General features: G+C 45.4%; 1 pseudogene; it reads right to left on the bottom strand.

Moving 5' to 3' along the window:
* Nucleotides 1-22,306: 22,306 nt before the first annotated feature.
* Nucleotides 22,307-45,177, bottom strand: LOC133069925 (histone-lysine N-methyltransferase PRDM9-like; annotated as a pseudogene).
* Nucleotides 45,178-72,089: the final 26,912 nt, after the last annotated feature.

Here is a 72,089-nt window from a genome sequence, read left to right on the forward strand (position 1 = left end):
TGATGTTGTTCAGTTGCTCAGTCATGTCTAACTCTTTGCAACCCCATAGACTGCAGCATGCTGGTCTTCCTTCACCATCTACCAGAGTTTGCTCAAAGTCCTGTTCATTATGTTGGTGATGCCATCCAACCATCTCGTCCTCTATCATCCCCTTCTTCTCCTGCCCTCATTCTTTGAAATTGAAATTGTTAGAAGGCAGAGTTCATAAAGGCAGAGTTCATACAGCTTATGGGCTCCGTGACTCTTTTTTTTTTTTTTTTTTGCAGAATTTTCTTATGTATTTTTTCAAGTGTGACCATTCATTTATGTAATAGCAAATGACAGAATGAGAAGAAACCAATTTGAAACAATGGATTGTTTCTACCCTGACAATCTGAACACAAAGGAACAAGTGGGAACCACAAAGATCTGGGGGCCAAACTTTTAAGAATATTTTAGGTTGGCAAATACTAACTAGTATGCTTTCCATTTCAACAATTTTTATTCTGATAAAGAGTAACCTTTTCTAGAAGGCTTCCCGTGTGGCTGCCTCCTGCTGGAAGCATGGGAGAAGGAATCATGGCACGTTCTGTCTGTCTTTACAAGACACTGGACTCAACTCTAAGAAATCCCTGGATCTTCCCTGGATCCTGACCACCACATGGCCAAAGATACTGGTAACAGGTTTGTTTTGCCTGTTAAAGTGTTTAATGGCAAAGATTCTTTCGGTTTCCTGATGTGGGTGACAGGTGGGGCCCAGTGATGATTTTTTCTTTAAGAAACTTACTTGCCAGTTCCCACCTGAGCGTGAGGCCCCTGTTCAATGATGAGAGACCTGTGCCTCCAGGGAGAGCAAGTTTACGCTAGTTTAAACCTGACCAAGTTCTGTCTGCCTGGTAGATTTAGACCTCTCTGTCTTGTCTGGGATTTTCCCTGGTGGCTTAGATGGTAAAGAATCTGCATGCAGTGCAGGAGAATTGGGTTCATCTCTGGACTGTGAAGATCCCCTGGAGAAGGGAATGGTAACCTAGTCCAGTATTCTTGCCTGCAGAATCCCATGGATAGAGGAGGCTAGATGGCTACATTCCATGTAGTCACAAACAGTCAGACATGTCTGAATGGTGAATACTTTGACTTTTCAATCCTGTCTGCACTGATTATGTTTAGACAAGACTGCTTGCCTGCTTGCTTTCTGCAATGAGAATATTGACATCTGACCATGTTCTGTGTGCACGAGGATGTGGAGACCTGGGTGCGGACTGGGCCTGGCCTCCGTCCTGGAAAACTCCGTGCCTGTGTCTGAATGTCAGTGCTCAGAGGTCTGGGGTCTGGAGCTGAGGTGGGCTTCTCTGGGTAATGCGCCCTCCTCTGATTGGGGTTCCATGGCCCTCCCAGGGTCAGTGCTGCAGTAGGGCTCTTAGTCTTTCCTCCTACCAGGGTCACCTGCCCTGAGGCTCATGGAGACCCCTCAGGTGGGCTACCTGGTAATTATTCCAGTTTTTCAGCACATTCAGTTTGAGTAGTGAGGCAGGTTCACCTGGCTAATTGATTCCAGGGTACAAGGATCAGGCAAAAAACCAACGGGCAGCAGGTGAGGTGGCTATGTGATCGCCTTCCCATTGGCCGTCCCTGCTCAGCAGACACCAGACCTGCCCCCCCGTCTTCTAGCCCCACGCCTGGTGTATTTTCTCAACACCTCAGTGGGAAAACATAGAATGGAGCCCACTGGAACCAAGGCAGTGTGTTCAGCATTATCGTGACAGCTGTCAAAACAGTTAGTATTAGACAGAACCGAAGGGCAGGAGAGAGGGGACTTCTCTGGGATGAGAGAAGTTTCCAGGAACCCACTCGTTTCTGCCTTTGGGGCCCAGCCATCAGGGACTTGGTGTCCTAACCAAGAGTCATGCGGCCCCAGATGCAGCATTTGGGGACCGTGTGGGTCTCACCCCGTCCACATGGGTCTGGATCCTGTGCCCAGAGACCCTGTGTCTGCTCTTCACCTCTGTGTGTCTTGCCCCTTGGAGATTCCCAACATCTGAATTGAGGGTATTGCCCTGATTAACCTGTGGTCTTTCTTCTCTTAATCTTGTGACTTTCACATGAGGTCAGGCACCTTTGAATGGGATGCTGCTCTGTGTTCTGCTGGGTGAAAACCTTTGGCGGTGTCATATTAACATCATAGTGTATCACAGACCTAATCTGTAGGCTCGCCACTGTTTGGGGACCCCTAGATGGATTTTCTGTAATTTAATTTTTATTTTCTATTGGAATCAGGTTGATTTCCATTGTTTTATTAGTTTTAGCTGTACAGTAACTTAATTTGATTTTATATAGAAGTGAATCTATTCTTTTTCCATTTTTTTCCTCATATAGATTATTACAGTCTCTTTAGTAGAGTTCCTTGTTCTTTTCAGTAGGTCCTATTTGCTTATCAATTTGTTAGATCTTAGTGTGTATATAAATCCTAAACTCTTTATTCCTTCTTTCTTTCTTTTGATACTCTTAATTTGATTTTTGCAGGCTGTGAAGTCAGTTTTGTACATTAGGTCACTGGTATGAATTTATAGATTGTGCCCATAAGTGATCTCTCATGACATCTGTCTTTCTGTCTCTGAGTTCCCTCGCCTGGTGTGATGATTTCTTAGTACACCCATGCTGCTGACAGCACCCCTGTTTCACTCTGTTTTATGGTTGAGTGGTGTTCCAGTTGTAGATGTACCACCTTGTCCTCAAAGGCTAATAGAGCTCTGCCAAGAAAATGCACTGGTCATAGCAAACACTGTCTTCCAACAACACAAGAGAAGTCTCTACACATGGACATCAACAGATGGACGACACCAAAATCAGGTTGATTATATTCTTTGCAGCCAAAGATGGAGAAGCTCTATACAGTCAGCAAAATCAAGACCAGGAGCCAACTATGGCTCAGATCATGAACTATTTATTGCCAAATTCAGAGTGAAATACAAGAAAATAGGGAACACCACTAGATCATTCAGGTATGACCTAAATCAAATCCCTTATGACTATACAGTGGAAGAGAGAAATAGATTTAAGGGACTAGATCTGTTGGACAGAGTGCCTGATGAAATATGGATGGAGGTTCATGGCATTGTAAAGGAGACAAAAATCAAGACCATCCCCCAAAATACAGAAAAGAAAAAGAAGTACAAAAAATCAAAATGGCTGTCTGAGGAGGCCTTACAAATAGCTCTGAAAAGAGGGAAGTGAAAAGCAAAGGAGAAAAGGAAAGATATACCCGTTTGAATGCAGAGTTCCAAAGAAGAGCAAGGAGAGATAAGAAAGACTTCCTCGGTGATCAGTGCAAAGAAATGGAGGAAAACAATAGAATGGGAAAGACTAGAGATCCCTTCAAGAAAATCAGAGATACCAAGGGAACACTTTATGCAAAGCTGAGCTCAATAAAGGACAGAAATTGTAGGGACCTAACAGAAGCAGAAGACATTAAGAAGACGTGGCAAGAGTACACAGAAGAACTGTACAAAAAAGATCTTCATGACCCAGATAATCATGATAGTGTGATCACTCACCTAGAGCCAGACATCCTGGAATGTGAAATCAAATGGGCCTTAGGAAGCATCACTATGAACAAAGCTAGTGGAGTTATGGAATTCCATTTGAGCTATTTCAAATCCTAAAAGATGATGCTGTGAAAGTGCTGTACTCAATATGCCAGCAAATTTGGAAAACTCAGCAGTGGCCACAGGACTGGAAAGGTCAGTTTTCATTCCAATCCCAAAGAAAGGCAATGCCAAAGAATGCTCAAACTACCCCATGATTGCACTCATCTCACACGCTTGTAAAGTGATGCTTAAAAATTCTCCAAGCCAGGCTTCAGCAGGACATGAACGGTGAACTTCCATATGTTCAAGCTGATTTAGAAAAGGCAGAGGAACCAGAGATCAAATTGCCAACATCCACTGGATCATCAAAAAAGCAAGAAGTTCCAGAAAAATATCTATTTCTGTTTTATTGACTATGCCAAAGCCTTTGCCTGTGTGGGTCACAATAAACTGTGGAAAATTCTGAAAGAGATTGAAATACCAGGCCACCTGACCTGTCTCTTGAGAAACCTGTATGCAGATCAGGAAGCAAGAGTTAGAACTGGACATAGAACAACAGACATGTTCCAAATAGAAAAAGGAGTACGTCAAGGCTGTATATTGTCACCCTGCTTATTGAACTTATATGCAGAGTACATCATAAGAAACGCTGGGTTGGAGGAAGCACAAGCTGGAATCAAGATTGCCGGGAGCAATATCAATAACCTGAGACATGCAGATGACACCACCCTTATGGCAGAATGAGAAGAAGAACTGAAGATCCTCTTGATGAAAGTGAAAAAGGAGAGTGAAAATATCGGCTTAAAGCTTAACATTCAGAAAACTAAGATCATGGCATCTGGTCCCATCACTTCATGTTAAATAGATGGGGAAAGAATGAAAACAGTGTTTGACTTTATTTTTCTGGGCTCCAAAATCACTGCAGATGGTGATTGCAGCCATGAAATTAAAAGACACTTGCTCCTTGGAAGGAACGTTATGAGCAATCTAGACAGCATATTCAAAAGCAGAGACATTACTTTGCCAACAAAGGTCTGTCTAGTCAAGTGTATTCTTTTTCCAGTGGTCATGCATGGATGTGAGTATTGGACTATAAAGCAAACTGAGCACAGAAGAATTGATGCTTTTGAACTGTGGTGTTGGAGAAGATGCTTGTGAGTCCCTTGGACCACAAGGAGATCCAACCAGTCCATCCTAATGGAGATGAGTCCTGGATGTTCATTGGAAGGACTGATGTTGAAGCTGAAACTCCAATGCTTTGGCCACCTGATGCAAAGAGCTGACTTATTTGAAAAGACCCTGACGCTGGGAGGGATTGAGGGCAGGAGGATAAGGGGAGGACAGAGGATGAGATGGTTGGATGGCATCACTGACTTTATGGACGTGGGTTTGGGTAGACTCCGGGAGTTGGTGATGGACTGGGAGGTGTGGTGTGCTGCGGTTCATGGGGTCGCAAAGTGTCAGACATGACTGAGTGACTGAACTGAACTGAATTAGTGTTAGAAAATTTGTTTGATATAGGTGCCCTGGGATTGCATCTGATTTTAGTCTTATACAAGGCACAGCTCATGAGTGTAGCACATCTTCTGTGGAAATTAACATTTGTTTAACTATCACTATAGGTAAAACAACCCAATCATCTACTTCCAAATACCCTGGCTTTAACTCTGATGTTGGAATTATAGAAGTCAAAATTCAAGTCTTCATAATCTGTATATTAATAGCTTCCATATATTTGGTGACTTGACAGTTTATACCATAAGGCATGGAGTGTTAATTTTGTCTATTATGTATAAAACTTATAGGGATAGAAAGGCAATTAAGATGAAAATAATAGCTGGTAAGATTGTTCGAATAGTCTACTTCTTGTGTGCCAATAGTGCTAGTGTGTGTGAGTTTTGTTGTCAGAATAAGTGAGAGAATGTAAACTACTAGTGAGCTGACTAAGAAAACAATTACTAATGTGTTATCATGAAGGTTAAGAATTCTTCTATGATGGCTGGTGTTGCATCATGAAAGTCTAGTTGTAGATGATATGCCATTGATATATACAGATTTTTCACCTATAACTTAACTTCAACAAAGTGATATAATATTTTACTAATATCTCCTAAATAGAGAAAGAAATCATGGTTATGATTTTGGCTTGAAATCAGTAGTTCAGGGTTCGATTCCTTCCTTGTTTATTTTCAAATGATGTGCATAGGTTCTTTGAGTGTGTGATATGGTTAGTCTACTGTTAAGACCTCGTCTTGATGCAAATGCTTCTCAGGTAATAAGAATTATTGGTATTACTGTGGTTAAAGAAGTGAATGGGCCTATAGATGAAATAGTATTTCATACTGTGTATGCATCTGGGTAGTCAGAATATTGTTGTGGTATTCCAAACAGGCCTATAAAGTGTTTTTGAGCAAGATTATGTTAACATCTACAAATACATTTATGAAGTGAAGTTTTGCTCATGTCAAGTTGAGTATAGCCTGAAAATAATGAGATTCAGTACAGAAAGCCCCCTATAATAGCAAATCTCCCACTGAAAGTACATAATGCAAGTATGTAACTACATAGTATATATCATGAAGAAAATATCTGAAGGTGAATTAGCCAGGAAAGTTCCTGTTAACCCTCTGACTGTATATTTTTGAGATTAATCCTTTGTCTGTTTCTTCATTTGCTATTATTTTCTCCCAATCTGAGGGCTGTCTTTTCACCTTACTTATAGTTTCCTTTGTAGTGCAAAAGCTTTTAAGTTTCATTAGGTCCCATTTGTTTAGTTTTCCTTTTATTTCCAATATTCTGGGAGGTGGGTCATAGAGGATCTTGCTTTGATTTATGTCGGAGAGTGTTTTGCCTATGTTCTCCTCTAGGAGTTTTATAGTTTCTGGTCTTACATTTAGATCTTTAATCCATTTTGAGTTTATTTTTGTGTATGGTGTTAGAAAGTGTTCTAGTTTCATTCTTTTACAAGTGGTTGACCAGTTTTCCCAGCACCACTTGTTAAAGAGGTTGTCCTTTTTCCATTGTATATCCTTGCCTCCTTTGTCAAAGATAAGGTGTCCATAGGTTTGTGGATTTATCTCTGGGCTTTCTATTCTGTTCCATTGATCTATATTTCTGCCATATGACCCAGCAATCCCACTTCTGGGCATACACACTGAGGAAACCAGATCTGAAAGAGACACGTGCACCCCAATGTTCATCGCAGCACTGTTTATAATAGCCAGGACATGGAAGCAACCTAGATGCCCATCAGCAGATGAATGGATAAGGAAGCTGTGGTACATATACACCATGGAATATTACTCAGCCATTAAAAAGAATTCATTTGAACCAGTCCTAATGAGATGGATGAAGCTGGAGCCCATTATACAGAGTGAAGTAAGCCAGAAAGATAAAGAACATTACAGCATACTGACACATGTATATGGAATTTAGAAAGGTGATAACGATAACCCTATATGCAGAACAGAAAAAGAGACACAGAAATACAGAACAGACTTTTGAACTTTGTGGGAGAATGTGAGGGTGGGATATTTCAAAAGAACAGCATGTATGCTATCTATGGTGAAACAGATCACCAGCCCAGGTGGGATGCACGAGACAAGTGCTCCGGCCTGGTGCACTGGGAAGACCTAGAGGAATCGGGTGGAGAGGGAGGTGGGAGGGGGGATCGGGATTGGGAATACATGTAAATCCATGGCTGATTCATATCAATGTATGACAAAACCCACTGGAAAAAAAATAAAAATAAAAATAATAAAAACAAAACAAAACAAAAAAACCCTCTGACTGTGAAAAGAAATACAAAACCTAGGACTCACATTGTAGCTGGGGATCATTTAATGTTACTGTCATGAGGCATTGCTAATCTACTGAATATTTTTACTCTTGTTGGCCTGGTAATTATTATAGTGGCTGATGTGAAATAGGCTTGTGTGTCAACATACATCCTTACTGTGAATATACGATGTTCTCATACAATAAATCCTAAGAATCCAGTTGACACTATAGCTCAGACCATTCCCATGCACCTGAAAGTTTCTTTTCCCCTAAGTAATAGGTTACAATATGTGAAATCATCCTAAATCCTGGCAAAATCAAAAGATATATTTCAGAGTGTGTGAAAAATCAGATCAATGTTGATACAGTATTGGGTCCCCTCCTCCTTCAGGATCAAAGAAAGCTGTATTTAGATTTCAGTCTGTTAATAGCATAGTAAAATTACCAGCTGCCAATACAGGTAGTGATAGTAATATGGCTGTGATTAGGACTAATCACATGAATAACAGTGTTTAATATTGGGATATGGCAGGGGTTTATATTAATAGTTGTAGTAATAAAATTGGTAACACCTAAGGTAGAAGAAACACCTGTTAGGTGTAGAGAAAAAATAGTAAAGTCTACTTAAGCTCCAGCATGAGCTAGATTTCTGGCTAAAGGTGTAGACAGCTCAGCCTGTGCCAGTGCCTGCTTCAACTATTGGTGATGCAAGCAGTATGAGGAAAGAGGGAGGGAGAGGTCAGAAGCTTATTTATTCAGGGAAAACTATGTCATTAGCTCCAGCTATCAGGGAAACTAATCAGTTACCAAAGCCTCCAATCATAATAGGGAGTACTATAATGAAAATTATTACAAATGCATGAGCTGTTACAATTACGTTATAAATTTGGTCATCTCCAAGTCGAGTTCCAGGTTGGCCCAACCCAGCACAGATTAAGAACCTTGGGGCTGTACCTACTGTTGCCAGCCAAAATCTTGGCCTTCTTTGCCCACTGACACTGAACGAAAATATGGAGACCGGGTTTGGAGGAAATAGAAAGGTGGCTTTTATTCTTATCTGGCAGAGAGGAGAAACGCAGTAGGCTTATGCCTCGAGAGCTGTGCCCTGCCCCCTGAGATGAACCTAGGGGCTTACAGAAGGCAAGAGCTCACAGTCAGGGATCAGTGAAGAGGAGCAAAGGGGATAGGATCTTGGTTTCTTCCTTTTGCATTGTTTCAAAGGCAGTAGGAGACTGACGGCAATAACCCAGTAACTGAGTCTGGCAGTCGGTGGCTCTGTGGCCTACTTTCTGATACACAACTACAAGGGGAAGAGTGTTCTGAGGGTAAACACCAGATGGGGATATATTTAGCACAGAGTCAAAGGAAAATAGGAGCCAATTGTAGCTTCTGCAGAGTTTAGGGACAGAAAAGCAAACTTAGTCCCAGACATTCAGCGTGAGGAGCAGTTACAGGAAAAAGAAAAGTTAGGAATGTTCAGGCCTGCTCACTCTTCTCTTTATCTTCTTTGTTGTCAGAAAAGAAAGGAGAAAAGCTCATTCCTCCTTTTTCCCTTTCACTGCAACACTGCCTTCCCGACTCAAGCACCAAATCGTAAGTATATAGTACCGATATCTTTATGGTTGGTTGAAAATAATAGGCAGTTAATGAACATAGGCAGAATGGCTGAGTAAGCTTTAGACTGTAAATCTAAAGACAGGAGTTTAATCCACTTTTTCTTTTTACTAAGTCCTGTGATGAATATTTCATGTTGAATTGCAAATTCAAAGAAGCCGGTTCAATTTGCTATGACTTACACCGCTTTTTCCCCCCCTATTTTCCTTTTGCAATAGAAGTAGTTTGAAGTCAGTTGACCAGGGTATTTAGCTGTTAACTAAAAGTTCCTGGGGTTATAGCCCACCAATCTAGAGAGGGTTCAGCTTGAAGTGGCTGGTTTGCATTCAAGTGATGTGAGATATAATCTTACAAACCTTATGAACAGGAATTAAGTAAATTATACTTGCTTAGGGCTTTGAAGTATAAGGAACATCCCTGTAGTACAGGAATTTTCCTGTAGTTCATAAAATAAAGAACCTGCTTGCAATGCAGGAGACCTTGGTTCCATCTGTGAGTTGGGAAGATCCTCTGGAGAAGGGAATGGCAATCCACTCCAGGATTCTTGCCTGGAGAATCCCATGGACAGAGGAGCCTGGTGGGCTATAGTCTATGGGATCGCAAAGAGTCGGACATGACTGAGCAACTAAGCCCACAGCACACAGGGCATTGAAGGTTCTTGGTCTAGTTAACCTAAATTCCTATGCCAGCGCTGAGAGAATTGGTGTTATGGGTAGAATTGTTGTGGCTATTGCAGTTATTGTGGATAGGAGTGTTATTTGTTTCATAGTGTAGCATCGTCATGTTTCCTCTGTTATTTGCAGAGAGGAATAAGTTTAGTGCCTTGGAGGGTGTGAGTCATATGTTGAAGTATAGTAGTGCCATGATTGCTATTTTGGTTGTTGCTCTTTTTGGTTGTTGTTATTTTTTCAATAATTGTTCACTTGGGTCTGAATCCTAATAGTGGTGGGAGGCTTCCTATTGATAATAAAATGATGAGGATAAGGGTTGTTATGATTGGTATCTTGTTGCATGTATGTGGTAGTGATAATGTAGTGGTGGTGGAGTTGGTTATGAACATTCTGAATATGGTGGAAGTTAAGATAATATAACCAGGTTTGGTGGAGAAGGCAATGGCAACCCACTCCAGTACTCTTGCCTGGAAAATCCCATGGATGGAGGAGCCTGGTGGGATACAGTCCCTGTGGTCAAAAAGAGTCAGACACAGCTGAGCGACTAAGCCCAGCACACAGTACACTATTAAATTAATTGATGGTGAAGTTTTGTATAGCACAGTCATGGGTGCAAGTTTTTGTCATGGTCATAGGATGAAGCCAGATATTAGTAAAATGTCTTGTATACCTTCTGGTAGTCCAATGTGAAATGCAGATATTCCCAGTTTTATTCATAAGGCTATTGTGATTAATATGGATGCTGTTGGATTAAATAGTTTTGTGACAGTCCATTGGCCTGAGAATAGGCCAGTTATCATGAGGAATCATGAGGCCAGTTATCATGAAGAATATTGATGTGGTGGATTGTGTCAAGTATTTAGTGGATGCTTCTGTTGCTCCTGGGTTGAATTATTTATTATGATGGGGATAATGCCTAATATATTTATTTCAAATCCAAATCAGATAAGTAATCAATGGAGATAATTATAATGACAATAGATCCTGAGAAAATAGTTGATAAGATAATGATAAAGATGATGGGACTTATTGGTACAGAAAGGGTATAAATGAACATTTTTGGGGTACAGGCCCAATAGTTTAATTAGCTGACCTTACTTATAGAATGTGGTGTAATTTGGTAGCACAAAAAACTTTGGATTCTTAGCGGTATGTTCAATTCCTATAATTCTAGATATAAGAGGATTTAAATCTCTATTCTTTACTCTCTCAAAGTAACTCTAGTCAGACACATTTCTTATGCTTGTGGAAGAGTACTTGATAATAGGATGGATAAGGATATGTGTCATATGCATAGGGCTTAGTGTTAGGGATAGAAAATATCTGAGAGTAAATGTATTCGTTGGTCATATTGGAATCAGGGGTCTAATGCTCAAATTGATAGGAAGGAGACTGTTAATAACAGTGATTTGGCTCAGTTCAGTTGCCGACTCTTTGTGACCCCGTGGACTGCAGCTTTCCAGGCCTCCCTGTCCATCACCAACTCCTGGAGTCGACCCACACCCATGTCCATTGAGTCGGTGATGCCATTTCACCATCTCATCCTCTGTCGTCCCCTTTTCCTCCTGCCTTCAACCTGTCCCAGCATCAGGGTCTTTTCAAATAAGTCAGCTCTTCGCATCAGGTGGTCAAAGTATTGGAGTTTCAGCTTTAGAATCAGTCCTTCCAATGAACACCAATGAATATTCAGGACTGATTTCCTTTAGCATGGACTGGTTGGATTCCTTGGAGTCCAAGGCATTCTCAAGACTTCTCCAACACCACAGTTCAAAAGCATCCATTCTTCAGCGCTCAGCTTTCTTTATAGTCCAACTTTCACATCATACATGACTACTGGAAAAATCATAGCTTTAGCTAGACAGATTTGTGTTGACAAATAATGTCTGTGCTTTTTAATATGCTGTCTAGGTTAGTCATAACTTTTCTTCCAAGGAGCAAGCCTATTTTAATTTCATGACTGCAGTCCCCATCTGCAGTGATTTTCACTTCAGTTCAGTTCAGTTCAGTTGTTCAGTCGTGTCTGACTCTTTGCAACCCCATGAACCGCAGCACACCAGGCCTCCCTGTCTGTCACCAACTCCCGGAGTTTACCCAAACCCATGTCCATCGAGTCGGTGATGCCATCCAACCATCTCATAATCTGTCATCCCCTTCTCCTGCCCTCAGTCTTTCCCAGCATCAGGGTCTTTTTAAACGAGTCAGCTCTTCACATCAGGTGGCCAAAGTATTGGAGTTTCACCTTCATCATCAGTCCTTCCAATGAACATTCAGGGCTGATCTCCTTTAGGATGGACTGGTTGGATCCCCTTGCAGTCCAAGGGACTCTCAAGAGTCTTCTCCAACACCACAGTTCTAAAGCATCCATTCTTCGGTGCTCAGCTTTCTTTATAGTCCAACTCTCACATCCATACATGACTACCGGAAAAACCATAGCTTTGACTAGATGGACCTTTGTTGGCAAAGTAATGTCACTGCTTTTTAATATGCTGTCTAGGTGGGTCATAGTTTTTTTTCCCAAATAATAAGCATCTTTTAATTTCATGGCTACAGTCACCATCTGTAGTGATTTTGGAGCCCCCCAAAATAGTCTGTCACTGTTTCCAGTGTTTCCCCATCTATTTACCATGAAGTGATGGGACCAGATGCCATGATCTTGGTTTTCTGAATGTTGAGTTTTAAGCCAACTTTTTCACTCTCCTCTTTCACTTTCATCAAGAGGCTCTTTAGTTCTTCTTCACTTTCTGCCATAAGGGTGGTGTCATCTGCATATCTGAGGTTATTGTTATTGCTCCTGGCAATCTCGATTCCAGCTTGTGCTTCCTCCAGCATAGGGTTTCTCATGATGTACTCTGCATATAAGTTAAATACGCAGGGTGATAATATCCAGCCTTGACGTACTCCATTTCGTGTTTGGAACCAGTCTGTTGTTCTATGTCCAGTTCTAACTATTGCTTCCTGACCTGCATATAGATTTCTCAGGAGGCAGGTCAGGTGGCCTGGTATTCCCATCTCTTTCAGAATTTTCCATAGCTTTTTGCGATCCACACAGTCAAAGGCTTTGGCATAGTCAATAAAACAGAAATAGATGTTTTTCTGGAATTCTCTTGCTTTTTCAATGATCCAGTGGATGTTGGCAATTTGATCTCTGGTTCTTCTGTCTTTTCTAAAACCAGTTTGAACATCTGGAAGTTCACAGTTCACGTATTGCTGAAGCCTGGCAGAGCCCCCCCTGCCCCCAAATAAATTCTGTCACTGTTTCCATTGTTTTCCCATCTATTTGCCATGATGTGATGGGACTAGATGCCACGACCTTAGTTTTCTGATTGTTGAGCTTTAAGTACACTTTTTTCCAAAGAGGGTGTTTGCTTTTACCAGTGCATTCACTTGGCAGAACTCTAATAGCCTTTGCCTTGCTTCATTCTGTACCCCAAGGCCAAATTTGCCTGTTACTCCAGGTGTTTCTTGACGTCCTTGGAGGAGCCTGGTAGCCTGCATTCCATGGGGTCGTGAAGAGTCAGACACGACTGAGCGACTTCACTTTCATTTTTCACTTTCATTGATTGGAGAAGGAAATGGCAACCAACTCCAGTGTTCTTGCCTGGAGAATCGGAGGGATGGGGAAGCCTGGTGGGCTTCCGTCTACGGGGTTGCACAGAGTCAGACACGACTGAAGCGACTTAGCAGCAGCATCAGCAGCATTCAGAAAACTAAGATCAAGGCATCTGGTCCCATCACTTCATGGCAAATAGATGGAGAAACAGTGGAAACAGTGGCTGACCTTATTTTCTAGTGCTCCAATATCACTGCAAATGGTGATTGCAGCCAGGAAATAAAATGACGCTTACTGCTGTTAGGAAAAGTTATGACCAACCTAGACATGATGTTAAAAAGCAGAGACGTTACTTTTCCAACAAAGATCCGTCTAGTCAAGGGTATTGTTTTCCCAGTAATCCTGCATGGATGTGAGACTTGGACTGTAAAGAAAGCTGAGTACCGAAGAATTGATGCTTTTGAACCGTGGTGTTGGAGAAGACTCTTGAGAGTCCCTTGGACTGCAAGGAGATCCAACCAGTGCATCCTAAACATAATCAGTCCTGAATGTTCATTGGATGGACTGATGTTGAAGCTGAAACTCCCATACTTTGGCCACCTGATGTGAAGAACTGACTCACTGGAAAAGACCCTGATGCTGAGAAAGATTGAAGGCAGGAGGACAAGGGGACGACAGAGGCTGAGATGGTTGGATGGCATCACCGACTCAGTGGACATGAATTTGAGTAAACTCCGGGAGTTGGTGATGGACAGGGAGGCCTCTTGTGCTGGAGTCCATGGAGTTGCAAAGAGTTGGACACGACTGAGAGACTGAACTGACTGACTGATGTTTCTATCATATGCTGGAGCAGCAATTGCGTCACAGTCGAGTGACTCTGAGGAGATACCCCACGTCCAGGGGCAAAGGAGAAGCCCCAGAAAGACGGTACGAGGGGCACAATCACATTCAGAATCAAACCCCACACCTGCCAGAGACACTCAGAGGGCTCAAACGCACCCTGTGCACACCAGGACCTCAGCCACACGGAGACTGAGACAGAACTGTGTCTGGGTGTGTCCTGAGGAGATACGGGTCAGCAGTGGACTGCCGCAGGAACAGGGACTCTGGGTGCAGTAGACCTGGGTATGGCATAAGCCCTCTGGGAGAAGTTCACCGTTAACCCACTACAGAGCCGCCAGAACGTCCACAGGACTGGGGAAACAGACTCTTGGAGGGCACAACAGAACCTAGTGCACACCAGGACCCAGGAGAAAGGAGCAGTGACCCACAGGAGACTGACCAAGACGTGCCCGTGAGTGTCCAGGAATCTCTGCTGGAGGCGTGGGTTGGTGGCGGCCTGCTGCAGGGTTGGGGGCCCTGACTGTAGCAGGGCCTGCATGGCATCTTTTGAGGGAGGTCGCCGTTATCTTCATCACCTCCACCATAGTTTAGCCTCAGGTCAAAAAACAGAGAGGGAACATAGCCCCACCCTTCAACAGAAAATTGGATTTCCATCAGAGGGCAGACAGACTGAAAACCACAATCACAGAAAGCTAACCAATCTGATCACATGGACCAGAGCCTTGTCTAACTCAGTGAAACTTTGAACCATGCTGTGTAGAGCCAGCCAAGACGAACGGGTCCTGGTGGAGATTTCTGACAAAACATGGGCCACTGGAGAAGGGAATGGCAAACCACTTCAGTATTCTTGCTTTGAAAACCCCATGAGCAGTATGAAAAGCAAAAAGATAGGACACTGAAAGATAAGCTCCCCAGGTCAGTAGGTGCCCAATATGCTTCTAGAGATCAGTGGAGAACTAACTCCAGAAAGAATGAAGAGACAGAGCCAAAGCAAAAGCAACACCCAGCTGTGGATGTGACTGGTGATGGAAGTAAAGTCTGATGCTGTAAAGAGCAATATTGCATAGGAACCGGAATGTTAAGTCCGTGAATCAAGGCAAATTAGAAGTGGTCAAATAGGAGATGGCAACAGTGAACATTGACATTTCAGGAATTGGCGAAATAAAATGGACTAGAATGGGTGAATTTAACTCAGATGACCATTTTGTCTTTTGGGCAAGAATTCCTTAGAAGAAATGGAGTAGCCCTGATTGTCAACAAAAAAGTCTGTTGCAGTACTTGGATGTAATCTCAAAAATGACAGAATGATCCCTGTTCATTTTCAAGGCAAACCATTCAATATCACAGTAATCCAAGTCAATGTACAGACCAATAATGCTGAAGAAGCTAATATTGCATGGTTCTATGAAGACCTACAAGACCTTCTAGAACTGACACCCAGAGAAGATGCCCTTTTCATTATAGGGGACTGGAATGCAAAAGTAGGAAATAAAGGAATACCTGGAGTAATGGGCAAATTTGGCCTTGGAGTACAGAATGAAGCAAGGCAAAGGCTAATAGAGTTTTGCCAAAAGAATGCATTCATCATAGCAAACACCGTCTTCCAACAACACAAGAGAAGACTCTACACATGGACATCACCAGATGGTCAATACTGAAATCAGGTTGTTTATATTCTTTGCAGCCAAAGATGGAGAAGCTCTATACAGCCAGCCGAAAGAAGACCAGGAGCTGACTGTGGCTCAGACTATGAACTCCTTATTGCCAAATTCAGACTTAAATTGAAGAAAATAGGGAAAACCACTAGACTGTTCAGGTATGACCTAAATCAAAACCTTTATGACTATATTGTAGAAGTGACAAATAGATTCAAGGGATTAGATCTGCTAGACAGAGTGCCTGAATAACTATGGATGGAGCTTCATGACATTGTACAGGAGGCACTGATCAACACCATCTCCAAGGAAAAGAAATGCAAAAAGGCAAAATGGTTGTCTGAGGAAGCCTTACAAATAGCTCTGAAAAGAAGAGAAGCAAAAGGCAAAGGAGAAAAAGATATACCCATTTGAATACAGAGTTCCAAAGAAGAGCAAGAAGAGATAAGAAAGCCTTTCTCAGTGATCAGTGCAAAGAAATAGAGGAAAACAATAGAATGGGAAAGACTAGAGTTCTCTTTAAGAAAATTAGAGATACCAAGGGAACAGTTCATGCAAAGATGGGCACAATAAAGAACAGAAATGGTAGGAACCTAAGAGAAGCAGAAGATATTAAGAAGAGGTGGCAAGAATACACAGAAGAACTGGACAAAAAAGATCTTCCAGGCCCAGATAATCATGATGGTGTGATCACTCACCTAGAGCCAGACATCCTGGAATGTGAAATCAAGTGGGCCTTAGGAAGCATCACTATGAACAAAGCTAGTGAAGGTGATGAAATTCCAGTTGAGCTATTTCAAATCCTAAAAGATGATTTTTTGAAAGTGCTGCACTCAATACCAGCCAATTTGGAAAACTTAGCAGTAGCCACAGGACTAGAAAAGGTCAGTTTTCATTCCAATCCCAAAGAAAGACATTTCCAAAGAATGCTCAAACTACTGCACAATTGCACTCATCTCGCATGCTTGCAAAGCAATGCTCAAAATTCTCCAAGCCAGGCTTCAACAGAGCGTGACCCATGAACTTCCAGATGTTCAAGCTAGATTTAGAAAAGGCAGAGGAAACAGAGATGAAATTGCCAACAACTACTGGATCATTGAAAAAGCAAGAGAATTCCAGAAAAACATTTACTTCTGCTTTATTGACTATGCCAAAACTTTTGACTGTGTGGATTACAATAAAGTGTGGAAAATTCTTCAAGAGATAGGAATACCAGACCACCTGACCTGCCTCCTGAGAAATCTGTATGCAGGTTAGGAAGCAACAGTTAGAACTGGACATGGAACAATAAACTGGTTCCAAATAGGATAAGGAGTACGTCAAGGCTGTATATTGTCACCCTGCTTATTTAACTTATATGCAGGGTACATCATGAGAAATGCTGGACTGGATGAAGCACAAACTGGAATCAAGATTGCCAGGAGAAAAATCAATAACCTCAGATATGCAGATGACATCACCCTTATGGTAGAAAGTGAAGAAGAATCAAAGAGGCTCTTGATGAAAGTGAAAGAGGAGAGTGAAAAAGTTGGCTTAAAAATCAACATTCAGAAAACTAAGATCATGGCATCTGGTCCCATCACTTCATGGCAAATAGATGGGAAAACAGTGGACACAGTGGCTGACTTTATTTTTTGGGGTTGCAAAATCACCACAGACAGTGATTGCAGCCATGCAGTTAAAAAACACGTGATCCTTGGAAGGAAAGTATGAGCAACCTAGACAGCATATTAAAAAGCAGAGACATTACTTTGCCAATAAAGGCTTCTCTAGTCAAGGCTGTGGTTTTTTCAGTAGCCATATATGGATGTGAGAGTTGGACTATAAAAAAAGCTGAGCACAACAGAATTGATGCTTTTGAACTGTGGTGTTGGAGAAGACTCTTGAAGAGTCCCTTGGACTGCAAGGAGATCCAACCAGTCTATCTTAAAGGAGATCAGTCCTGGGTGTTCATTGGAAGGATTGGTGTTGATGCTGAAACTCCAATACTTTGGCCACCTGATGGGAAAAACTGGCTCATTTGAAAAGACCCTGATGCTGGGAAAGATTGAAGGCAGGAGAAGAAGCGGACGGCAAAGGATAAGATGGTTGGATAGCATCACCAACTCAATGGAAATGAGTTTGGGTAAACTCCAGGAGTTGGTGATGGACAGGGAGGCCTGACGGTCTGCGGTTCATGGGGTTGCAAAAAGTTGGACATGACTGAGCGACTGAACTGAACTGAGGATAAAAATTTGTTTTAAGTGTCATGTGTTGAAGTTAAGTAAGAATCATGCTATTGTTTTAATAAAACCGGTATCAGCACAGGGTTCGGAGAAGGCAATGGCACCCCAATCCAGTATTCTTGCCTGGAAAATCCCATGGACGGAGGAGCCTGCTAGGCTGCAGTCCATGGGGTCGCAAAGAGTCAGACACGACGGAGTGACTTCACTTTAACTTTTCACTTTCATGCATTGGAGAAGGAAAAGGCAACCCACTCCAGTGTTGCTGCCCGCAGAATCCTGGGGACGGAGGAGCCTGGTGGGCTGCCGTCTATGGGGTTGCACAGAGTCGGACACGACTGAAACGACTTAGCAGCAGCAGCAGCAGCACAGGGTTATACAAAACAGGTCCACGCCCCCCGGCCCCGCTTTCTCACATCCACGCCCCCATGCCCTGCATCCCCACATCCACGCAGCACAAGCCAGCACTCTGCCTCCTCTTTCCAGTCAGTCTTTGGGCTTCGCTGAGGTGATTTCGCCCTGGGGAAGGAAATGGCAACCCACTCCAGGATTCTTGCCTGGAACATCCCACGGACTGGGGGGCCTGGTGGGCTACAGTCCATGGGGTCGCAAAGAGTCGGACACAGCTGAGTGACTGGGGTGTTATTCAAAATTGCCTGTAGTGCCACTGTGTTTGCATCTGCCCTCCACACCATCATCCAATGAACAGGAAGGACATAATCCCTGCCCCTCTCAGTCAGTAAGTAATTGGAAGAGATTATTAGTGGTAACAAGAATTAGTATTGTAACAAGGAAAAGGAGTGTTTGAAGAATCAGTTAATTTTGGGGTCTGAGTGAATGGGTCATATTGAGAACTCTATAATTGATCATATGACAAATAGGGCCACCAGCACACATTATTGAGAAATAATCTATTTTAGAACTGAATGATAGCTGAAGGGTTTTAGTGTGATTCAGTGCCAGATTGAGATAATTATCTCTTGGCCTGTATACATGAATATTATTGTTGGAACTAAGCTAATGGTGAAGGCATATGAGATAATCTTACATGTAGAGGGTATGTGGTGGTTTTATAAATGTTAGTGCTTGTTATTATGATAGATGATATAAGTAGTGAGGCTAGGGTGAAAGAGGATAATTGATCTTTTACTTTTATTTGGAGTTGCACCAATTTTTTTGGTTCCTAACACCAATGGATAAAAGTTTGAAAAAGCCATGCTGTTAGTCATGGGAGTATACAACCTGCAATTCTTATATACTTCTGTGGTAAATAAGAAGGTATTGTCTTCTCTTACTAGATTCACAATCGGGTGTTTTTTTTTCTAAACTATGTATATAGTATAGGGGGCCTATAATGATTTTTGGGTTTAAGGATAGGAGTAGAAGAGGTAGGATGGGTAAAAATATGAGGGCATTTTCTCATGTAAAAGATGGAGATACTATTTATGTGGTGTGTGTATTTTCCTCACTGTGTTGTAATGAGTATATATAAAGAGTATAGGGCAGTAATTACCATATTAATTCCTATTAAAATAATTGCAGTGTTTGATCACGAGAAGGATATTGCTGCAGACAGCTCTCCAATCAAGTTAATAGTTGGGGGTAGAGCTAGGTTTGTATAACTTGCTGTAATCATCAGGGTGCTATTAGTAGGAGAAACACTTGTAGGCTTTAGGCTAGGATTATTGTTTGGTGTTGGACCCAGTAAATTGAATTTGCCAGGCAGAACAATTGAGCTGGTTATAATTATGCTTCATAAGGACAATAGAATGAGTGGATACCCTATGAAGTCTGTTAGTGGATTTCAAATTATTGTAATTTGTAGTATACCATAGCATCCAAATTTTAGTAGTGCTGGCAGCATAGCCAGAACTATGAAGCCTGCAATAGGGGCCTCTTCATGTACTTTAGGTAGTCAAAGGTGGAGGCCATAAAATGATAATTTTACTATAAAGGCAACTATGCATACTAAACATATGAAACCATTGGATCAAGAGTTGGATGTTGATTGGGCTCAGCATTAGAATATTTAAAGGTCCTACTGCATTTTGAATGTAGACAAGTATTCCTAAGAGGGGGAGAGAACAAACTAGGGTATAAAATAAATGGATACCTGCATTACGGTGTTCTGTTTGATTTCCTCTTTGGGTAATGATAATGAGTGTTGAAACTAGTGTTGCTTCAAATAGAATATAGAAAAGAATTAATTTTATGGTAGTAAATGTTATAATTAAAGTAATTATAATATGACTAGCAGTGATAATATTTTTTTTTTTTTCTGGTAGAGATTCTTTCAATAAGTGGTGCTGACTATTAGTATAAGGGATCATAATCATGTAGTTAAAATCAGTAGTGGTGTCCATAGGGAGTGGGAGAAAACTAGTGAGAAATTGAGGCTGTTATCATTGATTAAGGAGGAGTAGGCTTGTGGGTCTAATTAGTAGGCTATGCATGGTGGTGTTAATTCAGATTAACCTGATGATCAGGTTAGTGGTATTGTTGCTGACAAAAATCTTGGCCTTCTCTGCCCACTGAAGCTGAATAAAAGAACATGGAGGCTGAGTCTGGAGGAAATAGAAAGCTGGCTCCAATTCTCAGCTGACAGAGAGGGGAAACCAGCAGGTTCATACCTCAAGACCTGTGCCTGCCCTCTTTGAGGAGTCTAGGGTCTCATAGAAAGAAGGGCTCACAGTCAGGAGGCAGTATGATAAACACAAGGGATAGGACTTTGAATTCTTCCTCTTGCATTTATTCACAGTCGCATCAGTTCAGTTCAGTTGCTCAGTCATGTCTGACTGATGATGGGAAAGACTGAAGGCGGGAGGAGAAGGCGACGACAGAGGATGAGATGGTTGGATGGCCTCACCGACTCAATGGACATGGGTTTGAGTAAACTCTGGGAGTTGGTGATGGACAGGGAGGCCTGGTGTGCTGCAGTCCATGGGGTCGCAAAGAGTTGGACAAAGACTGAGTGACTGGACTGAACTGAAACCACTCCAGTAGATTCTTCCAAGTGTGTAGCCCAGAGCGTTCTGCCTAAGGGAGTTGAGATCACACAGGTAAAACGTGTAACAGCACGCGGGGTGCTCAGGACTGTGGAACTGACAGCCCATCCCTGAGCAGCAATGAGAGCCTCGCCCCCTCGTGGTCCCAGGGAGAAGGAAGCTGATCGGCCTGCCGGCCGGTCCGAGTCACTGCTCGGAGGTCCCTGTCTACCCTGACCACTGGAGCGGCCCAGGGGGCCACCCTCTCGGGCCCCACCGATCCCCTGCCCCACACCCATGTGGAGAGTCCTTCCAGGCCGTCGTGACGGGAATCTGTGGTGGGAACTCAGCAGGAAGGGCGTGAGGGCAGCTGGGACCTTCCTTCACCGGGAGGTGAGATTGCCAGGTACACTGAGGTCACGCAGGTGGCTGGGAGCCCGTTTCAGATGGTGGTCTGTGCCGAGAAGGACACAGGACTCGGGGAGGCAGGGGCTGACGGGCGGCGAGTCCAGAGAGGCGCCTTCTTGGAGGAGGGGGATGCTCAGACAGAACTGCATCTGGGCCTGGAGCTCCAGCGGCCCGGCCGGTTGCTGAGGAGGGCAAGGCCGGGGCTCGGCCCCAGGAGCGGTGCATCTGGCCTCTGGTAGAGTTTCTGCTCCCCAAGGACTGGGGTTATTGTCTGTCTCCTCACGGCTGTCCCGTGCCTGGAACACGACCTGGCCAGAGGCAGGTGCTAAGCAAATATCTGTGAATGAGTGGATGGTCCGAGTGTGGAGATGCACAGGACAGGCGGCGTCAGGCTGCAGAGTGGGGGTTAAGTAGATTAGGAGGCCGAGCCGTGAGAGAGGCGTACAGGGTTTCTGAGTCCGGACTCTCAGCCCCCTTGTGCTCAGCTCCACCCAAGCCCGTCTGTTCCCCAGACCCTCTGTTTTCTATGGTACATTCCCTCTGGCCTTCACGCACCTGCGTGTCCTGCCCTGCATGACTTAAAAGCAGCTCCAAGGCTGTTCCTTCCACCTGTGCCTGAAGTCTCTTTATGCTTAAGCTGGGGGATTCCAAGGGTGCCCCCTGAGATGGGGCCCCTCCCTGCCCGGGGATGGGTGCACCTTGTCTGTGCCGTGGGCTCTGCTCTCTGCAGTTGTCTGCCTGTTCGGGTCTCTGCCTGACCCAGGGCCGGGAGTGTTCATGGGTCGGTGTGTTCCCGCTGAGTCTAACAATCTGCCAGGCTGAGTCCTGCTGGCCTGCATCGTGACACTGCCATTTACTGGTGACATGGGGCCCTCCCTGGAGCACCGCTGACCACGTGTCCACTGGTCTCAGCTGGACCTCGCTGTTGGGCCGGGAGCCAGATGGTCAGTGCTGCTGGTGCCTGTGGGCATGGCTGCCATCACAAGCCTTCTCCTTGGGGCTCAGCAGCTGAGCCATCAGGGCGTGTGCAGAACGCGCTGCAGAGTGGCACAGGGGGTCAGGGCTGGAACTCAGCCAGAGAGCGGAGGCACCGACGTGAGGCCTGCCCTCCATTAGGACACTTTCCAGCCTCCTGGGCTCTGTTTTGTCCGACCTTCGAGGAACGGGCGGAGCTGCTGCGCTCATCCTGGCCCACCCGCTCCAGAGCCGCCCTCACAGACCTCCCTTGCACTGGGGTCTGACCAGTACATTCGTGGTCCCAGCACCAAGCCAGGGCGTCCCGGGGCCCCTCAGTTAAGGGGTCAGGGGAAGCAGAGCCACTTTGTTTTGAGCTGGAGGGGGAGTCGTGTGGGTAGAGTTCTCATTTCCTCCAGCGATACTTGTGGCTTACGGCGCCCAGGGCTCCCAGCCAGCCTGTGGGCCGCCGTGGGACCCCGTCTCCTGTCGGCCCCTCTTCTGACTGCTTAGTCCATGTTCTGACTCCTCGGGACTTGGTGCTCCTGGGTTGAGTGTCTATTGTAATTGGCTAGGGTCTGTTCTTTTTTTTTTTGTTAATCAGTATTTTTTTTTTTGAAGTATAGCTGGTTTACAATGTGTTAATTTCTGCTGCATAGCTCAGGGATACACTTATACACACATATACATTCTTTTTGTAAATATTCTTTTATAGTTTAACATTGGACACTGAACATTGTTCTCTGCTATGCAGCAGGGCCTTGTTTATCCATTCTACTTACAAAAGCTACATCTGCTGACCCCAGCCTCCCACTCCATCCCTGCACAGCCCCCTCCTCCTCGGAGAGCGCCAGTCTGTTCCCTCTGTCCCCGAGTCCATTTCTGTTTCATGTGTGTGTGCTCAGGCGCTCAGTCGTGTCTGACGCTTTGCGACCCCATGGACTTTAGCCCACCAGGCTCTTCTGTCCATGGGATTCTCCAGGCAAGAATTCACCGCTGGGTGAGTGCAGGCTTGTGGTCACCCTGACCTGTCTCAGACCTCTCAGAGGCCATCCACTGGGTGAGTGCAAGCTTGTGGTCACTATGGTCTGTCACAGACCTCTCAGAGCCCATCCGCTGGGTGAATGCAGGCTTGTCGTCACTCTGGTCTGTCACAGACCTCTCAGAGCCCATCCGCTGGGTGAATGCATGCTTCTGGAAACTCTGGCCTGTCACAGTCCTCTCACAGGCCATCATCTGGGTGAATACATGCTTGTGGTCACTCTGGTCTGTCACAGACCTATCAGAGATTGTCCGTGGGGTGAGTACACACTTGTGGTCACTCTGGTCTGTCATAGACCTATCAGAGGCCATCCACCGGGTGAATGCAGGCTTGTCGTCACTCTGGTCTGTCACAGACCTCTCAGAGCCCATCCGCTGGGTGAATGCATGCTTCTGGAAACTCTGGCCTGTCACAGTATTCTCAGAGGCCATCATCTGGGTGAATACATGCTTGTGGTAACTCTGGTCTGTCACAGACCTCTCAGAGATTGTCCGCGGGGTGAATACACACTTGTGGTCACTCTGGTCTGTCACAGACCTCTCAGAGATTGTCCGCGGGGTGAATACACACTTGTGGTCACTCTGGTCTGTCACAGACCTATCAGAGTCTGTCCACTGGGTGAGTGCAGGCTCGTGGTTGCTTTAGTCTGTCACGGACCTCTCAGAAGCCATCTGCTGGGTGAATGTGGGCTCCTGGTCACTCTGGTGCACAGTTTCCACAGGGCTGTTGAGAGGCACCGTGTGGCTGCCCCACCTGGGGACCACTTATTGCACTCTTGCTGCCCCCAAGCTACGTCTGGAGAAGGCTAATCCCAATGAGAAGCTACTTTCAGACTTCAGCTCACATCCCAGGAACCAGTCTTCCAACCTAAGCAGGTCACTTGGGGTTTCCTGTGTTAGTGTTCACAGCTCACATTTCTTAGAGGGTGGGCCGGATCTGGGGACACATGTCCTCTGCTGCTAAAAATGACATTAGACTGTGTTCCCAAAGATGGACCACAAGGAGTGATGGGAGAATGTCTGCCCTACCTGCTTGGAGGCACTGTGCCCCCAGCCCCTGCCTTTTCCCCACTCAGGTATGGAATGTGGGAGAGCAGGAGGGGAACCTGGGTCCCAGTGAGACCCGCTCAGCAGAGCTGGGCCTGGGTCAGGCTTGGAGGGTGTGACCGAGAGTTTGCTGGACAGGACGCCACATTTAGAGGGCCTCCAGCAGTGCAGGTTTCAGGGCTAAATAGCAGCTAAGTGCAGAGCATGTTGACTGAGCTGACGGCTGTGGATCCTGCAGGCTGAACGCTGAGCCCTGAACGTTGGAAGGTTGTCTGGAGTCACAGGACATGCTTGCTCTCTCTGCTGAGATGATCTCAATGGGGACCCAGGTTCCCCCTCCTACTCTCTAGAAGCCATCAAACTGAAGCCACTCCTCATGGTGAGCTCTGAGGAAACTCAGGAAAGAGAAGAATACCTCCTTTCCAGCAGCCATCAGACTGCAGCCACTCCCCACTGTGATCCCCGAGGAAACTCAGGAAGAAGACAGGACGCTGGTCCCAGGTGGTAAGGTGTGTATCAAAGAGGATGATTTCAGTGAGATGGCTGGTGCATCTTCCCACACATAGAAAAGTGCTAAGTTCCTTAACTTTAGATGCTGCCGCCTGGTTTTGAAGTCCTAAAAGATTTGTACTGAATAAAACAACTCTCAACACCTGTATTATAATATTATTATGTCTATACATATGAAATAGAGACTTTCCAAAGAACAAAAAAGACAAATCTCAACATTCAGAACACTGGCACCACTGGTGGGCACTCCCCAAAAGATGCAACTAGTGAGGCAATTAGAACACTCATCACCCGTTTTCCCACAAGATTGTGGAATGGACGCTGACACTGGGAATTGTTACAGGGAAGAACAAAAACTGACTCCATGTTGAATGTTTTACTCTAACCTTTCCTTCCTGTTGGCCTGTTTGCTACAGGGATGCTGTCCATACATAATGGCCTGCCTCAGGAAACCCCGCCCCTCTGCCTCTGTCCAGGACCTGTCCACCTGTGGATGGCTACAGGAGGGAGAACGTAACACATCTCCCTCTGAGGCTGGCCATTCCAGGAGATATTTGCCAGATAAATGGCCTTTTTACTTTATTTCCTCACCTCCCAGCTCTGTGTTCTGTAAAAGACACTGGCATCCAGACCCTAACAAGATGGTTTCTTCGAGATATTAGTCTGCTATCTTCTCAATCTGCTGGCTTTCCAAGTAAAGTCATCTTCCTTGCCCCAGCACCTCGGCTCTGATTTATCGCCCTGTTAGAGGCATGGAGAGCAAGCTTGGACTTGGTAACAATCCCACATGCATTGCAGTCAAAAAATCAAAACATAAAATGGAAGCAATATTGTAACAATTTCAATAAAGACTCTGAAAATGGACCATATAAAAAGATCTGAAACCAAAAACCAGAAGGAACTCAGTGGTTGTCTGAAATATTTAGAAAGCAGTTAGAACCCCTCTTGCCCGTACCCCTTGAAGCCACACTGGACAGTTAGGCCCTGTCCATTCAGGAAACCCTCTCCAGACCCCAGCTGGAGGTGCTCTGCCCCCAATGCCCTCCTGGGTCTCAGGAGTAGAAGAAACACAGCCTAGGGGGTCTCCTCTGTGGTGCAGGGGAGCGTCACATCAGCCACCCTATCTCCCTGCCCATAATAAATAAGGAGGGTTGTCGGTACCTGGGCAAGTGATGCTGTGGACACCTGGACTGCCTCGTCCTTGTGAGATTTGGTGTGAAGACAACACAGAAGGAGGACCAGCCAAGAGGGATCCTGGGAGCAGTGAACCCCTCTTCACAGGGACGCTGTGAGATCCAAGACTCACTCTGCCCACCCTGTTCTGACTTTTGGGAACTGGCCTTTGTCATTCTCTGGGCAGGAGTTGGGAAGGACAACCTGGTCTCTCTTCCACCTCCTGAGACCCAGTGGGGGCAGCAGCACCTGCACCTGGGGTCCAGAGAGGGTGTCCTGAGTGCACAGGGCCTAACCGCTCAGTGAGGCCATCCCTCGTCCACAGTGCACTGACCTGCTGCAGGGTCTCGGGTTCTCTGGCATCCAGCTCACCCATCGCCAACCCCAGCTTGGTGTCTTGGGAGCCCAACACTAGCGGGCACCCAGCAGGTGAAATCTGCATGCCCAGCGAGAAGGAGGAGAAGCCGGTGGGGCAGGGGTCCAGCATGGAGTGTCCAAGGCCTCTCTGCTCCCCCAGGAACACCCAGCCCCGCCTGCCGTGGCCTTCCTCCTCTTCAGTATGTGTCTTTGTGGCTGATGTTGCCAACCCCTTCCCCTGGAAGAGAAGGCTCCATGACCGTGGAAGGGGTGTAGGTGAGGAGGTGCTGTAGCCCTAAACCCAGAGAGCTTCAGAACTAACTCCCCTGAGCCCTGAACGTACTGCCTGTTACATCTGTACCAACTGAGGCCAAGATCCAGGCAGATTCTCTGTGGAAACACTTTTCTGTCCAACAAGAGAGGACTTGTTAACCCACAGCTGAACCCCGAGACGTGGGACGTGCTGTAACTGTGGAGACTGCAGGGAAGGTGTTTGAGAGGTGTCTTCCCGGGTGGCTCCCCGAGGCCCCTGGAGTTACTGGACCCAGAGATGGAGCACTGTTGCTTCTCTCCTCATTGCAGGCCAGACGGTGCCCCCAACGTCACAGCCCTACTCCCCACCTCCCTGAGTTCAACAGAAACCCCCCGGTCATGAGGCCAAAGCGCAGTCCTCTTGGTGAGCAGAGCAGAGGCCGGTGGGAAGGTGGGTGGAGGCTGCAAGCTTCTTTGTAGAAGAAAAACACGGACGTGTGTTCCCGTGTGTGGTGGCCGCATGCTGCAGTAATTGATGTTCCCCACACATTTATGGGTGGGTTTTAGTTTCTGTATTTTCAAAATTTCTTTCTTTTCTTTTTTTTTTTTTTTTAACAGGGTCATATTATGAGAAAATTTTTGCAATCAACCATGAGCACTTGCAAAATAAGCTCTTATTTTTTTTTCCTTTTCCTAAAATGTCGCAGTTTTCTATGGTGACAGATGAACCGCCTCTTACTTTTAAGTATTCATTTAATTGGCTGCGCTGGGTCTTAGCTGTGGCATGCAGGGCCTTCAGTTGCAGCATGTGGGAAATAGTGCCCTGACCAGGGATTGAACGTGGCCCCCTGTGTTGGGAGGTGAGAGTCCTAGGCTCTGGATCAGCAGAGAATGCTGCGATCTCCTACTTAAAGCAAGGTTATTTATTTATTTTCGGCTTACTGGGTCTTCGCTGCTGTGGGGGCTTTTCTCTGGCTGTCGGGCGTGGGGGCTGCTCTCTCGTTTCTGCGCTGAACTTCTCCCTGGGGTGGCTGCTCTGGTTGGGAAGCAGAGACTCTAGGCTCTTGGGCTGCGGTAGTTGTGAACAGACTTAGTTGCTCCATGGCACGTGGGGTCTTCCCAGATCAGGGATTGAACCCGTGTCTCCTGCATTGGCAGGTGGATTCTTAACCACAGCACCACCGAGGGAGTCATTCCCCTCCCTGCTTCCTGCCAACATCCCATTTTAAGAAAAGGCTATAAATAATCTGTTTAGTAAGTTTTCAGGAGTCTGAGCTCTGAGGTCAGCGTCTGTGGTGTCATTCTCCCAAAGGCATCTTGGCTTCAGATACTGGCTGGGCTCATGAGTCCAGTAAGCAGGGCAGGTCTGGTGGCTGAAGACAGGCTTGGCCTCTGGAGCTCTGCCCTCAGCGACTCACCCAGGGTCCCCGAGCCCTGGCAGCCAAGCAGAGCCGCCCACAGGTGGGGCTGGTACAGCCTCGGGGCCGCCGTGGTCAGGGTGGAGCATGCGGCGGAGGCAGCTGGCTGTCCGTCCCGTGACTGCTGGTGTCCTGTGTGACCGTGCAGGGCAGTCACGGTGTCAGGCGGGGCCTGGCCACTGTCCTGGGGACAGGATGGGACCTCAGAGAGCTCGCATCACCACTCCCCATCTCCCAGCTCCGCTTCAGATCCTGGCTTGTGGCTGCTGGCAGCTCCCTGGGCTGGGAGGCTGTGTAAAGCATCAACCCCCTTGCTCAAGGTCAGCTGAGACCCCCAGCTCTGGGGTCACACACCATCTGTGCCACCATCCAGGTCATCCCACTTCTGTGAGGGAGGGCCTGTGTGGGGCTTGGGTGATGGGGGATTTGGGGGTGTTGTGGGCTGGCCCCAGGAGTCAGCTTTTTGAGGGGAGGGGAGCTGAGGGGAGCGGAGGGAGAAGCTTTGACCTGCTCAGCCTTCCAGGGGATTCCAGGCGCAGCTCTGGTGGGAGGTGCAGCTGAGAAGCCCCTGCAGGTTTCTGGATCCCCACCGTTTTTCAGTTGAATCCCCTCTGGCTGCACCAGCCCTAACTCTCCCTCCCGTGGCCCCGGCCCGAAGCCACAGAAGATGGGGAGTTTACGTGGCTTCCCTTCCTGTAGGGAAGCCAAGCCACAGACAAACACGTTCCTTTAAGAAAGCATGACAGAAACAGGAAAATAATAGTGGGTGGTTATTAGTGACACGAGTCATGTAGAGACGCTTCACAAGCCTGGCACATGGAGGGAACTGAGGGCCGTTGCCCGAGTCCTGGACTTCACACCCTCAGCCCCCGCCACATGGCCCACTCTCCCCTTGGTGTCTTCTGGTGGCCGGACGGACTTCAGCCTCCTGAGCCCCTTCTGGAAGGATCAGGCCAGGGCAGAGGTCATTCACAGAGGGGAGGGTGTGGTCGACCTTAAGAACCCCATTGCCCCCACTCTGTGTCGGAGCTCAGTTCCAGGTCTGAGCAAGCGTGGCTTCCTGGTGCTGTCCCCACCCTCACTCACCCAACGTGGGGGGGGGCTTTGTGTCTACCTTGTCCCCTCGTGCAGCCTGGTCACCCCAGGACCCATGATGTGTGTGCATCTTCTCTGCTCACAGCGCACCCCGGGGCCCATCAGACTTCACGCATGACCGGGAAGTTTAAGGATGAACTATTCCGTGGTTAAGAATTTCAAGGTCGCGACAGCGTTGACCAGAGCGAACGGGCACTGGTATGAGGCCCATGCAGAGAGAAGCCGCGGTGTGGGCTTCAAGGACCCTCCGTGTGGGGGTGGGATGGGGGCCGGACAGGGATTTCCTGCAAACACGGCTCCAGGCTGTGTTCTCTGCAGGGTGACGACTGTGGGCACTGCCTGTCTGTGGAGGGGCCCTGGGGCTGCCCAGCTCAGCAGGAACGGCAGGGGTGTGAAGGGAGGTCGGCCTCCCTTAGCACCCCTGACCTCACACCCCCTCATCAGGGCAGCCCAGTGCCTAAACGGCCCCTTCCTCGTCTAGCTCTGAAGACCTGGAAGGTGTGGGGGCTGAGGGACATGCAGAAAACAAAATTCTGTAAAGCAATTATCCTTCTATTAAAAAATAAAAAATATTGAAGAAAAAAACACTGAGGACAGCAAAGGTGAGGCTTGCGTTCTCAGCCAGCCTCTGCCAGATTCCGCCTGTGCTTACGCATCAGACCAAAATGCTGGTGCTCCCACCCTGTATCACAGATGAGAATAGAGACACAGAGGGGTTGAGCATCTTGCCTCAGCTCACGCAGCTGCTGAGGGCAGGGCTGAGAACTGGACCCCTGTGGTCGAATCTGGAGTCCAATTGCTGTGATGACCTCGAGGGAGCGTCAGAGACCAGATGACACATGCAGTCAGGCACTTGCGCTCACACACTCGTGCATGTGGCCTTCACCTTTGCGGCTACAGAAGTCAGAGGGAACCAGAGGGCCACCAAGAAAGGCCAAAGGAGAGTCTAGGTCTATAAGGAGGAGAGGCCCCACTTCCCAGGAAGTCAGGGAATTCCCTTCCCTGGTGAGTCTGACTCCACTCTGCCTTCCTCTCCCTGGACCCAGGAACTGACTGTCCAGTGACCTAACTGACTTGGCTCCAGAATTATGCCTTCCCAGGGGTTCAGCTACGACTGGACCCCACTGCTGTCAGTGATAAGGGGGGAATGAGTACATAGTCTGGGCTTCAGATTTGTTTGGAGACAAAATTTAATAGAAGAGGAATAGTAAAAATCAACGAAGGCAATTGGCATGAACATCTCCAGAACACTTAAGAAAACCTCTGCTGTTTATCTGCCTCCTCTCCTGTCATGAAAGTGGAAGGTCTATTTAACAAGTATTTCTGTGCTTATCACACTCTTTCTTTAAAATATTTATCATATATTTATTTATTCGGCTGTGCTCTGTCTTAGTTGCAGCCTGTGGGAGCTAGTTCCCCAATCAGGTATTGAACGTGGGTCTCTGAATTGGAGTCTTGGGCACTGGACCACCTGGGAAGTCTCTCGTGATACTCCTGGGGACAGTAACGGGTCACAGACCTCCTCTTAGGCCCCCTTAGAGCTGAGGCATGGGGTGGCTGCAGTAATCCTCCTGTGGCTAAGGTGTGGTTTGTTGGTCATGACTCACTCACACTCCCTGCAAACATAGGGCTACTCCCCTGTGTGTGTCCTCTGGTGTCTGATGAGGACAGACTTCTGACTGAAGCTTCGCCCACAGTCCCCGCAAACATAGGGCTTCTCCCCTGTGTGTGTCCTCTTGTGGGAGATGAGATGGGACTTCTGACTGAAGCTTTGCCCACACTCCCTGCAAACATGGGGCTTCTCCCCTGTGTGTGTCCTCTGGTGGGTGATGAGGAGGTACTTCCGACTGAAGCTTCGCCCACACTCCCTGCAAACGTAGGGCTTCTCCCCTGTGTGTATCCTCTGGTGTGTGATGAGGTTGAAGTTCTTACTGAAGCTTTGCCCACACTCCCCACAAACATAGGGCTTCTCCCCTGTGTGTGTCCTCTCGTGTGTGATGAGGGCTGACTTCTGACGGAAGCTTCGCCCACACTCCCCGCAAACATAGGGCTTCTCCCCTGTGTGTGTCCTCTGGTGGATGATGAGATGGGCCTTCTGACTGAATCTTCGCCCACACTCCCTGCAAACATGGGGCTTCTCTCCTGTGTGTGTCCTCTCGTGTGAGATGAGATTTGACTTATCATTGAAGCTTCGCCCACAGTCCCTGCAAACATAGGGCTTCTCCCCTGTGTGTGTCCTCTGGTGTATGATGAGGACGGACTTCTGACTGAAGCTTCGCCTACACTCCCTGCAAACATAGGGCTTCTCCCCTGTGTGTGTCCTCTGGTGTATGATGAGGACGGACTTCTGACTGAAGCTTCGTCCACACTTCCCACAAACATAGGGCTTCTCCCCTGTGTGTGTCCTCTCGTGTGTGGTGAGACTTGACCTGTCCTTGGAGCCTTGCCCACACTCTGTGTACGTGAACCTCATAATCCCTGAGACCCCTGCCCCCGTGAGCAATGTGCCTGTGTCCTCTGGATTCCGTTTCTGGCTTGTGCTGGGCTCATCTTTCATTCTCTCATGCACCCCAGGACCCCCCATTTCTCCTCTGGGTGAGTAGGAAGAGGCCCTTGAAATCCTCTTCAGCCTTACGCTTTTAAGCAAAGGTTGGGGCCTGTCCTTGGCCTCCCGGCCCTCAGGTTTTCCGCTCGGGCTGTGTGGATCTGAATATTGCTGATTTTGATTGCCTGGGCAGGGATCCTCTGGTTGAAGGAGGTCTCTTTCAGATGGTCTCAGGAGGGTCTGAGAGGGGTGACTGCGTTGGATGTGTTGGCTGAGGAATTTCTGACTGGAGAAGGCCAGAGAGCAGGAGGCACATGGGTGGATCTTGGGCTTCGGTTCTGCTGAAAGAGGAAGCTTTTGGTCAGGTAGCTGGTTTGCCATGGTCAGGCCCTCCCCAGTAATCATCTAAGTGTTGACAGGGCAGGATTTGTCTCCCATTGAGTGTGTCTTTACAGTCCACTTTTCCATTCCACTCTTACTCTCTACGTCTACAGAAATCCAGGAAGCTTGTGTCAAGGGCCTTTTCTACATATCACCCAGATAGGGAACTTCCAGCAGCATCAGAGGCAGTGTCTCTCCTGATAGAGATGGATCGCAGGGACTTTCCCTGCGTGTAGTTATCTGAAAAGTTACGTCACAGTGTCCACAGGTATTTACCCTACTGAGAGATAAGACTTGATGACTTAGGTGGAATCTCCAGAGAGGCTTCCTGTGAGGGGAAAGGGTCTATTAAGTTAGGGGCGCCTGGCCTGGAGCTCTCTGCATATGGGAGGCAGCACAGGGGGTGGTTAGAGCAGGTGAGTAAAGCTGAATTTGAGGCTCCTTGTTCAAAGAGCAGCCTTTGTGCCGATCTCTGCAGGAAGTGGGTTTGAGACTGGATGAGACCGAGCGGCCCAGGTCCCACTGACCACAGGTCTCTGGCTCCTGCTGCCCCAATTGGTTCACAAATTGCTCCTCTTTCAGTTTCCCATAAATCACAAAATAAAGGCATATCCTTTCTCAAGCCTCAGCAGTATTCATACCTCATTTATTTCATTCAGGCTTAGTCCACTTAGCATGCATTAGGAAGCCCTGTTTAAAAATACATCTCCAGCCAGATTCTTCACACCCTCAGTCCCAAGCATCTTCAGCCAGCCCACTCTCCCCTCATGTCTGGCAATGAACTGACCTCTGAGGGGACTCCCCGCTGCTGTCTCTTCCCAAAAGTGAACCAAAGCATCGTCTTAGCACAGAGAACATGCCGCTTGCAGCTGAAAGCCTCGTGGTTGTTCTGTGTCACCCAGCAAGGCCCCTGGGGCCTGCACGTGGACACAGGCCCTGAGGCTTCCGTGTCCCGTCCAGCCTCCTTCCTCTCCCTCTGTGCTTACTCCTGCGACCCCTGGCATGGCCTCTCTTCCTGGCCCTGGGTCTGAGGCACTGGCTGCTCCCCTGCCTGGAATCCTTTCCCGCAGGTGTTATCTCTGCAGAGACCCTGCCCCACCGTCCTGCACCATACCCCACCCTCTGCTCACGCTGACCCGAGGCACGCTCCCTGCGCTGGTTTTCCTCAGAGCACCAGCCCCTGTCTGGTATGAAGCCCCTGCTGCCCCAGGGCAGTGGTTCTGTCTGTTTCGGTGCGTGGAGCCCCATCTGGCACAGAGTGTGAACTCACATGACAACAGACTGGAACAGTAACTGAATGCACATCACTGCACATGTGTGCACCCCAATGTTCATCGCAGCACTGTTTATAATAGCCAGGACATGGAAGCAACCTAGATGCCCATCAGCAGACGAATGGATAAGGAAGCTGTGGTAATATACACCATGGAATGTTACTCAGCCATTAAAAAGAATTCATCTGAATCAGTTCTAATGAGACGGATGAAACTGGAGCCCATTATACCGAGTGAAGTAAGCCAGAAAGATAAAGGCCATTACAGTATACTAACACATATATATGGAATTTAGGAAGATGGTAATGATAACCCTATATGCAAAACAGAAAAAGAGTCAGATGTACAGAACAGACTTTTGGACTCTGTGGGAGAAGGCGAGGGTGGGATGTTTCAAGAGAACAGCATTGAGACATGTATATTATCTAGGGTGAAACAGATCACCAGCCCAGGCTGGATGCATGAGACAAGTGCTCAGGCCGGGTGCAGTGGGACGACCCAGAGGGATCTGGTTGAGAGGGAGGTGGGAGGGGGGATCGTGATGGGGAATACATGTAAATCCATGGCTAATTCATGTCAATGTATGACAAAAACCACTATAATATTGTAAAGTAATTAGCCTCCAACTAATAAAAATAAATGAAATTAATTAATTAATTAAAAAAATACTGATGACTAAGGAATTCCACTTACTTTCTTTAAATTGGCAGATGTCATTCATAAATTTCCTAGTGTGACTCTTAAAATATCTTTGCCCTATAAATATTTTAAAATAAAATGTCTTTATTTTAGTTTAAAAAAAAAATAATGGGAGAAATTAAGGAAGAAAGAGATAAAGGGCAGAGAGCTGGTAGGTGCTAGAAAACTTGCCTTTTGCTCCTAAGCCTTTCAGCAGAAGGAGATGTTACATATTATTTTGCATGAAATATTAAAAATTAGAACTAGCATTTTTAATATAAAAATTTTTCCTAACAATCATATGAAAAGAATCAAATACTGAGGCATTTTATTTGCAACTCAACTGACTTTGGACTGGATTGTCCTCTGCTTCTAAATCGGACCACGGAGGCTCCCAGGATGGGGTGGGGTGCTGGAAGAGGGGTGACACTCACCTCTCCTGGTGGCGAGCTCACTCTTCCCCCTGCTGTTCCGCTTGATGCCAAGGTCCTGACCATACTCGTCCCCGTACCAGACCAGCAGCTCACAGCCCGGCCTGACCACCTGGCAGGTTCGGTAGAAGATCTGCCCGTGATACTGGAAGGCCACCAGGTTCTGCTCCTCGTCGTCCCGGGCACAGTTCACATACCTGGGGGCGAGGCCGGGAAAGGGAAAGAAACCTCAAGTGATGAGTGCCCTCCACTCTCAGACCATGCCCAGCTCCTTGCCTTCCGCCTCTGAGGCCGCCCCTCATGTGGACCTTCTATTCACACCTTCGACCAGGCCATGTGAATTCCCATGCTTTTCTCTCCTTACCGAATTAGCCATTTTCTGGATCTCAGTTCCAGACTCGTCTCCACCTGGACTGTCCGTGAGGCTGGTGACCTCCAGCTCCTCTAAACTCTGAATTAAGTTCTCTTCCATCCACAGGACTTGGTGCTCCTTGGCTAACACGCAGCCCTCAGCACTCACCCCAGCCTGCCTTCTCTCCCGAGGCTTACTCCCATCTCCCCACGTGTATCCAGGGTCCTATTCGCTTGCCCACCCTCTCCCACTGACACTTGGAGAGAGCTCTGATATAGCCTGAGACACGGAAGAGTAATTGTTTGTTCACTGTCTGCCTGCCCTGATGAAAGGAGAGGCCCTCAGAGAATGGCCCCACGCAGAGCCATCCTGCCCCCCATTCCTTCTGAGGCCTCAGGGCCCACTTCTCACTGGAACCAAGCCTGAGGAGGTTGTTGCCCACATAGAGTCTCCTGTATTAGGTTTTCCTGGCGCTGTGTAGTTACTCAAAGAGAAAAAAATAAGGTTACTGTTCCTAAAATCAATTGGCTAATGTCTGTTTGCAGTATGTTCTCCAAAAGGACATAGGTTGCGTGATCTGCTTCAGTAACGAAGTTCACTGTCTAAACTGAAACATAAAGTGTGTGGTAAGTGTCCATTAAGTGAGTTAAAGTGTCCCTGGTGAATCTAGACTCCTCAAGTTGTTTTCAAGTCCACCAGTTTTGTTCAGAATATAGACTTGTATCTTGACGGCACATGCCATATTTTTATTTCCCTCTTTCTAGTGTCTTTTGAAATGAAAGAACATGATATGGAGGGAAAAGAGGAAAGAAGATGTGAAAGCTGTTGAGGGAGCCGGGTTGAGAAGGAAAGGGGCGTGGGATGGAAGGAGTCTTGATGTCTACACACTGCACTCACCTCATCCAGTTGGCCCAAGACGTGTCCTTTCCATCCACATACTCATAGCAGTTCCTCCCTTTGGTTATCTGAGTGTCAGAAAAAGAGTTACAAGATGTCTTTTTTTTTTTTTAATTGGTAGGAAGCAATAGAAGAGCTATTTCCCTCTGTAGTCATTGATGCTTTTGAGCCTGCATGGATTCAACTGCCAGTCGGACCACACGGTAAGCCCTTACTCATCATTCCAAGTCTGAGTCTCTTGGTTCATTGAAGGCAAGGGCTCCACAAGGGAGGAGTCACTTCTGTGTGCCTGGACCACTGTGTTCACACCTCTCTTCTGACCTTTAGATACAGGTGCTGAGTGTCTGTGCACTGTGGTCCCACCTCTCCTCTGACCTTTAGATAGAGGTCCTGAGTGTCTGTACACTGTGTTCCCACCTCTCCTCTGACCTTTAGATAGAGGTCCTGAGTGTCTGTACACTGTGGTCCCACCTCTCCTCTGACCTTTGGATAGAGGTCCTGTGTGTCTGTACACTCTGGTCCCACATCTGCACTGACCTTTAAATAGAGCTCCTGAGTGTCTGTACACTGTGTTCCCACCTCTCCTCTGACTTTTAGATAGAAGTCCTGTGAGTGTGTACCAAGGTGTTCCCATCTCTCTTCTGACCTTTAGATGGAAGTCCAGAGTGTCTGTACACTGTGTTCCCACCTCTCCTCTGAGCTTTAGATGGAACTCCTCCTGTGTGTCTGTACACTGTGGTCCCACCTCTCCTCTGACCTTTAGATGGAAGTCCTGTGTTCACGCCCAGGGCACACAGTACACAGGGCTGACTGTGTCATTGCCATCCATGTTATCACCATCTGTGTCCTCGCATGTAGACATGAAGTACCCCCCCACCACACACAAGCGGTTAGAGGCCAGAGGACAGGGAAATGGGTGCTTCTCACCTGCCAGGCGTATCCACTCTTGGCGGCCTCTTCATCGTCTGTGATCTTGCCCTCATAGGGGCCAAAGTGCAGGCCCAGCGGCAGATCGGACGCCTCGTTCCACACTCCAAGCCCAGCGTCAGGGATGCCCGACAGTCTGATGCTTAACCCAGGGGGCAGAGTGAGGCCTGAGCGGTTGGCATGCCCCTTTTCCACTGCACAGTCCTTTACAAAGGTTGGGGGCCCATGGGCAGCACAGCTGTCGATGAAGAAGTTCTGACACTCCTCACAATCTGGAGGTGAGAACAGGGATGAGAGGAGGTATCGTGATGTTGCTGGTCGTAACGCCCTTCAGAAAAAAACTGGGGCATTCATGGCATTTGGCCTTGAACCTGCACCCCAAGTCATAGACGGAGGGGATGGCCGGGGGTCCAAATGGTGAGGTGAGGTTAGTGGACCAAGGCCTCGTAGCCCCTTCTCCGTGAGTGGGCCAACAGGGTCACTCACAGAGGTAGTCGTCATCCTGGGGCTCGCTGACCTCTTGGTACACGTGGCCCTTTCTTTCTCGTAGACTGTACCTCCTCACTCCAGTCTCCTTTCTTCTGAGTTCTAAGATGGAGAACAGAAGCTAAGCAAGGCCGGTGGGGTCTGGGGAGTTAGTCCCTGTTTTATTGGAAAGTGTGAGATCTCCTACCTGTCCATCTATACACTTTGTTAAAACTTTCTTACATGTATTTTTCAAACTTTTACTTTTGTAATTTTAGTTTTTAATGATACATTATTTATTTCTTCTCCACGCTGCATGGCTTGTGGGATCTTAGTTCCCTGACCAGGAATGGAACCCACACCTCCTGCAGTGGAAGTGTGGAGTCTTAACCACTTCACCCCCAGGAAGTCCCTTCTCTATACTTTGCTTCTTGTCCCTTTAACTACAGGTCCAGGAGACTGAGGCTTCACTGACCACAGATGCCCAGTTCAGTGATAGCTCCCTGCACTTACTGTTAGTAGGTTTAACTTCCCAACCTTCTTACTTAGGAAATAGTTCACTGACACATCTACTCAGAAAATATATGTTAAGGGCACATGACACGTAAGGCATTGAGCAGAGGTCTGGTCATAAACAGTAACAAAACTCGGTTCCCATTATCACAGCTGGGTTTATCGAACTACTTGTAGGTGTCAGACTTTTGCATTTAATGTAAGGATTTCAAGCACTGTATGAGTTATGTATCCTTATCTTCACTTTACACATAGCAATCAGGACACCAGAAAATGTATAAGATTTTCCCAAGGCCCCAGTGCTAACTTCATGTCTCAGATCAGTCCATCTTATACCCATGCCTACCGAAAGTCCATGCCACACACCTAGGCCATACTTAGTTTTTCTACAGGGATTAGAGCAACTAATTAGAGGAGCTCCCCAAATTTCTCTTACCGACTTTTTGTCTGGGGTGCTGTCCAGGGGTCCTTGCTTTTCTGTGATGGGGCACTGGTTTCTGAGCCTGCTTGGAGCCACTTGTTTTCAGCAAATTTGCTACTCCAGGCAATTCCTTCAAACTAGATTCCTTACTTAATGGTGCCCTGGACATTCTCTTCCATGTGAGTAAAAGACAACAGGCATTTCTTTAGTTCTTTAGGACTTTATGAAGTATTTTCACATGCATGACTTTAGTTAATACTTTGACAATTCTTGGAAATACCTGATTTGGGGGCGGGGCGGGGGGGGCCTGAACACTGGAATGTAACAAAAGGACCTAGGTGGATAGTGAATCAAAACTAGAATTCATATCTTAAGGTTCTTCCCCTTCAACTTTCTGCATAAAAATGAGAGCAAGGCAGGGAGAATAGCTGGAGGTCAGGGAAAGAAGAGGGTAAGTGCTCGTAGAGAGATTCGGGGGGGTTGTATTAATTAGTGGCCCTTTGATGGACAAGGAAGTATGGAAAATTACAGAGGGGACAAAACACATCTGGAAAATAAGGTGACAAAGCAGTGAGATTAAGAAGAGAAAAGACTATCGGCAGAAACACATTTAGACAATAAAGAAAATGAGATGAAAGTTGCAGGTTGCCATATCCTAGAGACAATGTTTGGAATTAAAGTAGCTGGTCACATCAGTTCTTCTTGAACAAGGCTGTATGACTAGCTGATTCTCCTCAGTTTCCTGATCCATGAATTGGTATTCAGGCTAATTCTTAATGTTATAGTGGACATGAAATTTAATAACCTTCAACAAATTGTTGTGTGAGCTATTTAATACAGTAAGAACGTGAGCGTACATCCCTGGTATCAATTTATTCCCTAAACTGCATCTATATTTGAAGTCTAGCTCACAGATACTATCTTCAGCATTCTTTGACCTTTCTACTCCTAGATGAATGCTTAAATGTGGAGTCACTCATTCACAAAACATTCAGGGGGCCCTCAGGGGCTTTGAGCTGGGCCTGGACTTCTGAGAATGAATGGGTGTGGGCTAGCTTCCCAAAGCTCACAACACAGGGGCAGGCTAAATAAATGATTCCAAACAGGAGAGTTGCCTATTAGAGCTCAGAGGAGGAGCTGTTACTCCTCCTGCAAGAAGGAGCATTTGAAATGATGCCCAGATGGTGAGTTTCTATTCAAAAGTGGGTAATCTATGTGATGTCCTTCTGTTATTTTCTTATTTGTTGCTTTTCAGTCATAAACCTGAGGCTTCTCAGGGTGGCGAGCTGCTTCCTCTTATTGGAGTGGGAGGCTCTGAGGTAGGGATCCTGTCTCCTTCTTCATCTTGGACCATCCACTCTACAAACTGCCCAGCATGTCCTTAAGCTTCCCTTAGTCAGATGTCTTAGCCTATCCCTCCCTAGCACAGCACAAAAGAACTGAGGTTGAAAACATCTCTCAGATGAATGATATAAAAATGTATGAATAAGCTTCATAGAACTATGGAAGTTTTAATCAGTTTGTAAGGGGTTTAGAGAACGTGCACGGGTTTAGATTGCACTACCAGTGATACTGTGATCTCAGGCATACAATCAAATGTTTTTTACCTCATTTTCTGGATCTATAATGGTGATAGCTATATACCCACTTATAGGTACTGTAGGATTGATTTAAGGTTTAAGTAAGTTTATTCACATAAAATGCTTAAAGTCTGAAATATTATGAAAATAGTGTAACAACAGAACTGCCTACTACTGCTGCTGTTCTTACTAACTGTAAAGTTGGTGATGATATCAGACAGTGTGCTAAAGATCCAGGGCAGGAAGGCAGCCGTCTCCAGGATCTCTGTGTTTTCTCCTATTTTCACCTGTGACTGGATCCATGAGGAGGACATTTTGGCAACAGGATTTGGGAAATACTCACCTTCTGGTGTTTACTGTGGTCCACTCTGAAGGCCATCGAAGAAGGTTTACCTAAAAAATGGTGAGAATCAGTGTTTTGGTTGGTAAATATTTCCAAACTCTGGGTATTCTAACTAAGGAGACATAAATCTAAGGCAGAGAGTGACAAAGACAATGATTAGCAAAGGAGGAATGGAAGATGATTTCTGTATCATCAACTGCTATGCTTCCACTGGGAGCATTACATAATTTTCTTAAACTTTAAAAAAAAAAAAAAAGAAACTTCATCTGTGCCTCATCTGATGTTCATAAAGTATCTAATAAATTTAGTAGCCTTTCATGACAAAAGTACTCATCAATGTAGAAATCCGAGGAAGTTACTGCAATATAATAAAGGTCATATATTGAAAGTCTACCTCTAACATCCTAGTCATCAGTGAAAAGCTGAAAACTTCTACGATCAAGAAAAAAAGGCAAGGATGCCTGATATCTACATTTCTGTTCACCATAATATTAGAACTGCTAGCCAGGGCTTTAGGTTAGAAATGGAAACAAAAGACTTCCATTTGGAAAGAAAGAAGTAAAATTATGTCTGTTCACAGGGGCATGGTTTTATGTGCAGAAATATCTTTAAATCCACAAACACAAAAATCCTGCACAGAAAGTTGCACGGTACAAAATCAACATTCAAATATCTTTCCATGCATGAAGAATGACCATTCCAGAAAGGAAAGTAAGAAAACAATCCTATTTATTTTTTATTTTTTTAAAGCTATACTGAACAGCTAAATTAAAAAACAATATATTTATTTTTATTTATTTGTTTGTGCCAGGTATTTGTTGCGGCATGTGGGATCTAATTCCCTGACTAGGGACTGAACCCATGTTCTCTGCATTGGGAGTGTGGAGTCTTAGCCACTGGACAAATAATCTTATTTATAATAGCATTGAAAAGAATGAAGTAATTAGGAGTAAACTTCAGGAGATGAAAGACTTATATGTTGAAAACTACAAAATATTGCTGAAAGGAATCTGACATAAATAAATTGATAGGTGTCTCATGTTTATGGATTTGGAGGCTTAATATTATTAAGCTGTTCATACTACCCAAAGCAATTTAAAGATTCAATGCAATTCCTATTAAAATCCCAATGGAATTTTTTTCAGATATAGAAAATCCATCCAACAGTTAACACAGAATCTCAGAGCACCCCAAATAGGCAAAGCAATCTTAGAAAGAACAGCAAAGCTGGAAGCCTCTGATTTCCGAATATACTACAAAGGTACAGGAACCAAAAGAGTGTAGATTTGGCAAAAAATGTATCCTTAGTCGCTGAGTCTTCTTGACTTTTTGTGACCTTTTGGACTGTAGCCCACCAGGCTTCTCTGTCCAGGGGATTTCTCAGGCAAGAATACTGGACAGGGTTGCCATTTCCTTCTCCAGGGGATCTTCTTAACCCATGGAGTGAACCCGCGTCTCCTGCGTCTCCTGTGTCTCCTGTACTGAAGGCAGATTGTTCACCTGCTGAGCCACTGAGGAAGCTGGCTGGCATAAAGACAGATATGTCAATCAATGGAACAGTATAGACAGCCAGAAATAAACTCTTGGATACATGGTCTAATGATCTTCATCTAGGGTGTCAGGACAATGGGGAAAGTTTAATCCCTGTAATGAATGGTGCTGGGGAAACAAAATAACCATATGCAAAATAATGAACATCTTACATCTTGAAGAAAAATCAATTCAGAATGGATTGAAGACCTAAATGCAAAACTTGATAAGACTCTTAGAAGACAACAAGGGTGAAGCTTCACGACACTGAAACAGCAATGATTTCTTAGATATGGTGCCAAGTGCACAAGTATTAGTAACAAAGTGAAAATAGACAAATGAGATTAATCTTAAAACCTCTGTGCAGAAAAGGACACTGAACAGAGTTGAAAAGGCCACCACAGGATGGTAGAAAATATTTGTAAAATATGCATCTGGTAAGGAGTTACTAATCATACACCAGTATGAAGGCTACCTATAAGCCAGGAAGAGACCCTAATTGACCATGATGGCACCTTGATATCAAATTTCCACACTCCAGCATTGTAAGAAAACAAATTTCTGTGGTTTAAGGAATGCAGTCTGCTTTGTTATGGCAGTCTGAGCTGACTAACAGTGAGAGAAGGAATTGAATAGACATTTCTCCAGAGAAAATACACAAATGGCCAACAAACATATGAAAAGATGCTCAATATTACTAATCAATAGGGAAATACAAACTGAAACCTTCTGTGACGGGCAATATGTATAAGAAGACAATAGCAAGCTTGGTAAGGATATGGAGAAATTGGAACCCTTATACACTATTGTTGGCAATGTAAAATGTTGCAAGCTTTCTAGAAAACAATATGGAGTTTCCACAGAAAGTTAGAACTGCTGTATGATCTAGCAATCCCACTCAAAAGTGTATTTCCATAAAAAATTGAAAGCAAGATATTGAATAAATAGTGGGCACATGTATGGTCATTTCCGCATTATTCCCAATGGGCAAGATGTGTAAGCAACCTAAATGTTCATTGGTGCATAAAAGATAAAGATTATATATAAGATATATGTTATAGCTCTTATATCCACATGCACACAACGGAATGTTTTGAAGCCTTAAAAAAGATTTCTGTCATATGCTCCATCATGGATGGGCCTTGATGATATTATACTAAGTGAAATGAACCAATCAAAAAAGACAAATATTGCCTGATTCCACATCTATGAGGTATCTAAATTAATCAAATCCATGGAAACAGAAAATATAATCGTGGTTGCCAAGGACTGTGAGGAGGAAGGATTGGAGAATTGTTACTCAGTGGGTTAGGGCTTCAGTCACGCAAGATGTAACATTTCTACAGATTTGTTGTACAGCAATGTGTATATGTCCCCGGTGGCTCAGCGGTAAAAAATCCACCTGCAATGCAGGAGATGCAACAGATGCAGGCCCAGTTCCTGGGTTGGGAAGATCACCTGGAGCAGGAGATGGCAACCCACTCCAGGATTCTTGCCTAGAGAATCCCACGGACAGAGGAGCCTGGTGGGCTACAGTCTATGGGTAGGCAGAGTCAGACATGACTGAGCGATTAGCACTATGGCCACTAATACTAACGTGCACATAGTTAGCAACAGTGTGCCACACACTCAGAAATTGTTAAAAAGGTAAATAAAGACGTGCAGGTGTATGGTGAACCAAGGCGTATGTATTCCCTATGAAGAATCTCTCCTTATGTCAAAACCTTTGCAGACAACCAAATGTTTGTTTTCATGTCCCTTTCACTAGTTTTAATAACCTAATGGAACAGAGGGACTTCCCTGGTGCACAGTGGATGAGAATCTGCCTGCCAATGCAGAGGACACAGGTTTGATGGCTGGTCCAGGAAGATTCCACTTTCTGCGGGGCAGCTAAGCCTGTGTGTCACAAGCTACAGAGCCTGCACATGCTCTGCAACGAGAAGACACTCACCGCAACCAGAGAAAGCCCATGAACAGCAATGAAGACCCAGTGCAGCCAAAACTAAATAAATAATTTTTAAAAATCTGGGAGAACAGAAATCCATAGATGGAGAATCATGGAACTATCTAATTTGTTTTCTGCAGTCTAGGCAGATTAACTCTTCTAAACTGAGCAGCAGAAGAGGAAGTGAGCTGTTCACTTCCACTTTATAAAAGAAGTGTACTTCATTTTATTTACCTGATGCCATCTCTGGTCAGTGAAATGAGGGAAATATCATGGAGAATAAATAGTTCTCTCAAACACTTTCCCAGAATCAAAATATAGAATTAGTTTAACCTTAGGGTAAGAAGATCATGGGTTTTGTTTTATATACATAACATAAATAATATATCTTGACATAATACGTTAATCATTTCCTCTTTGAAGAGATTTAATCCAATAACCAATGAGATTAGTATTAAATCTGTTTGGTGAATTTATTTCTAAGGTTTCTTTAACTGCCTTTCACTAAGAATGTTTAGCAAAAATAATTCTTTGTAAAAAGAATGATAAATTTTAACCATAAAACTTTTGAGAATTACACTGGAAAACCTATACATTCATCTTCATTCAGACTTATGTAAATATTCAGCCACAACCACTTCGGAATGCTGAAAATTATGTTTTCTTTGCTAATGGCTGAGATGTAGTGAGACCTAAGCCCAGGCTGGTTTCAGGAAGACACCTCCAAATCCTCCTGGCCTCTCACCTTGCTGCCTTGGTGTCCACTCTTCATCAGAATCCTCAGGGTCATCTACCTGGGGCTTGATGACCTGCCTGCGGTGATGCATGAAATCCGGTCGAGTGGCTCTGAAACCTGGAAAGAAGCAAAATATTTGTCCTAAGAAGGAGAAACAAAGCATAGAAGCAATGGGAAGTGTCACAAAGTCAGGGAATCAGTGGGACGGGCTGGGGGAATCTAGAACAAGGCAAGAGGTGAGCTCTGCACTGCAGGGTCAACCTCCCTTTGGTACAAAACTGTCAACATTTCCTCCAGGTTAGTCTCCATACAAAAGGGAACTGTGAGCAGATGAAGCCACCTAAGAGCCGGCAAGTGAACACTGAGGGTGAAGACCTGTTTCATGTTTCCCAGGGTCACAGGCACCCAGGACTTCCTGTTACCTATAGCAATCAGCGCTTCGTAGTTTCTTTTCACATTCCTATATCGGATTTTTCCCCATTCTCCCATCTCTTCCCATTCTTCCTTGGAGAAGTATACGGCGATGTCTTTGAAAGCATCTTTGTCCTAAGGAAAATAATAGATTTCATCAGTGATTTACTAATCTAAGTCACACGTTAGAGCTGAGCCTTCTCCTCCACCTTTTGTGCAGGGAGTAGCCTGAAGCTACTGGATGGTCTTTGTGAGACCCGGGATGAAGGCTTTCCTTCCCGACTGTGTCCTGCCTAACTGAACAAACACTGAGCATTTTCCTAACTCCCCCTGGACACAGGGCAGTTGACGAAGCTACTGTCCTGTTTTGTCCCACTCCACCCCACCATCTCAGACAGGATCAGGCATTCCCAACCTGTGTACAGTCACAGGGGAGTTCACTCAGTTGCCTGGGCAACCAGTCTGTGGTGCTTCAGGGACCAGCGCTGTGTCCTTCCTATAGAGCTGGCTTAGAGCCCAGGTTTGCTGCCTCCAACTCTCACCGTGGGCTTCCACTCTGTTCTCCCGGCATCTCCCTCAGTGCTCTCCTCTGGAGACCTGTTCGGCCTCATGGCCATTGGAGTGCTCAAGGCCAAGGTGCCTGTGGAAGAAGAAGGTGCTGAGATAGCCCAGACCAGTGTCGAGAGCCTGGTCTTTCTTCCTTGGGTGGAGTGTCCAGGGCAGGAAGGTGAGGGGAAAGTCAGGGTGAGGGTATTCGTGGGATGGACGGATCCTGACTAGATATGACAGACCAGCCTAATGTGAACTAGATTTGGTTTCTTTCGTTCCCCTACAATTCAGCCCCTCTGAGGGAAGGCACTGGGAGGGATGTGTCTATGGGTGATGGAGGGATTTTTGAGGAGACCCGGAAACCCCTAACTGCTGGACTGGGGTCAGGCTGAAATCAGGACTCTGTTCCGGTACAGCAGAGGGAATGTTTCTCAAAGAAGGGTTTTGAGGATCTCCTCCTGGACACTCAGAAAAATCTGGGCATAACGTAGGTTCTACGTCCAAGGGAGAAGTCGCTCGGCTTGAGGAGATCTGGGTCCCAAGGGCTGAAGTAACTAGGGTCCTCAGACAGAGGGGACTGGGGATCTTTTGGCTGATGTAGAATGCGGAGGCTGAGAAAATTTGGGATCTGTGAGGCTGAGGAAATCGGGGGTTTCTTATTAAGGGACTTTAGGTCTCCGACAGGCAGGACACTTAGGGTCTTGAGGAGGAAGAGTTTTAAGAGCTCCCAGGCGGAGGGATTCAGGGTCTGCGAGGGTTAGGAAATTTGGTCTCTCTGAGGGTGGTATTTTTAGGGTGCCTCAGGCTGTGGGGAACTGGGGTTAATCTAGGTATTTGAGGGTCGCAGCACTACGGGATTCAGTGTTTCTGTGGGTGAAGGGACTTGTAATCCCTGAAGCTGATGAGACGCAAGTCCCCTTCTGATTAGGACTCAGGTTACTCAAAGTTGACGGGATTTCGGGCCTCTGAAATTTGAAGCCGTCATGCTAAGGGTTTACGAGGGCTGCACAGAATGCGTTCCCGTCAGCCTCCCCGCTGTCCTGCCGCGCTGCCTACCCTGTCCCCAGGAGCGCTAGAGGTTCAGCGAAGTTCAGTTCTTCCGCGCTGAGGTGAATGAAGAGCCAGCAGCCTGCCTGTACCCTGTCAGGCACAAGCGACCAATCAGCGTTGTGACTGAGGCAGTCTGGCCAATAGGCGGCCGTAGGTTGCAGAGCGCGATGGAGGCCCCGCCCCACCGCTCGGGGATTGGCTGCTCTGTGGGCGTGTCTGTCAAGCCTCCAGCGCGCATGGGCATCTTGGCTGGTCTCTTTGTTTTCAGGCATGGCCTCTTAGGCCTGGATCCTCAAGTGGGCAGGTTGTCCTCAGGCTGAATGTTTCTTTCCAGTGCCCTCAACTGGTATATCGGCTCCATCAGACTGTAACCGTGCTCCCGGAGTGTATCCGAAGCCCCCCTGTGCCCTACCTTGTCAAATCCAGTTTTGGCAAGAACTCTTATGTGGTGAGTACTGCATTATTCAAGGGAAAACGGTGTAATTAAATACATTCTGATGAGACACAAGATAAACGCCGTATGGTCAAAGATTTAAACACAACGCCTGGAATAAGTGTGTTAGAAAAAACTTGGAGGATTTTTAACCTGAAAGTGGAAGTGGCGCTGATGAGCCATTTGTATATTTAATGTAGGTATGAAAAGCCTGCAGAAATGAGGTATACGTAAAACCTCAAAGCCCTGCAAGTGTTTTCTGTAAGCCGAGGCATCGATCTGGAGGACTGTGGATCCACTGAGCTGAGTTTGCCTTACAGCTACTGGCTGCACAAGATAAAATAGGGACACTGTTTCTGGCCCTTAGGTAGCTTTGCTCACAGAAAATTAATGAGACTTCCATGTATTGGAAGCAAAGCGACTGAGTGTAGAATTAGTATGGAGTGATGGTAGGGAGTCTGCATGGAGAAATGTTACCAGAAAAGCGAGTTTACCTCTTGGTGGGTGTAGAGCCAGAAGGTAAAACCCAGCGAAAGCTCATGGGAAAGAAATGTGTATTACTTGCAGAACTATGGAAAACACCATGGAGCTTTCCAGAGCAGTGTCTCTGTAAACCACAAAGTTGGGTAAGCTTTAATCTATGAGTACAGGCATGTTCTGGCTTCTGTGGTGACTCAGATGGTAAACAATCTCTGCATAGCAGAAGACCCGGGTTCAACCCCTAAGTGAGGAAGATTCTAAGAGGAGGGCAGGGCAGTCCACTCCAGTCTTCTTGCCTGGAGAATCCCATGGACAGAGGAGGCTGGTGGTTCATGGGGTTGCAAAGAGTCAGACATGACTGAGTGACTAACACTTTAACTTTACAGGCATGTTCATTAAGGGTCTTGGGCTGTGGGAGACTCCAAGCTTCAGTTGATTGTAGTCTAGAGAGTCAGAACCAGTCACCATCAGCATGCCTTACATTCCAGCTGGTCTGGTATACATATAGCTATCTATTCTTGATATAGATATAGATACCTATTCTTCATGTTCTTTCCCCTTATCAGTTCAATTCAGTCACTCAGTCATGTCTCACTCTTTGCATCCCCATGTTCTGTAGCACGCCAGGCCTCCCTGTCTGTCAGTAACTCCCAGAGTTTACCCAAACTCTTGTCCATTGAGTCGGTGATGCCATCCAACATTCTCATCCTCTGTCATCCCCTTCTCCTCCTGCCCTTAATCTTTTTCAGCATCAGGGTCTTTTCAAATGAGGCAGTTCTTCATATCAGGTGACCAAAGCATTGGAGTTTCAGCTTCAACATCAGTCTTCCCAATGAACACTCAGCTCTGATCTTGTTTAGAATGGACTGGTTAGATCCCCTTGCAGTCCAAGGGACTCTCGAGTCTTCTCCAACACCACAGTTCAAAAACATCCATTCTTCCACACTCAGCTTTCCTCACAGTGCAACTCTCCCATCCATACATGACCACTGGAAAAACCATAGCCTTGACTAGGCAGACCTTTTTAAGCAAAGTAACATCTCTGCGTTTTAAAATACTCTCTAGGTTGGTAATAACTTTTCTTCCAAGGAGTAAGTGTCTTTAAATTTCATGGCTGCAGTCACCATCTGCAGTGATTTTGGAGCCCCCAAAATAGTGTCTGCCACTGTTTCCCCATCTATTTTCCATGAAGTGATGGGATCAGATGCCATGATCTTAGTTTTCTGAATGTTGAGCTTTAAGCCAACATTTTCACTCTCATCTTTCACTTTCAACAGGAGGATCTTTAGTTCTTCTTCACTTTCTGCCATAAGGGTTGTGCCATCTGCATTGCTGATATTTCTCCCAGCAATCTTGAATCTAGCTTGTGTTTCATCCAGCGCGGTATTTCTCATGATATACTCTGCATAGAAGTTAAATAAGCAGGGTGACAATATATAGCTTTGATATGCTCCTTTCCCGATTTGGAACCAGTCTGCTGTTCCATGTGTGGTTCTGACTGTTGCTTCTTGACCTGCATACAGATTTCTCAAGAGGCAGGTCAGGTGGTCTGGTATTCCCATCTTTCGGGAATTTTCCACAGTTTATTGTGACCCACACAGTCAAAGGCTTTGGCATAGTCAGTAAAGCAGAAATAGATATTTTTTTCTGGAACTCTCTTGCTTTTTCGATGATCCAGTGGATGTTGGCAATTTGATCTATCATTTCTCTGCCTTTTCTAAAACCAGCTTGAAGATCTGGAAGTTCACAGTTCACGTGTTGCTCAAGCCTGGCTTGGAGAATTTTGAGCATTATTTTGCTAGTGTATGAGATGAGTGCAATTGTGCAGTAGTTTGAGCATTCTTTGGCATTGCCTTTCTTTGGGATTGGAATGAAAACTGTCCTTTTCCAGTCCTGTGGCTACTGCTGAGTTTTCAAAATTTGCTGGCATATTGATTGCAGCACTTTCACAGCATCATCTTTTAGGATCTGAAGTAGCTCAACTGGAATTCCATCACCTCTACTAGCTTTGTTTGTAGTGATGTCTCCTAAGGCCCACTTGACTTCACATTCCAGGATGTCTGGCTCTAGATGAGTGATCACAACATCGTGACTGTCTGGTTCATGAAGATCTTTTTTGTACAGTTCTTCTGTGTTTTCTTTCCGCCCCTACTTAATATCTTCTGCTTCTGTTAGGTCCATACCATTTCTGTCCTTTACTGAGCCCATCTTTGTGTGAAATGGTCTCATAAGCATAAGTTTTAAGGTTGCTATTGCAGGGAATGGCCACAAGGCGTCAGGACATTTTCATGCCCAGTTGTGATTACCTTGAAAGTGAAAACTTTCAAGTTTTAACTCAAGACTAATTCAATATGGAAAAATACCTGAAGAAACACCCAAAAGCTTGTGTGTTCTTTCTGAACATTCTTATTTATTTATTTTAATAATTTTTAAATTTACTGGCCGTGCCATGTGGCATGTGGGGTTTTTAGTTCCCTGACCAAGTGTCGAACCCTCGCCCCCTGCATTTGAAGCACAGAATCTTCACCACTGGACTGCAGAGAAGTCCCCCTAAGCATTATTTTTTTAAAGTAACCTTTATTTCATATTGTAGTAACATTGATATACCATGTGTTGTTGGTGGCAGGTGAACCGAATGTATTTTCTATTTTGTTGTTGTCCAGTTGCAGAGTCAGATCTTTTTGTAGGAGCGCTCCCTTTTCTACAGGCCCTGTTATACTGGTAAGACATCTATTTGTATATACAGAAGTGTACATAAATATAAATATCTAGGTACATAGATATGTAAATGTCCAGAGAGAGATATAAATGTCTACGTATGTAGATATACAAATGTCTATATGCAATGAAATATACATTCTAGGTACATAGATGTATAAATACCTACATTCATAGAGGCATAAATATCTATACACATAGACATATAAATATATATGTACATATAGACATAACTATCTATGCAAAACAGAAAAAGAGACACAGATGTACAGAATAGACTTTTGGACTCTGTGGGAGAAGGCGAGGGTGGGATGTTCCAAGAGAACAGCATCGAAACATGTATATTATCTAGGGTGAAACAGATCACCAGCCCAGGTTGGATGCATGAGACAAGTGCTCGGGCCGGGTGCACTGGGAAGACCCAGAGGGAGTGGGTAGAGAGGGAGGTAGGAGGGGGGATCGGGATGGGGAATACATGTAAATCCATGGCTGATTCATGTCAATGTATGACAAAAACCACTACAATATTGTAGAGTAATAGCCTCCAACTAATAAAAAAAAAAAAAAAGAATTCAATTTGTTGTAAACCATGGGCCCCACCCAAACCCAATGAATCAGAAAATTTTGAAGTGGGGCCCTGCAATTCATGTTTTCTAAGCAAGATTTTCAGTTGATTGTGATGTACATGAAATTTTAGAACCTCAGTGGCTGTTTTTTAAAGTCACCTTGGAAAGGGAACCCTCTTACACTGTTGGTGGGAATGCAAACTAGTATAGCCGCTATGGAGAACAGTGTGGAGATTTCTTAAAAAACTGGAATTAGAACTGCCATATGACCCAGCAATCCCACGTCTGGGCATACACACTGAGGAAACCAGATCTGAAAGAGACATGTGCAACCCAATGTTCATCACAGCACGGTTTACAATAGCCAGGACATGGAAGCAACCTAGATGCCCATCAGCAGATGAATGGATAAGGAAGCTGTGGTACATATACACCATGGAATATTACTCTGCCATTAAAAAGAATTCATTTGAATCAGTTCTAATGAGATGGATGAAACTGGAGCCCATCATACAGAGTGAAGTAAGCCAGAAAGATAAAGACCAATACAATATACTAACGCATATATATGGAATTTAGAAAGATGGTAATGATAACCCTATATGCAAAACAGAAAAAGAGACACAGATGTACAGAGCAGAATTTTGGAGTCTGTGGGAGAAGGCAAGGGTGGGATGTTTCGAGAGAACAGCATCAAAATACGTATATTATCTAGGGTGAAAGAAATCACCAGCCCAGGTTGGATGCATGAGACAAGTGCTCGGGCCTGGTGCACTGGGAAGACCCAGAGGAATTGGGTGGAGAGGGAGGTGAGAGGGGGGGATCGGGATGGGGAACACATGTAAATCCATGGCTGATTCATGTCAATGTATGACAAAACCCACCACAATATTGTAAAGTAATTAGCCTCCAACTAATAAAAATAAATGGAAAAAAAAAAGAAATATACATTATAGGTACATAGATGTATAAATACCTAGGTTCATAGTGACATAAATATCTATACACATAGACATATAAATACATATTTTCATATAAACATAACTATCTATGTATATACAGATAGAAATATCTATTATAGATACATATAGACATAGATATCTATATACATAGACATGTAAATATCTGTATACACGGAGGATGGTTATACAGTGGACAATGAAGGAGACCACCTTATAGACAAAATAAGTGATACAGATAGTGGCATTTATAAGAGCATACTAGGAGAGAGAAACATAAACAATTTCAAACAAAGAGAACACAGCTAAACAAGATGCATGTGACTAGTTTTAATCTGAGGGCACTAAACCAAGAAGTCCACAGGGGGTCAGTAGATGATGGCAAAGTCTGGAAGGGTGAGATAGTGAAAACAAGTTAAATGTTTCACCTTTGTTTACAAAGCATACCTTATAAATTTTTGGATTCATACTTGTTACCTCCTTAAGTATGTATCATCCTATATATCCTCATATGCCCACATCCAAACTGTTTCAACTCAAATCAAGCATAATTCCAACTTGTTGCAACTCTAGTTAGTCAACTGTTGCAATTTCATGAAAAAGACACATTGTGATTCTTTTGTATAGACCAGTAATGGTTAGGATTTCTGTCTAATTTTTTTTTTTAAGGGTCCTTAGAGATCATTTAAAATTTCAACTCTTTTCCCGGCTTCACCTTGTTCTGATTCAATTGACATTGGAAAAGTTATGGAAAGAGTGTTTAATATAATCTGAACTGACCAGGTATCTATTGTTTGGTGTACATAAAGATCTGAGAAGTAGACTTCAATGGATGTAAAAATAAATATTGTGGATATAGAACATAATTAGAAATTGTGAGAGTCTTTTGGCCAGAGAGCAATCACAATGGATCCACTTCATCTCCCACACCCATGAGGACAAGTTTATCTTGGTTATAATATCAGCAACTGAAGAGTTAAAGTGTTGAAAGTTTGTTGCTGAACCATAAGATGCTGGAATTCTTGGCCTCCAGAGGAGACGAATTCAATCCAGGGCCAGAGATGAGGCTGGATCACTCAGAGCTTTTGTGTAATAAAGTTTTATTAAAGTATAAAGGAGATAGAGATAGCTTCTGACATAGGTATCAGAAGGGGGCAAAAGAGTACACCCCTCCTTGTCTTTAGCTGTATGTTATATAGTCACTCACAGTCTGTTAATGAAAAGAAAGGAGTGTCATAAAATTTAGAATGGCACCAGATAATTCATCCCTGGTCATAAAACGATTGACTTGAATCTTGTAGAAGGGCAGAATACCAACAAATAGTTTCATTTACATAGATTAGGGGAACAATACCTGAGTAAGTAGGTTGGGCCATTTGGCAGAACCAACTTGGAGATAAAATCTGGGGTACAGTAACATAGCTTAAGACAACATTTCCATAAGAAAAAGCAATGTACTGGTTAACTCAAGATTTGAGAGTAGTTAGCTTCAGGTGAAACCAGGTGTCATGGCAACACAGCATTTTAAGAGAAACCTCCTTTTAAATTTGTATAGAGAAGAAAATTATCGCTGGTTTTTTTCCTCCTGCCGCTTAAGAGAAATAAAAATGTCTGGCACTTGTAGCCTCTTTCCTCCATTTGGAGAACCCTGGCCTTCCTGCCTGTTACCCTCTCAGTGTTATCACTGTGAAAAATGATTATGAAAAGAAATCTATGGAATGTTTTCATAGATAATATGCAACTTTCCAAGAGGCTTTAAATTTTAGGTGAATATTTTATTATTTGAAATCTTGAGTGGATTACAGACTCTGCAAATATTACAGACTGTTCAAAGTTACATTCTGTACCATCCCAGGATGAATCCATTACCTTTTGGTTCATGCACTTGTGACGGACTTAATCAGCTTAGAGACAATCTGTGTTGGAGAGTGTTCTAAACCAATGTGTGCATACCAGCTGCAGGTCTGACAAGAAACATTTATTCTCATGTTGTTGTAGTTGCTGTTCAGTTGCTAAGTTGTGTCTGACTCTTTGTGACCCCATGGACTGCAGCACGCCAGGAATCCCTGCCCATCACCAACTCCCGAAGCTTGCTCAAATTCATGACAGTTGAGTCAGTGATGCCATCCAACCATCTCTTCCTCTGTCATCCCCTTCTCCATTTGCCTTCAGTCTTTCCCAGCATCAGGGTCTTTTCCAGTGAGTCGGCTCTTCACATCAGGGGGCCAAAGGATTGGAGCTTTGGTTTCAGCGTCAGTCCTTCCTATGAATGTTCAGGACTGAGTTCCTTTAGGATTGACTGGTTTGAGCTCCTCGCAGACCCAGGGACTCTCAAGAGTCTTCTCTAGCACCACAGTTCAAAAGCATTAGTTCTTCAGTGCTCTCCCTTCTTTGTGGTCCTACTCTCACATCCGTACATGACTACTGCAAAAACCAGTAGCTTTTACTCTCACATATGGGATATCAAATTTGTTTTTACATATTGCCTGCTATATTTAGGCTCTTGGTTCATACTTCATGTACCCATGTAGTGTTGTATTTAAATCCAGTTTGAAACAGAGCTTTGTTTGAAGAACGTTTTGCCCACCAGCAGCGTTCTATTCTCACCAGCACCTGTTACCTTGGTGTGACATCTCAAAACTCAGAAACTCTTACATGTGATATGAATATCAATTTCATTTTAGGAGAGTTTAAACAGAGAAGTGACAAAATCAGGGTGCCTATTTTATCAGGTTTCTCCAGGCAGAAATTTGAAGCTTGATGTGGTTCAGTTGCTCAGTCGTGTCCAACTCTTTGCAACCCCATAGACTGCAGCATGCTGGGCTTCCCTGTCCTTCACCATCTACCAGAGTTTGCTCAAAGTCCTGTTCTTTATGTTGGTGATGCTCTCCAAGCATTTCGTCCTCTGTCATCCCCTTCTCCTCCTGCCCTCAGTCTTTGAAATTGAAATTGTTAGAAGGCAGAGTTCATACAGCTTATGGGCTCCTTGACTCCATTTTTTCTTGCAAGAATTTTCTTAGGTATTTTTCAAGTGTGACCTTTCATTCATATAATAGCAAATAACAGAATTAGAAGAAACCAATTTGAAACAACAGATCGTTTCTCTCCTGACAATCTGAACACAAAGGAACCAGTGGGAACTGCAAAGATGTGGGGGCCAAGCTTTTAAGAATATTTTAGGTTGGCAAATACTAACTAGTATGCTTTCCATTTCAACAATTCTTATTCTGATACAGAATATCCTTTTCTAGAAGGCTTCCAGTGTGGCTGCCTCCTGCTGGAAGCATGGGAGAAGGAATCAGGGCACTGTCTGTCTGTCTTTACAAGACACTGGACTCAACTCTAAGAAATCCCTGGATCTTCCCTGGATCCTGACCACCACATGGCCAAAGATACTGGTAACAGTTTTGTTTTGCCTGTTAAAGTGTTTAATGGCAAAGATTCTTTCGGTTTCCTGATGTGGGTGACATGTGGGAGCCAGTGATGGTTTTTTCTTTAAGAAACTTACTTGCCAGTTCCCACCTGAGGGTGAGGGCACTGTCCAATGATGAGAGACCTGTGCCTCCAGGAGAGCACTTTATGCTAGTTTAAACCTGACCAACTTCTGTCTGCATGGTAGATTTAGACCTCTATGTCTTCTCTAGGGGCTTCCCTGGTGGCTTAGATGGTAAAGAATCTGCATGCAGTGCAGGAGAACTGGGTTCATTTCTGGATTGGGAAGATCCCCTGGAGAAGGGAATGGCAACTGAATCCAGTATTCTTGCCTCCAGAATCCCATGGACAGAGGAGGCTGGAGGGTTATAATCCATGTGGTCACAAACAGTCAGACATGTCTGAATGATGAATACTTTGACTTTTCAATCCTGTCTGCACTGATTATGTTTAGACAAGACTGCTTGCTTTCTGCAATGAAAATATTGACACCTGACCATGTTCTGTGTACACGAGGACGTGGAGACCTGGGTGCGGACTGGGCCTGGCCTCCGTCCTGGAAAACTCCGTGCCTGTGTCTGAATGTCAGTGCTCAGAGGTCTGGGGTCTGGAGCTGAGGTGGGCCTCTCTGGGTAATGTGCCCTCCTCTGAGTGGGGTTCCATGGCCCTCCCAGGGTCAGTGCTGCAGTAGGGCTCTTAGACTTTACTCCTGGCAAGCTCACCTGCCCTGAGGCTCATGGAGACTCCTCAGGTGGGCTACTTGGTAATTATTCCAGTTTTTCAGCATATTCAGTTTGAGTAGGGAGGCAGGTTCACCTGGTTCATTGATTCCAAGGATCAGGCAAAAATCCAACGGGCAGCAGGTGAGGTTGCTATGTGATCACCTTCCTGTCGGCCGTCCCTGCTCAGCAGACACCAGACCTGCCCCTCGACTTCTAACCCCATGCCTGGTGTGTTTCCTCAACACCTCAGTGGGAAAACAAAGAACGGAGCCCGCTGGAACCAAGGCAGTGTGTTCAACATTATCGTGACAGCTGTCAAAACAGTTAGTATCAGACAGAACGAAGGGGCAGGAGAGGAGGACTTCTCTGGGATGAGAGAAGTTTCGAGGAAAACACTCGTTTCCGCCTTTGGGGCCCACCATCAGGGACCTGGTGTCCTAACCAAGAGTCATGCGGCCCCAGATGCAGGGTTTGGGGACCGTGTGGGTCTCATCCCGTCCACAGGGGTCCGGATCCTGTGCCCAGAGACCCCGTGTCTGCTCTTCACCTCTGTGTGTCTTACCCCTTGGAGATCCCCAACATCTGAATTGAGGGCGTTGCCCTGATTCATCTGTGGTCTTTCTTTTCTTGATCTTGTGACATTCACATGAGGTCAGGCACCTTTGAATGGGTTGCTGCTCTGTGTTCTTGGGTGAAAACCTTTGGCGGTGTCATATTAATATCACAGTGTATCACAGACCTAATCTGTAGGGTCACCACTGTCTGGGGTCCCCTAGATGGATTTTCTGTAATTTAATTTTTATTTTCTATTGGAGTCAGGTTGATTTCCATTGTTTTATTAGTTTTAGCTGTACAGGAACTTAATTTGAATCTATTCTTTTTCCAATTTTTTTCCTCATATACATTATTACAGTCTCTTCAGTAGAGTTCCCTGTTCTTTTCACTAGGTCCTATTTGCTTATCAGTTTGTTAGATCTTAGTTTGTATATAAATCCTAAACTCTTTATCACTTCTTTCTTTCTTTTGATACTCATAATTTGATTGTCGCAGGCTGTGAAGTCCGTTTTGTACATTAGGTCATTGGTATGAATTTATAGATTGTACCTGTAAGTGATATCTCATGATATTTGTCTTTCTGTCTCTGAGTTCCCTCACCTGGGGTGATGATTTCTTCGCACACCCATGCTGCTGACAGCATCCCTGTTTCACTCTGTTTTATGGTTGAGTGGTGTTCCCATTATAGATGTACTGCCTTGTCTTCACTTTTCTTCCATTGGACCTTTTGGTGGATTCCATGTCTTGTCTATTGAAATAGTGCTGCCCTGAAAATCAAGGTGCACGTGTCATTTTGAATGGTGATTTTCTGTGGACCACGCTTCCCTGATAGCTCAGTTGGTAAAGAAGCCGCCTGCAATGCAGGAGACCCCAGTTCGATTCCTGGGACAGGAAGATCCGCTGGAGAAGGGATGGGCTACCCACTCCAGTATTCTTGGGCTTCCTTTGTGGCTCAGCTGGTAAAGAATCTGCCTGTAATATGGGAGACCTGGGCTTGATCCTTGGGTTGGGAAGATCCCCTGGAAAAGGTAAATGCTACCCACTGCAGTGTTCTGGCCTAGAGAATTCCATCGACTGTATAGTCCATAGTGTTGCAAAGTGTTGAACACGACTGAGTGAGTTTCACTTCACATTCTCTGGACCTAGGCCCATGAGTGGGATTGCAGGGTCATATGACACTTCTATGTCTTGTATTTCTTGGAAGCTCCATGCTGTTTTCCATAGCGCCTTCAACATTTACATTCCCAAAAAGATTATAGGAGGATTTCATTTTTCATATATTCTTTGCAGATGTTTTATTTTATTTATTTATTTAATCTTTATTCTTTGTAGATCATTTTGATGATGGCCACCGTGACCAGCGTGAGGTGATAGCTTATTGTAGTTTTGATTGGCATTGATTTAATAGTTATTGGTGTGGACTGTCTATCCATGAGCTTTATTATTTTATACTTTGTGAGTACAATTTATCTCTTGAAACTGGCCTCTTGAAACTTGGCCCTGTTTGGAATTCTTTTCTGATGAATTACCCCAGGACATTTCTTGAAAGCAGATGTCATTTAAAGCCCTGTCAAACTTGTGACTGTTTAGAGCCCTTCAGCACCTGTTTTATGGCTTCCCTGCTCACTCGGTGGTAAAAGAATCCACCTGCAATGCAGGAGACTTTGAGGAGACCTGGGCTCCATCCCTGGGTTGGGAAGATTCCCTGAAGAAGGAAATGGCAAACCACTCCAGTATTCTTGCCTGGAGAATCCCATGGGCATCCTTTGTCCTGGCAGGCTACAGTCCATGGCTTTGCAAAGAGTCAGACACGGCTGAGTGACTAAGCCCAGCACACAGTACACTATTAAATTAATTGATGGTGAAGTTTGGTATAGCACAGACATGGGTGCAAGTTTTTGTCATGCTCATAGGATGAAGCCAGATGTTAGTAAAATGTCTTGTATACCTTCTGGTACTCCAATGTGAGATGCAGATATTTCCAGTTTTATTCATAAGGCTATTGTTATTAATATGGATGCTGTTGGATTAAATAGTTTTGTGGCAGTCCATTGGCCTGAGAATAATAAATAATGACAGTTATCATGAGTCATATTGATGTGGTGGATTGTGTCAAGTATTTAGTTGATGCTTCTGTTGCTCCTGGGTTGAATTTATTTATTATGATGGGGATCATGCCTAATATATTTATTTCAAAGCCAAATCAGTTAAGTAATCAATGGAGATAATTATAATGACAATAAATCCTGAGAAAATAGTTGATAGGATAATGATAAAGATGATGGGACTTATTAGTACAGAAAGGATATAAATGAACATTTTTGGGGTACAGTTCCAATAGTTTAAATAGCTGACCTTACTTATAGAATGTGGTGTAATTTGGTAGCACAGAGAACTTTGGATTCTTAGGGGTATGTTCAACTCCTACAATTCTAGATAAGAGGATTTAAATCTCTATTATTTACTCTCTCAAAGTAACTCTAGTCAGACACATTTCTTATGCTTGTGGAAGAGTACTTGATAATAGGATGCATACAGATATGTGTCATATGCATAGGGCTTAGTGTTAGGGATAGAAAATATTTGAGAGTAAATGTATTCATTGGTCATATTGGAATCAGGGGTCTAATGCTCAAATTGATAGGAAGGAGACTGTTAATAATAGTGATTTGGTTCAGTTCAGTTGCTCAGTCCTGTCCGACTCTTTGTGACCCCATGGACTACAGCATTCCAGGCCTCCCTGTCCATCACCAACTCCTGGAGTCGACCCAAACCCTTGTTCAATGAGTCGGCGATGCCATCTCACCATCTCATCCTCTGTCGTCCCCTTCTCCTCCCGCCTTCAATCTGTCCCAACATCAGGGTCTTTTCAAATAAGTCAAGTCTTCACATCAGGTGGTCAAAGTATTGGAGTTTCAGCTTTAGCATCAGTCCTTCCAATGAACATACAGGGCTGATCTCCTTTAGTATGGACTGGTTGGATCTCCTTGAAGTCCAAGGGACTGTCAAGTGTCTTCTCCAACACCATAGTTCAAAAGCATCCATTCTTCGGCGCTGAGCTTTCCTTATAGTCCAACTCTCACATCCATACATGACTACTGGAAAAACCATAGCTTTGACTAGACCGACCTTTGTTGACAAAGTAATGTCACTGCTTTTTAATATGCTGTCTAGGTGTGTCATAGTTTTTTTTTTTTTTTTTTTTCCCAAATAGTAAGCATCTTTTAATTTCATGGCTGCAGTCACCATCTGTAGTGATTTTGGAGCCCCCCAAAATAGTCTGTCACTGTTTCCAGTGTTTCCTCATCTATTTGCCATGAAGTGATGGGACCAGATGCCATGATCTTAGTTTTCTGAATGTTGAGTTTTAAGCCAACTTTTTCACTCTCCTCTTTCACTTTCATCAAGAGGCTCTTTAGTTCTACTTCACTTTCTGCCATGTGGGTGGTGTCATCTGCGTATCTGAAGTTATTGCTCCTGGCAATCTTGATTCCAGCTTGTGCTTCCTCCAGTGCAGGGTTTCTCATGAGGTACTGTGCATATAAGTTAAATAAACAGGGTGATAATATACAGCCTTTACGTACTCCATTTCGTGTTTGGAACCAATCTGTTGTTCTATGTCCAGTTCTAACTGTTGCTTCCTGACCTGCATACAGGTTTCTCAGGAGGCTTGTCAAGTGGTCTGGTATTCCATGTCTTTCAGAATTTTCCATAGTTTATTGTGATCCACAGAGTCAAAGGCTTTGGCATAGTCAATAAAACAGAAATAGATGTTTTTCTGGAACTCTCTTGCTTTTTCGATGATCCAGTGGATGTTGGCAATTTGATCTCTGGTTTTTCTGTCTTTTCTAAAGCCAGCTTGAACATCTCGACGTTCACAGTTCACATATTGCTGAAGCGTGGCGGACACCTCCCCCCCCCCCCCCCCACAAATAAATTCTGTTACTGTTTCCATTGTTTTCCCATCTATTTGCCATGAAGTAATGGGGCTAGGTGCCACGACCTTAGTTTTCTGATTGTTGAGTTTTAAGTACACTTTTCTCCAAAGAGGGTGTTTGCTTTTACCAGTGCATTCACTTGGCAGAACTCTATTAGCCTTTGCCTTGCTTCATTTTGTACTCCAAGGCCAAATTTGCCTGTTACTCCAGGTGTTTCTTGACTTCCTTCTTTTGCATTCCAGTCTTGCAGGTCTTCATAGAACTGTTCAACTTCAGCTTCTTCAGCAATACTGGTCAGGGCATAGCCTTGGATTACTGTGATATTGAATGGTTTGCCTTGGAAATGAATAGAAATCCTTCTGTTGTTTTTGAGACTGCATCCAAGTACTGCATTTCAGACTCTCTTGTTGACTATGATGGCTACTCCATTTCTCCTAAGGGATTCTTGCCCACATTAGTAGATATAATGGTTTCCATAGTACGTGAACTGTGAACATCGAGATGTTCAAGCTGGTTTTAGAAAAAGCAGAGTAACCAGAGATCAGATTTCCAACATTCACTGGATCATTGAAAAAGCAAGAGAGTTCCAGAAGAAGATCGATTTCTGCTTTATTGACTATGCCAAAGCCTTTGACTGTGGATCACAATAAATTGTGGAAATTTCTGAAAGAGATGGGAATGCCTGACCACCTGACCTGCCTCTTGAGAAACCTGCATGCAGGTCAGGAAGCAACTGTTAAAACTGGACATGGAACAAGAGACTGGTTCCAAATTCGAAAGGAGCATGTCAAGGCTGTATATTGTCAGCCTGCTTATTTAACTTGTATGCAGAGTACATCTTGAGAAAAGCTGGGCTGAAGGAAGCACAAGCTGGAATCGAGATTGCTGGAAGCATTATCAATAACCTCAGAAATGCGGATGAAACCACCCTTATGGCAGAAAGTAAAGAAGAACTAAAGAGCCTCTTGAGGAAACAGAAAGAGGAGAGTGAAAAAGTTTGCTTTAAGCTCAATATTTAGAGAAGAAGTTAATGGCACCCCACTGCAGTACTCTCACCTGGAAAATCCCATGGTCGGAGGAGCCTGGTAGGCTGCAGTCCATGGGGTTGCGAAGAGTCGGACATGACTGAATAACTTCACTTTCAGTTTTCACTTTCACTCATTGGAGAAGGAAATGGCAACCCTCTCCAGTGTTCTTGCCTGGAAAATCCCAGGGATGGTGGAGCCTGCTGGGCTTCCGTCTATGGGGTTGCACAGAGTTGGACACGACTGAAGCAACTTAGCAGCACCATCAGCAACATTCAGAAAACTAAGATCATGGCATCTGGTCCCATCCCTTCATGGCAAATAGATGGAGAAACAGTGGAAACAGTGGCTGACTTTATTTTCTTATTCTCCAAAATCACTGCAGATGGTGATTGCAGCCATGAAATAAAATGACACTTACTGCTTTTAAGAAAAGTTATGACCAACCTAGACAGCATGTTAAAAAGCAGAGACATTACTTTTCCAACAAAGATCCGTCTAGTCAAGTGTTTTGTTTTTCCAGTCATCCTGCATGAAGGTGAGAGTTCGACTATAATGAAAGCTGAGTATCGAAGAATTGATGCTTTTGAACCGTGGTGTTGGAGAAGACTCTTGAGAGTCCCTTGGACAGCAAGGAGATCCAACCAGTCCATCCTAAACATAATCAGTCCTGAATGTTCATTGGAAGGACTGATGTGGAAGCTGAAACTCCAATACTTTGGCCACGTGATGTGAAGAACTGACTCACTGGAAAAGACCCTGACGCTGGGAAAGATTGAAGGCAGGAGGAGAAGGGGACGACAGAGGCTGAGATGGTTGGATGGCATCACCGACTCAGTGGACATGAATTTGAGTAAACTCCGGGAGTTGGTGATGGACAGGGAGGCCTGTTGTGCTGGAGTCCATGCGGTCGCAAAGAGTTGGACACGACTGAGTGACTGAACTGACTGACTGATGTTTCTATCATATGCTGGAGCAGCAATTGCGTCACAGTCGAGTGATTCTGAGGAGATACCCCACGTCCAGGCGCAAAGGAGAAGCCCCAGAAAGATGGTACAAGGGGCACAATCACATTCAGAATCAAACCCCACACCTGCTAGAGACACTCAGAGGGCTCAAATGCACCCTGTGCACACTAGGACCTCAGCCACACAGAGACTGAGACAGAACTGTGTCTGGGTGTGTCCTGAGGAGATACGGGTCAGCAGTGGACTGCCGCAGGAACAGGGACTCTGGGTGCAGTAGACCTGGGTATGGCATAAGCCCTCTGGGAGAAGTTCACCGTTAACCCACCACAGAGCTGCCAGAACGTCCACAGGACTGGGGAAACAGACTCTTGGAGGGCACAACAGAACCTAGTGCACACCAGGACCCAGGAGAAAGGAGCAGTGACCCACAGGAGACTGACCAAGACATGCCCGTGAGTGTCCAGGAGTCTCTGCTGGAGGCGTGGGTTGGTGGCGGCCTCCTGCAGGGTTGGGGACACTGACTGTAGCAGGGCCTGCATGGCATCTTTTGAAGGAGGTCGCCATTATCTTCATCACCTCCACCATAGTTTGGTGTCAGGTCAAAAAACAGAGGGAGCACAACCTCGCCCTTCAACAGAAAATTGGATTTCCATCAGAGGGCAGACAGACTGAAAACCACAATCACAGAAAACTAACCAATCTGATCACATGGACCACAGCCTTGTCTAAGTCAGTGAAACTATGAACCGTGCTGTGTAGAACCAGTCAAGACGAACGGGTCATGGTGGAGATTTCTGACAATACATGGGCCACTGGAGAACAGAATTGCAAACCACTTCAGTATTCTTGCTTTGAGAACCCCATGAGCAGTATGAAAAGGCAAAAAGATAGGACACTGAAAGATAAGCTCCCCAGGTCGGTAGGTGCCCAATATGCTCCTGGAGATCAGTGGAGAAATAACTCCAGAAAGAATGAAGAGACAGAGCCAAAGCAATAGCACCACCCAGTTGTGGATGTGACTGGTGATGGAAGTAAAGTCCGATGCTTAAGGAGCAATATAGCATAGGAACCTGGAATGTTAGGTCCATGAATCAAGGCAAATTAGAAGTGGTCAAACAGGAGATGACAAGAGTGAACATTGATATTTCAGGAATCAGCGAAATAAAATGGACTAGAATGGGTGAAGATAATTCAGATGACCATTATGTCTTTTGGGCAAGAATTCCTTAGAAGAAATGAAGTAGCCCTGATAGTCAACAAAAGAGTCCGATGGAGTACTTGGATGCAATCTCAAAAATGACAGAATGATCTCTCTGCATTTCCAAGGCGAACCATTCAATATCACAGTAATCCAAGTCTATGCCCTGACCAATAAGGCTGAAGAAGCTGAAATTGAATGGTTCTATGAAGGCCTACAAGACCTTCAAGAACTAACACCCAAAAAGGGTCCTTTTCATTAAAGGGGACTGGAATGCAAAAGTAGGAAATCAAGAAATACCTGGAGTAACGGGAAAATTTGGCCTTGGAGTACAGAATGAAGCAGGGTAAACACTAATAGAGTTTTGCCAAAAGAATGCATTCATCATAGCAAACACCCTCTTCCAACAACACAAGAGAAGACTCTACACATGGACATCACCAGATGGTCAATACCGAAATCAGGTTGATTATATTCTTTGCAGCCAAAGATGGAGAAACTCTATACAGTCAGCAAAAAGAAGACTGGGAGCTGACTGTGGCTCAGACCATGAACTCCTTATTGCCAAATTCAGACTTAAATAGAAGAAAATAGGAAAAACCATGAGACCATTCAGGTATGACCCAAATCAAAATCCTTATGACTATATAGTGGAAGTGACAAATAGATTCAAGGATTATATCTGCTAGACAGAGTGTCTGAATAACTATGGATGGAGCTTTGTGACATTGTAGAGGAGGCAGTGATCAAGACCATCCCCAAGAAAAAGAAATGCAAAAAGACAAAATGGATGTCTGAGGAGGCCTTACAAATAGCTCTGAAAAGAAGAGAAGCAAAAGGCAAAGGAGAAAAAGAAAGAGATACTCTGCATTTGAATGCAGAGTTCCAAAAAAGAGTCAGGAGAGATAAGAAAGCCTTTCTCAGTGATCAGTGCAAAGAAATAGAGGAAAACAATAGAATGGGAAAGCCTAGAGATCTCTTCAAGAAAATTAGAGATACCAAGGGAATATTTCATGTAAAAATTGTCACAGTAAAGGACAGGAATGGTAGGGACCTACGAGAAGGAGAAGATATTAAGAAGAGATGGCAATAATACACAGAAGAACTGGACACAAAAGATCTTCCCAACCTAGATAATCACGATGGTGTGATCACTCACCTAGAGCCAGACATCCTGGAATGTGAAATCAAGTGGGCCTTAGGAAGCATCACTATGAACAAAGCTAGTGAAGGTGATGAAATTCCAGTTGAGCTATTTCAAGTCTTAAAAGATGATGCTGTGAACGTGCTGCGCTCAATGTTCCAGCCAATTTATAAAATGTAGGAGTGGCCACAGGACTGGAAAGGTCAGTTTTCATTCCAATCCCAAAGAAAGACAATGCCAGAGAATGCACAAACTACGGTACAACTGCACTCATCCACATTCTGGCAAATTAATGCTCAAAATTCTCCAAGTCAGGCTTCAATGGAGCATGAACCATGAACTTCCAGATGTTCAAGCTGGATTTACAAAAGGCAGAGGAACCAGAGATGAAATTGCCAACACCATTGGATCATCAAAAAAGCAAGAGAATTTCAGAAAAACATTTACTTCTGCTTTATTGACTGTGCCAAAACTTTTGACTGTGTGGATTACAACAAAGTGTGGAATATTCTTCAAGAGATGGGAATACCAGGCCACCTGACCTGCCTCCTGAGAAATCTGTATGCAGGTCAGGAAGCAACAGTTATAACTGGACATGGAATAACAGACTGGTTTCAAATAGGAAAAGGAGTATGTCAAGGCTGTATATTATCACCCTGCTTATTTAACTTATATGCAGAGTACATCAGGAGAAATGCTGGACTGGATGAAGCACAAGCTGGAATCGAGATTGCTGGGAGAAATTTCAGTAACTTCAGATATGCAGATGACACCACCCTTATGGCCAAAAGTGAAGAAGAACTAAAGAAACTCTTGATGAAAGTGAAAGAGGAGAGAGAAAAAGCTGGCTTTAAACTCAACATTCAGAAAACTAATATCATGGCATCTGGTCCCATCACTTTATGGCAAGTAAATGGGAAACAGTGGAAACAGTGGCTGACTTCATATTTTTGGGCTCCTAAATCACTGCAGATGGTGAGTGCAGCCATGAAATTCAAAGACGCTTGCTCCTTGGAAGATAAGAAAGGAAAGAAAAGAGGAAAAGAATACCTAAATGGCATATTAAAAAGCAGAGACATTACTTTGCTAACAAAGGTCTGTCTAGTCAAAACTATGTTTTTTCAGGTATTATGGCTGTGCGAGTTGGACTATAGAGTAGTCATGTATGGGTGTAAGAATTGGACTATAAAGAAAGCTGAGAGCTGAAGAATTGATGCTTTTGAACTGTGGTGTTGGAGAAGACTCTTGAGAGTCCCTTGCAGCACTGAGATCCAACCAGTCCATCCTAAAAGAAATCAGTCCTGAATATCCATTGGAAGGACTGATGCTAAAGCTGAAACTCCCATACTTTGGCCACCTGATGTGAGGAAGTGACTCATTGGAAAAGACCCTGATGCTGGGAATGATTGAAGGTGGGAGGAGAAAGGGGTGACAGAGGATGAGATAGTTGGATGGCATCACTGACTCCATGGACATGAGTTTGAGCAAACTCCAGGAGTTGGTGGTAGACAGGGAGGCCTGATATGCTGCAGTCCATGGGGTCACATAGAGTCAGACGTGACTGAACGACTTAACTGATGGTTTGGGTAGAGGAATTCATATGGTTAAAGTTAGGCTCAAGGCAAAGATAGGTTCAAGGATAAGTACAAAACCTGAGGATATGGCTGGTCATAGGGCTTCTTTAATAAATAGTTTGAGTGCATCGCCAATAGTTTGGAGTAGGCTGTATGGCCCTACAACGTTTGGGCCTTTTCAGAATTGTGTATAGCCTAGAACTTTTCATTCTACTAGTGGTAAGAATGCTATAGCTAGAAGGATGGGCTTCACTTTCACTTTTCACTTTCATGCATTGGAGAAGGAAATGGCAACCCACTCCTGTGTTGTTGCCGAAGCATCCCAGGGATGGAGGAGCCAGGTGGGCTGCTGTCTATGGGGTTGGACAGAGTTGGACACGACTGAAGAGACTTAGCAGCAGCAGCAGCAGCACAGAGTTATACAAAACAGGTCCACGGCCCCCCGGCCCCACTTTCTCACATCCACGCCCCTGTGCCCTGCATCCCCACATGCACCCAGCGCAAGCCAGCAGTCTGCCTCCTCTTTCCAGTCAGTCTTTGGGCTTCACTGAGGTGTTTTGGCCCTGGGGAAGGAAATGGCAACCCGCTCCAAGATTCTTGCCTGGAAAATCCCATGGACTGAGGGGCCTGGTGGACTACAGTCCATGGGGTCGCAAAGAGTTGGACACAGCTGAGTGACTGAGGTGTTATACAAAATTGCCTGTAGTGCTGCCGTGTTTGCATCTGCCATCCACACCATCATCCAATGAGCAGGAAGGATATAGTCCCACTCCTTCTCAGCCAGTAAGTAATTGGAAGAGATTATTAGTGGTAACAAGAATTAGTATTGTAACAAGGAAAAGGAGTGTTTGAAGAATCAGTTACTGTTGGGGTCTGAGTGAATGGATCATATTGAGAAGTCTATAGTTGATCATGTGACAAATAGGGCCACCAGCACACACTATTGAGAAATAATCTATTTTAGAACTGAATGATAGCTTAAGGGTTTGTAGTGTGATTCAGTGCCAGTTTGAGATAATTATCTCTTGGTCTGTATACATGAATATTATTGTTGGAACTAAGCTAATGGTGAAGGCATATGAGATAATCTTACATATAGAGGGTATGTGGTGGTTTTATAAATGTTAATGCTTGTTATTATGATAGATGATATAAGTAGTGAGGCTAGAGTGAAAGAGGAAATTTAATTTATTACTCTTATTTGGAGTTGCACCAAATATGTGGTTCCTAACACCAATGGATAAAAGTTTGAAAAAGCCATGCTGTTAGTCAAGGGAGTAGAAAATCAGCGATTCTCATCTTCTTCTGTGGTAAATAAGAAGGTATTGTCTTCTCTTCCTAGATTCACAATCAATTTTTTTTTTCTAAACTATATATACAGTATAAGGGGCCTAGAATGATTTTTGGGTTTAAGGATAGGAGTAGAAGAGGTAGGATGGATAAGATATGAGAGCATTTTCTCATGTAAAAGATGGTGAGATACTGTTTATGTGGTGTGTGTATTTGCCTCACTGTGTTGAAATAAGTATATATAAAGAGTATAGGGCAGCAATTACCATATGAATTCCTATTAAAATAATTGCAATGTTTGATCACGAGAAGGATATTACTACAAATAGCTCTCCAATCAAGTTAATAGTTGGGGGTAGAGCTAGGTTTGTTTAACTTGCTGGTAATCATCAGGTTGCTGTTACTAGGAGGAACATTTGTAGGCTTTAGGCTAGGATTATTGTTTGGCGATGGACCTGGTAATTTGAACTTGCCAGGCAGAACAATACAGAGGATGTAAGACTATGGGCAATTATTAGGGCTGTGGCTCCTATACCACTTCAAGGTGTTCGGGTAAGGATAGCAAAGTGCTATGTGGCTGACAGAAGAGTATGCAGTGAGTGATTTTAGGTCTGTCTGGCATAAGCAAATTGAGCTGGTTATAAGTATGCCTCATAAGAACAATAGAATGAGTGGATACCCTATGAAGTCTGATAGTGGGTTTCAAATTATTGTAATTCGTAATTCATAGTATCCCACAGCATCCAAATTTTAGTAGTGCTGGCAGCATAGCCAGAACTATGAAGCCTGCAATAGGGGCCTCTTCATGTGCTTTAGGTAGTCAAAGGTGGAGGCCATAAGATTGTATTTTTACTGTAAAGGCAATTATGCATACTAACCATATGAAACCATTGGATCAAGAGTTGGATACTGATTGGGCTCAGCATTAGAATATTTTAAGGTCCTACTGTATTTTGAATGTAGACAAGTATTCCTAAGGGGGGAGAGAACTTACTAGGGTATAAAATGAATAGAGACCTGCATTAAGGTGTTCTGCTTGATTTCCTCTTTGGGTAATGATAATGAGTGTTGAAACTAGTGTTGCTCCAAATAGAATATATAATAGAATGAATTTTATGGCAGTAAATGTTATAATTAAAGTAATTATAATATGACTAGCAGTGATAATATTTTTTTTCTTGTAGAGATTCTTTTAATATGAGGTGTTGACTGTTAGTATAAGGGGTCATAACCATGTAGTTAAAATCAGTGGTGGCGTCCATAGGGAGTGGGAGAAAACAATTGAGAAATTGAGGCTGTTATCATTGATTAAGGAGGAGTAGGCTTGTGAGTCTAATTAGTAGGCTATGTGTGGTGGTGTTAATTCAGATTAACCTGGTGATCAGGTTAGTGGTATTGTTGCTGACCAAAATCTTGGCCTTCTCTGCCCGCCGAGCTGAATAAAAGAACATGGAGATTGAGTCTGGAGGAAATAGAAAGCTGTCTTCAATTCTCAGTCGGCAGAGAGGGGAACTCAGCAGGCTCATGCCTCAAGACCTGTGCCTGCCCCCCTTGAGGAGTCTAGGGGCTCATAGAAGGAAGGGCTCACAGTCAGGAGGCAGTATGATAAACAAAGGGGATAGGACTTTGATTTCTTCCTCTTGCATTTATTCACAGTCGCATCAGTTCAGTTCAGTTGCTCAGTCATGTCTGACTGATGATGGGAAAGACTGAAGGCGGGAGGAGAAGGGGACGACAGAGGATGAGATGGTTGGATGGCCTCACAGACTCAATGGACATGGGTTTGAGTAAACTCCAGGAGTTGGTGATGGATAGGGAGGCCTGGTGTGCTGCAGTCCATGGGGTCGTGAAGAGTCGGACACGACTGAGCGACTGAACTGAACTGAAACCACTCCAGTAGATTGTTCCAAGTGTGTAGCCCAGAGCGTTCTGCCTGAGGGAGTTGAGATCACACAGGTAAAATGTGTAACAGGTCACAGGGTGCTCAGGACTGTGGAACTGACAGCCCATCCCTGAGCAGCGATGAGAGCCTCGCCCCCTCGTGGTCCCAGGGAGAAGGAAGCTGATCAGCCTGCCAGCCAGTCCAAGCCACTGCTGGGAGGTCCCTGTCTACCCTGACCACTGGAGCGGCCCAGGGGGCCCACTCTCTCGGGCCCCACCTAGCCCCTGCTCCACACCCGTGTGGAGAGCCCTTCCAGGCCGTCGTGACGGGAATCTGTGATGGGAACTCAGCAGAAAGTGCGTGAGGGCAGCTAGGGGCTTCCTTCACCAAGGACGTGACATCGCCAGGTACACTGAGGTCACACAGGTGGCGGGGAGGCCGTTTCAGATGGTGGTCTGTGCTGAGAAGGACACAGGACACGGGCAGGCAGGGGCTGACAGGCGGCGAGTCCAGAGAGGTACCTTCTGGAGGAGGGGGGATGCTCAGAGAGAACTGCATCTGGGGCCGGAGTTCCAGCGGGCTGGCCGGTGGCTGAGGAGGGCACGGCCGGGGCTCGGCAACAGGACCGGTGCATCTGGCCTCTGGTAGAGCTTCTGCTCCCCAAGGACTGGGGTTATTGTCTGTCTCCTCATGGCTGTCCCGTGCATGGAACACGACCTGGCCAGAGGCCAGGTGCTACGCAAATATCTGTGAATGAGTGGCCGGTCCGAGAGTGGAGATGCACAGGACAGGCGGCGTCAGGCTGCAGAGTGAGGGTTAAGTAGATTAGGAGGCCGAGACGGGAGAGAGACATACAGAGTTTCTGAGTCCGGACTCCCAGCCCCCTTGGGCTCAGCTCCACCCAAGCCAGTCTGTTCCCCAGACACTCTGTTTTCTATGGTACATTCCCTCTGGCCTTCACTCACCTGCGTGTCCTGCCCTGCATGACTTAAAAGCAGCTCCAAGGCTGTTCCTCCCACCTGTGCCTGAAGCCTCTTTATGCTTAAGCTGGGGGATCCCAAGGGCGCCCCCTGAGATGGGGCCGCTTCCCTGCCCGGGGACGGGTCCTCCTTGTCTGTTCCGTGGACTCAGCTCTCTGCAGTTGTCTGCCTGTTCGGGTCTCTGCCTGACCCAGGGCCGGGAGTGTTCATGGGACGGTGTGTCCCCTCTGAGTCTAGCCATCCACCAGGCTGAGTCCTGCTGGCCTGCATCGTGACACTGCCATTTACTGGTGACACGGGGCCCACACTGGAGCACCGCTGACAAGGTGCCCACTGGTCTCAGCTGGACCTCGCTGTTGGGCCGAGAGCCAGATGGTCAGTGCTGCTGGTGCCTGTGGGCATGGCTGCCATCACAAGCCTTCTCCTCGGGGCTCAGCAGCTGAGCCGTCAGGGCGTGTGCAGAACGCTCTGCAGACCGGCACATGGGGCCAGCGCTGGGCCTCAGCCAGAGAGCGGAGGCTCCGACATGGGGGCCTGCCCTCCATTAGGACACTTTCCGGCCTCCTGGGCTCTGTTTTGTCCGACCTTCGAGGGACGGGCGGAGCTGCTGCGGTCATCCTGGCCCACCCGCTCCAGAGCTGCCCTCACAGACCTCCCCTGCATTGGGGTCTGACCAGTACATTCCTGGTCCCAGCACCAAGCCAGGGCGTCCTGGGGCCCCTTCAGTTAAGGGGTCAGGGGAAGCAGAGCCGCTTTGTTTAGAGCTGGAGGGGGAGTCGTGTGGGTAGAGTTCTCATTTCCTCCAGCGACACTTGAGGATTACGGTGCCCAGGGCTCCCAGCCAGCCTGTGGGGCGCCGTGGGACCCCGTCTCCTGTCGGCCCCTCTTCTGACTGGTTGGTCCATGTTCTGACTGCTCGGGACTTGGTGCTCCTGGGTTGAGTGTCTATTGTAATTGGCTAGGGTCTGTTCTTTTTTTTTTTTAATCAGTATTTTTTTTTTTTTTTGATGTATAGCTGGTTTACAATGTGTTAATTTCTGCTCATAGCTCAGAGATACACTTATATACACATATACATTCTTTTTAAAAATACTCTTTTTATAGTTTATCATTGGATACTGAATATTGTTCTCTGCTATGCAGCAGCGCCGTCTTTAACCATTCTACTTACAAAAGCTACATCTGCTGACCCCAGCCTCCCACTCTGGCCCTCCACCGCCCCCTCCTCCTCGGAGAGCGCCAGTCTGTTCCCTCTGTCCCTGAGTCCATTTCTGTTTCATGTGTGTGTGCTCATGTGTTCAGTTGTGTCTGATTCTTTGTGACCCCATGGACTGTAGCCCACCAGACTCTTCTGTCCATGGGATTCTCCAAGCAAGAATTCTCCGCTGGGTGAGTGCAGGCTTGTGGTCACTCTGACCTGTCACAGACCTCTCAGAGGCTGTCCGCTGGGTGAGTGCAGTCTCGTGGTCACTCTGACCTGTCACAGAACTCTCAGAGGCTGTCTGCTGTGAGTACAGGCTCATGGTTGCTTTAGTCTGTCACGGACCTCTCAGAAGCCATCTGCAGGGTGAATGTGGGCTCCTGGTCACTCTGGTGCACAGTTTCCACAGGGCTGTCGAGAGGCACTGTGTGGCTGCCCCAGCTGCGGGCCACTTATTGCACTCTTGCTGCCCCCAAGCTACATCTGGAGAAGGCTAATCCCAATGAGAAGTTACTTTCAGACTTCAGCTCACATCCTAGGAACTAGTCTTCCAGCCTAAGCAGGTCACTTGGGGTTTCCTGTGTTAGTGCTCATAGCTCACATCCCCTAGAGAGTGGGCCAGGTCTGGGGACACATGTCCTCTGCTGCTAAAAGTGACATTAGACTGTGTTCCCAGGGATGGACCACAAGGGGTGATTGGAGAACGTCTGCCCTACCTTCTTGGAGGCACTGTGCCCCCAGCCCCTGCCTTCTCCCCACTCAGGTACAGAATGTGGGAGAGCAGGAGGGGAACCTCCGTCCCAGTGAGACCCTCTCAGCAGAGCTGGGCCTGGGTCAGGCTTGGAGGGTGTGACCGAAA

Source organism: Dama dama, chromosome 15 (genome assembly GCF_033118175.1).
Source record: "Dama dama isolate Ldn47 chromosome 15, ASM3311817v1, whole genome shotgun sequence".
Classification (NCBI taxonomy): domain Eukaryota; kingdom Metazoa; phylum Chordata; class Mammalia; order Artiodactyla; family Cervidae; genus Dama; species Dama dama.